Source organism: Tachyglossus aculeatus, chromosome 10, assembly GCF_015852505.1.
Source record: "Tachyglossus aculeatus isolate mTacAcu1 chromosome 10, mTacAcu1.pri, whole genome shotgun sequence".
In the NCBI taxonomy this organism is placed as follows: domain Eukaryota; kingdom Metazoa; phylum Chordata; class Mammalia; order Monotremata; family Tachyglossidae; genus Tachyglossus; species Tachyglossus aculeatus.
Window position 1 is genome coordinate 35,590,850 of NC_052075.1, and position 60,948 is coordinate 35,651,797.

Sequence of the window (60,948 nt, forward strand, 5' to 3'; positions counted from 1 at the left end):
CCCAATACCCAGCAGCCATGGACACAAAAGATTGCCCTCCTCTTCCTGATCCATAAAGAATGCAAGATTCATTCATTCATTCAATTGTGTTTATTGAGCACTTACTGTGTGCAGAGCACTGTACTAAGTGCTTGGGAAGTACAAGTCGGAAGCATATAAGATCCATTCAGTCTGCAGGGGTGATAGGTAACAGGCTGCTAGAGTCAAAGTTTTATTCATGGTATTCGTTAAGCACCAATTCTGTGACAGGTACTGTACTAAGCGCAGCGGTGGATGCAAGCTAATCAGGTTGGACATAGTCCATATCTCATGTGGGGCTCGCAGTTTTAATCCCCATTTTGCAGATGAGGTAACTGAGGCAGAGAGAAGTGAATTGACCTGCCCAACGTCACGCAACAACAAGTGGTGAAGTCAGGATTAGAACTCAGGTCTTTCTGACTCTCAGGCTTGTGCTCTTTCCACTAGGCCATGCTCCTTCCCAACTTGGGGAACTTGGGGACCAAGGCCTGAAAAGCCAGGCCTGCATGGAAGACTAATCCCCTTCCAACTGGGGACTTTTTAGGCTTTCTTTCTGAAGCTGTGCCAGTTGTGGATGTTGATCAGGCTGGCATCCGTGCATTGGTGGTTCAGTATGCCAATGTTCTAATGAAATAATCGTCCAGTGAATTAAATCCAGCACCAGTCAGGAATTTGAATTCCAGCAATGAGTCAGAAATGAACGTGCTGCATTTCATTTCCTGGCTTCAGCTGCCTGCCTCTGAAAAGTGGATCATGTAGCCCAGAGTCCCCTGTAAAACTCATCGGGTGCTTAGAGTGCCCTTGGCAAATAGAAAGCTCTCGCGACAGTGTCCATATCAGGCCTTTCTATTCGTCTTCGATGAAAGGCTAGTTTTAAATAAAGCAATTATTAATGGGGTGATGCTTCTCCTAGCAAAAGGGAGAGTATTTCTCCCTATGAGTCATCCTTTGCTCTTTAGCCCGGTAAAATGTATTATTTAACTTCAGCCTATTTTACAAATTGCCGGCGACTGGTTCATCAATATTTAAGGGTCTCTTGCATTTGTCATCAGGCAGCTATGATTGCCAGGGAGGAGGGAGTGAGTGGAAGGCTTTCGAAATCTGCTTAAAGGGGAGTTTACCCTTAGCTGGAGCGGGTTCCTCTTTCGTGACTCACCAACCGGGGGATAGGGCACCTCTCGGACTGGAGGACCAGAGGCAGGATTCTGGGCTGAAGGAGGCCGCTCTCTGCGGGAGGGAAGACAGGAGGGGTTGGATTCAGCTCTTCCCCCCAGGGAGGGCTGGAAGGGAAGAGGTGTTCCTCTGGGTGAGGTTCCAGGCTGACACTGGGAAGATGATCCCACTCCCCCAGGTTCCAAGGTGGTTGGGCGGGACCCTGGAGGCAGAGAGCAAGTCGAGTATGCTCGGCGGCAGAAACCGTTTCGACGGTCAGCAGCTGAGCCGAACTCTGTCCCAGTGGCCCCTACCAGCCGAGCTGAATTCCGAGCCGGGCCGCTGCAGAAAGAGTGCAGCCCAAGTCAGGACACCTCACCCCCATGAGCTGAAACCCCCAAATCTAAGGGAACTTCAAAAGGTCCGTGGGAGGGTCCGTTTCTAATAATAATTGTAGTATTTGTTAAGCGCTTACTATGTCCCAGGCACTGCAGTAAATGCTGGGGTAGATACAAGATATCCTCCTGGGGCTCACAGTCTTAATCCCCATTTTACAGATGAGGTAACAGGCACAGAGAAGTGAAGAGTGAGGCACACAGAAATGAAGTGATTTGCCCAAGGTCATCTAGCAGACAGGTGGCTGAGCTGGGATTAGAACTCAGGTCCTTCTGACTTCTACGGGACTCAGTTTCCTGAGAGGAAGAGTTCTCTCCAAGCTCATTTGGCTTAGACACATCTTTGATTTTTGAGATACAAACCACTTTCTTGACCTAAATTTCTCCTCTGAAGGCCAGCAGTTGGATCCCGCTATAGTTTCTGCTTCGGTGGCAATGAAGGGTGTCGGGGATCTGACTCAGAGAGAAGTTTGTGGGTGACATCTCTGGCGCAGTAATTAGAAATCAGGACAGCTCCTGGGTGTTTAATGAGCATGAATCTATGGTTTGGGCAGCCCGTTGGGGATTCGCCTTCCCTGTTGGGATGGCACCGATTAGGAAACCAGAAGGAGAGAGAGTACTTGGCGGCAGGCCACAAAGATTGTGGAAGGAGATCGGAGAGCAGAGCTTGCGAAAAATCGAACCAGAGGTGGCGGGTCAGTGGGAGTGATGGGGCTCTGGGCCTCTAGGTTATTCCAGCCGGGGGGTTGAAGCCACTGTTTTCTGATGAAGACCCGAGAGCTTCTGAGTGGGCCCAGAAAGCTCCCGATTAGTCTCTCTGATGCTGTTTGCATGGCCCTACCACTTGCTCCCTGCATAAAACCCCTCTGTTTTTGCCACCCGATTTCAAAATTTCAATTTATGCCACAACTGTAATTAACCCTCAAATACTTAGAATGGATCAAATGTTTCCCAGATCGAATTCAGGCCTGCAGATGATCCATTTAAAAAATATAATAAAATTTTAATAGAATTCAAAAAGACAGCCACAAAATCCCTGTGGATGGCGTCGACCTGGTCTTCTGGATGGATGTGATCAGCAGACCCAGTTCTGCCCAAGTGGCTCATCCTTCACCTGCCCTCCCCCCTTCACCAAACCCAAGTTTAATAAGCCGTATTGTGCCCAGCCCACAGATTCTAGAGCTCCAGCTTTTAGCTGTAGTGCAATCTCTGGCTCATTCATGGCTGCCCTACCAGGGAGCTCAGAACTATTGTTCTGCTTCAGGATGGCACTTTAGCAGCAAACAAAGTAAGATGAGCATTAGTAAGAGGATTAGAAAATAGGCCAGGGTTAGGGGGATAACTCTGTTTCCCAGGACATTATGAGATAATAATGATTGGCATGTTTGAAGCTCCTAGGGTGCCTTTAGTTCTTTGTAGTTTACAATCCTCCATTCCCATAGCTCCTTTCCAAGTAGGTCAATGTTATTAGTCTCATTTTAGAGATGGAGTAATGTAGACTGTGACACTCTACTGTAGAACATCTCAGCACAGCTAGGCACTCTCTTTACATGATGGTCGCAAAACGGTCAGATTGAAGCAGCGTTGGCCTAGTGGAGGGAACACGGACTTGGGAATCAGAGGACCTGGATTCTGAACCCCACTCCACCGCTTATTGCTGTGTGACCTTGGGCAAATCACTTCACTTATGTTTCAGTTTCCTCATCTGTGAAATGGGGATTAAATCCTATTCCCCTATCCCTTATGTGGGATAGGGACTGTATCTGCCCTGATTATCTTATATCTACCCCAGCGCTTAGTACAGTGCTTAACAGATACCTTAATAATAATCGTTCTTATTATTATTTGTGACCACGTTCCCAAGCCTTGACTGAATCCTACCCTTAGCAACGTCCTCTTCAAAAACCATCATCTAGCTATCTGGACATATACTCTAAAGCATCACCCTGCATGCCACTTTTGAAAAATCTTGGATTTTGTTCCAGGTTTTACTTTCTTTGTCATTCATTCATTCATTCAGTCATATTTATTGAGTGCTTACTGTGTGCAGAGCACTGTACTAAGCCCCAAAGTGTAAAACCAAGAAACATACATCTGCGGGAAATAATCCACTCGTCCTATTAGCCTGACGTGGTCTCTGCTCCTTATGGAAGTAACAATCCTGAAATTGTAGCAGGGGGAAACAGGAGAGATTTAATAGGATTGGTTCAGCTGAGATCACAGTAGAGCTATATAAACTCTCCTCATATCAAACCACAGGGGACCCTGGAATCTGGTTTGTTATTTTGAAAGTACTTAGAACTGAAATATAAATGAGATATATACTTACACATGCATATATATTATTAACAATAATTTTGGCTTTTGTTAAACACTTAATATGTGCCAAGCTCTATACTAAACACTGGTGTGTATACAAGGAAATCAGCTTGGACACAGTCCCTATGCCACATGGGGCTCATAGTCGTATGGGGGAGGGAGAATCCCCATTTTACAGGTTAGGACCCTGAGTCACAAAGAAGCTAAGGGACTTGCCCAGGGTCACACTGCAGCTAAATGGCTAAACCAGGATTAGAACCGAGGTCCTCTAACTCCAAGGCCCAGGCTCTTTTGGCTGCTTTTCTTTTAGCTACCTAAATTTAGACTACGCGCTCTTACCCAAGAGAGTTTGTTTTTGTTTTTTTTAGTCCTAGACTGTACTCTCCATAAAATTTAATAACAAGATTAGAAAGAAATCAATCACCCTGGGGCAAGTTTTCCGTCCTCTAGACTGTAAGCTCATCGTGGGCAGGAAACGTGACTACCAACTCGGTTGTATTATACTCTCCTAAGCAAGCACTCAGAACAGTGCTCCGTGCCCAGAATGCTTTCAGTCAACTCTGTGGATGATGGTAAAAAATACTGTCGGTGATGGTGATAAATGGCTTACAGGGCCATTCGGCAGACATCTCTCCATTCACGTCCCGTGACCATGGTGGAAAACTGATGAGCTCTCTTTGTCCACCCTAGGATCGTGATGCCTTTCATAAAGACCTGCCTCATGGTCCTGCCTTCCGTGCAGGCGGTGTGGAAGAGCGGGACCGATGTCCTGGTGGCCCCGCTGTGTCAGAGCTTCGGCAAGATCTTCTCCTCGGTCAAGCTGAGACTGGGCCCCAGTTGAAGGGCCCGGACTGGCCGGCTGACCAGTCGGCTATGACGACTCTCCATAGCAGCCATGACTGAGGGGCCCCACTGGCTATTCTACAGACCTGCTCCTCTGAAGAGGGACTTTTTAAGTGGGAAATTTTATCTGGGACTTCTTCAATAACTTTCTTTCAGGGCAACAACTCGCCGTTCTCTCACCCATATTTCTCCTAGCACTCCACCCCATTTTAAACCAGGGTTCACTTTAGATTTCCAGACCGAGGATGACCCGTTCGTAAAACACCCCAGCAAATAGACCAAAGCGGTCTGTAGTTTAAATGCTGTCTGATGAGGAAGCGTTTCGGGGAAGGATTTTTCAGGCGACCGTGGCAGTGATGTGAAGAATTTCGGTTAAACATTCAGCAGTCCTTGCACAAGATATCTGGAGCCTTATTGTTTACTGCCTGCTTTTACTGTTGAACACTTGTTGCTAAGTAAGGGGGTGGTGAAGGTTGCCAAAGTGCATAAACGCTTCCACATCAATCTGAAACAGAGTCCTTCAAATATGGTGTTACCCAATGCCAGAGGCGCAGAGTTCATCTGCCAGCCTTATTTAATCAAAAGTTCCCCCAATGAAAATTTTGTGTGGCCTTCTCGGTTTTCCTGAAAGGAGTTAGAGTGTGTCAGCAACCCCGCAGCCCTGTCACGCTGAACGTGGTGGGGAGGGTACGGAGGAAAGTGAAATTTGGAGGAGCGAGATTGATCTGCCTTGATTCTGCAAATCTGTTAAACATTTAACAGATTTAAATTTAACAGATTTAAATTCAAACAGATTTAAAGCAACAAAACATTTGATGATGTAGTTTTGTGTCCGAATCTGGTAAAAGATATCAGAAACTTTTTTCCTACAGATTGTGCCCCCAGAAGAGCCTGTTTATTCCCAGCCTCATTATAGTATTTAAAATAATGTGTACCCCAGTGACCCTATGATAACCGGGACTCATTTTCCCTTACATTCAGGAGTCAAACTGGTATTGGAAATTCCTCAGCCTTCTTCCCCTTAGAGTGCAATGACTTGGATAGGTGCTATTTTATACTTCCTCTTCTACTGCACTCTCATTCATTCATTCATTCATTCAATCGGATTTATTGAGCGCTTACTGTGTGCAGAGCACTGTACTAAGCGCTTGGGAAGTACAAGTTGGCAACATGTAGAGACGGTCCCTACCCAACAATGGGCTCACAGTCTAGAAGGGAGAGCTGCACTCTCATTGCAGCTCCACTGCACTAGCTAGCCCCACAACTTTAATGGTGATTCGAGAATGCCAAGGTATTGGACAGTGATGCTGACAGGCCATTAACTTGCATATTGCTTCTTTGTGGAGTCTGATGAACGGCTGCAGATTGTTTTCTCTATTGCAAAATGTCCCTTTGTGGACAGATTTCTCTTTCCCTCTGTGAGCTATGCAATTGAAATCAAACGCTATGGTGTGAGATGTTTTCCTAGAGCTGTGCTCTATTCTAAAGCAACAGGTGAATATTTAAGGGTCTCAAAATTGTCAGGAAATATTTAGGATTCTAAATGTGGACATTCAACAGTGGTGACAGTGGAAATATTAGCTTTAGTCCTATGATGATATTTAACTTATTAGAGTAAAACATTATATTTCCCCAATCCTTCAGAGAGAGGTTTGGCAAGTTCAAAAGCAAGATGTCTTGTTTTCCGTAATCACCACGGCAGAGTATTTATTGAACCACATTTTGGCACACTGACTAACAGAGGCTAATTAGCAAACAAAACTGCCTTAATTAACTATTTTCCTAATAAAGTGAACAGCTTCCAAAGCTTGTTTTTGTGAGGATTATTTTGTTAAACGCTGTATTGTCTAAATAGAAATTTTGTGTCTTGTTATGTCAGGTGGTTTCCCCTGCCAACAGCCTACTCTTGCCCTTCAGAGTCTATAATAAACAGGCAGGAAAAGCCTCAGAAATGTTTCTGGGTAATTTTGTGTGGTATCAATAACTACAGTTCTAAAACGGTTTATTGGTTTCATGTGAATCTTGAATAACCTGTCAGTGTTTCACTGGACAAACTGCATTTTAGATTTGTTTTGGAATGTTTATTGGAGATTAGAAGATTAGAAATTTATCACCATCATCCTCATATCAGTATTAACGTCTGCTATAGACGCAGCACTGTATGGCTCCTGGGATAGAAAACAAAAGTAGGAAAAATGGTTTCTACTCCTTTAGTCCATAGTCAACCATGCTAGAAACTGTAAGTTCCTTGAGGTCAGGGATTGTGTCTAGTAGTAGTGAGTAGTAGTAATAGTATTTATTAAGCACTTACTATATGCACGGCACCGTCCTAAGTCCTGGAAGAGAATACAGAAGTGGGACTCAGATATGGTCCTTGTCTCTTGGAGGGACCCCCAATCTACGAGCATAAGTGGGGAGAAGGGACTGGAGTCAGGGAATGATGAAGCAGTAAAACACAATACAGACAGATACACAAAACAGAAAAAGAATCAGAAGTTGGTAGTGTGTACCAACTCTATTATGCTGTACTCTTCCAAGCACTTAGTGCTGTTCTCTACACACAAAAGTGTTTAGTAAATACTATTGATTGATTGGTTCATTAAGCAATTGTATCCCTGGGCAAGAAAGGAGGGGGATAAGCTGAAGTGGACAATAACTGGGTCAGAATGCAGCCTGTTCAATAGGATTTTCCCAGGGATTCCTGTTTATTGTTAGTGATTGGATTTGATCTCATTAGAGGATTTTAAACTCACTGTGGGCAGGGAACATGTTTATTAAGTCTACAGGATTGTACACTCCCAGGTATTTACTACAGTGCTCTGCACACAGTAAATACTTAATAATTACCATTTTTATGGTATTTGTTAAGTGCTTACTGCATGTTAATCACTGTTATAAGCACTGAGGTAGATACATGTTAATCTTAGCCAAGCAGTGGGGAGAACAATCAATTAAAAGATTGATTGATTGATTGATTGATTGATTCCTGGAGGCTCCCTACCTCTTTGAATTAAAGTGGGTAGAAAACAGACATTGGAACCAGAAAAGGAAGGGCCTGAGCCAGAGACAAATCATCATCATTGTCATCAGCAGTATTAATTGAAGCCCTACTATATAATGCTCTGTGAGAGCAGTGTATTGGGTGCCTACAGTATTTAATCAATCAATCAGCGATATTAATTCAGTGCTTACAGAATGCAGAGTTCCATAGTAAGTGCTTGGGAGAGTAAAATACAAAGGAGTTAGTATGGACAATCCCTGTTCCTAAGGAATACTATAGTAGGTTCTTAGGAGTGTGCAATAAAAATGGAAGATGACATGTTCCCTTCCCTTGAGGAAGTTACAGTCTAATGGGGAAGAAAGACGATATAGAACAGGCATACAGTGGGAGGGAAACTGTGATATTTGTTAAGTGCTTACTACGTGCCAGACACTATACTAGGCATTAGGGTGGATACAAGCAAAATGGGTTGCACACAGTTTCTGTCCCACATGGGGCTTACAGCCTTATTCACCGTTCTACAGAAGAGGTAATTGAGGCACAGAGAAGTTAAGTGACTTGCCCAAGGCCACCCAGCAGACAAGTGACAGAAAAGGGATTAGAGCCCAGGTCCTCCTGACTCCCAGACTCATACTCTATGCACTAGGCCATGCTGCTAGCAAAGCATATATATAACTGAAAACAAAAAAAAAATGAAGAGAAGGATGACCTGACATACATCCAAGCCCAGGAGTGGCTAATTGAGAGTCCTGAAGCCAGGGGTCTGGAGTTTCTAATTGATTGAGAGAGAAACTGGAGATTTGTGAGTAAGAGAGTGGAGTGCTCTTTTCAGTGCAGCACTCACCACAGTATGCCGAGTAACAATAAGCATGATCCAAGCAATGTTCATTACAGGTGAAAAGTCCTGTATATATATAGAGAGAGAGAGTCCTATGTTTTCTCAAGTTACAGACTGACCTGTAGAAATTCAAGGAGCAGAGAGGATTTTAATTTTAAATGAAAGGGATTACCCTTATAGGGATATCTTCAATTCAGGGGTAAAAAAACATGCCCCTTTGCCCAAATTTGGGGTTTCTTTGGAGTCCTGAGAAACCTTGGGAGGGCCTGGGTAGAACTGGCAGACTTGGTTTTTTTTTTTTCCTTTTAATTGGCACTTGCTAAGTACTTACTAAGTGTCAAGAACCATACTAAGCGCTTGGGTAGATATGAGGTAATCAGACCAGGCACAGTCACCATCCTAAAAGGGGCTCATAGTCTAAGTAGGATTTGTTGCCCATTTTACAGGTGAGGCAACAGAGGCACCAAGAAGTTAAGTGACTTACCCAGAGCCACCCAAAAGTCTGAAGGAGGAGCCAGGATTAGAACCCAGGGTGTCTAACTCCCAAGGCTGTGCTCTTTCCACTAGGCAATCCTGCAGACAGACGTGGGGAGTGAAGTCCTGCAGTCTCCGTGTTAGCATGGACACTTGGTCCAAAAGTCTGTCCATCAGAGAGCGGTTCCTAAGTGATCCAAGTAGCCTCTGATGATTGGTGGATGGAGGGGCCAAAGGTCGAGGGAGGATGGTAGGAGAGGAGTGGGAGTAATTTCAGCCTCCTCTGGCATATCCTTCTGGGTCCACTGAGGGTTCGCGGGCTAGCCCCTCCTCCCCCACAACTCCCCACCCCTACACTCCGACCTGAAATTCAGCCCGAACCTGACCGCTGCAGGAGTATGCTGACCTCAGAATCAGGCCATGCAGCGGTCACTAGAGAAACCAGATGGCTGCCTTGAATTAATTGGCTCCATGAGGCAGGGAAATCCTCTCCCTGTGTGGCCCCCACAGGAAGCCGTGCACCTTCACTCAGACCGGGGCCACCAGGGCCGCTGGGGCCACGGAAGCCATTCTGTCATCATTATAGGAAAGGGGAGGGCAGGGAGGGGCCAGAAAGGAAACAACTCATCTGTGCAAGGGGAGGTGGGGGAGAGGTGGGTGGAAAACAGCACCGTTGCCAACCACAAATATTTCTCTGAACGAGCAATCCGTCAAGAAAGGGGGCCAGGAGGTGGGCTTCAGGTCTTTTTTGAGGGGACCAGCTAGAAACACTATTCTTCAGAGCCCAGGGCAGTGGGCCAGTAAATAGAGCAAGTGTCTTGGGTCAGTTCTCATCATCTACAGAGCAGAGCAAAGTCTGAATCATAATAATCATTATGGTATTTGTTAAGCTCTGACTATCAGGCTGGATGCAGTCCCTGTCTTATGGTTGTTGGCAGAGAATGTGTATGTTTATTGTTATACTGTACTCTAGTAAGTGCTTAGTACAGTGCTTTGCACAAAGTAAGTGCTCAATAAATGTGATTGAATGAATGAATGAATGAAAGGTGTCTACAGTCTATGTAAGAGAGAGCAGGATTTAATCCCATTTTACAGATGAGGAAACTGAAGCACAGAGAAGTTAAGTGACTTGCTCAAGGTCCCTCAGTTGGCAATTGGCAGAGCTGAGATTAGAATCCAGGTCTTTTGACCCCCCCAGGCCCAAGCTCTTTCCATTAGGCCACCCTGCACTGTGGTAAGGTTGATGATTCCCTCACTACAGCCTTGTAAGAATAGAGGCAGCCAACATCAAAACTGCATTTGTCCCCAGCTTTGCAGACTCAGCCCTAGCCCCTCTATGTTTGATTGTTCAGAGACCCTTCTCCTCTAATCATAGTCAAGAGAGTATTTTTAAGCAGCTACAGTGTTCCAAGCACTGTGCTAAGTCCTAAGGTAGAAACAAGGTAATGAGACCAGATACAGTCCCTGATTCATGTACAGCTTATGGTCTAAGGGGAAAAGGGAACGGATATTCTGTCCTCCTTTAATAGATGAGGAAAGTAAGGATCAGAGAGGTTAAGTGACTTGCCCAAGGTCACACAGCACAGCCATGGGCCAGATGGAAGTGGCCCCTCTAGGAGCTCACACCCATGCTCTGGAATTACTGAAAAGCCATTCCACTGCCTCTTCCTCAGGCTCAGAAGGAGGAAGTGCTGCAAACCATGTTGAATTGTTGAAAAAGAATTGCGGGGAAACACCTGGAGAATCCTATTCCAGCCTCCCCCGCATTCCACAGTGAGGACTGGGTGCTCTGGGAACTCCATCTCCATTAACTCCAGGTTTTCCCTTGGACATTAGTCCCTGGGGTGGGGCTTTCCCTAGCCTAAAACCTGACTCTTCATTTTTGATCCTGGGGGCAGTTCTGGGAGTTGACACTGAACTGTGGATAAGGTGCTCACTGAAAGCAGGCCAGGTCTACCTGCATCCCATCTAAAGCTGTCCTTTCCCCCTGGCCTAGGTAGAAGTAGGAGAGGTAGTAGAAATAGCAGTAGTAATAGCGGCAGCAGGAGGAGTAGTGGTATTATATTTTAGAGCCAAGGCACTAAATTAAGTGTTTAGAGAGTACAAAACAAGTGAGCGGCATATTCCCTGTCCACAAGGAGCTTGAACTGTAATGGGGGAGACAAATATAAACTTATTACTGTAATGGAAATAAATAATTAAATGCACAGTTGAATAACCATCGGAACATGAATGCTAAGGTCGTGGATGAGGGTGAGTAAGTACACGAGTGCTAGAGATGGCTGATGGGTTTATATGACCAGGGATGGTCCAGGAAGTACAGTGGAGGAGGAGGAGGAGAAAGTGGGATCTTGGGGGTCCTGGGAGGAGCTGCCTCCATCAGGTGGGGCAGAGCCCCAAATAGCCACAAACATAACTTTTGGGAGGTCGTTGTGTCCCATTTGAGCTAAATACTGTGTTCTTTTAATCACTGAAGTTCAAGAGACTTCCTGATACTGGAATAGTAAGGTTAACATTTGGTTTTGAGTTCTTTTCTTCTCATTCTCTTCTTCCTCTTCACCATCATCCTCCTTAAGTCACAATAGTAGGCAGGAGAACTTCAAGCCGAACACATATTTTAGCCATGTGACCTAGTGGAAAAAGCATGGGCCTGGGAATCAGAGGACCTGGGTTCTATGTCTGGCTCTGCCAATTGCCTGCTGTGTGACCTTGGGCAACTCACTTTGCTTCTCTGGGTCTCAGTTTCCTAATCTGTAAAATGGTGATTAAATACTTGTTCTCCCTCCTACTTAGATTGTGAGCCTCATGTGGAACAGGTACTGTGTCCGACCTGATTAACTTGAACCTATTCCAGTGCTTAGAACAGTTCTTGACTTATAGTGCTTAAAAGTATAATAATAATAATAATACCATAATTTCACATTATGGTATTATTATTATTATTATAACTAAGAGCCTGGCCTGACCCCAGCTCCACCCAAGAAAGCATTTGGGGCAAGAAGAAAAGGATGTTTCTTCTGCAATCACCCTGTTCACCATCCACCCCAACAGAAAAGGCAAGAGTGAAAGAGAGAGGATCTCTCCTGTCAGCAGGAGACCACCTCTCAGCCTCCCACCTCCCACAGAATGCAATGATTCTCCAATATTTGCAGCTTTTCCTGGGCCTCAGGGTGAGGTTCTCCTCACTGGCCACGGGAATATTCGGTCAGTGCCAAGACCACGGGTGAAGGTTTAGCTGGGCTCAGTGATTCTGCAGAGGGTTATGTGTCTCAAACAATTCCATATTGCTGCTTAAAATGTTTCTGCCTTGTCAATTGAAGACACCTATCTAACCATCACTGCTGAACTCGAGCAGAAGGCAGCAGGGCACCAGGCTGGAGAAAACTTTGCAAACTTCCCTCTCCCTGGCCCAGATGAGGCCGGTCTAAGATGAGTAGATAAGGGTGGCCTGGGGCCCAGAGCACTAGCAGAATATTGCAAGTCTAGGCAAGAGGAGAACAGGAAAGAAAGCAGAGTCCTTGAAGGCCAAGGTAATTGTGAGTCAACGTGGGGAAGAGAAGATTGAGGAAAACAGGTACGGGTTGCCTAGGGAACTCTCGCGTATTTTAACCTGGCCTTCTTTTCATTTCCACTGAGGAGAAGGCAAAGAGGATTTAAATTGAAGCAGGAGGGATTTAAGCTAAAATCAGTGAAGAGTTTCTTCACCATCATTAAGGGGGTGAATGTGGCCATGTCCTCTATGTTGGACTTATGAATGGGTCATCAGTGCTGATGATGGTGACTCCTTTCAGAATCATCTAAAGCAATAAGATGGGGAGAAATCTCCCAGGACTTTGGACGAAGTGACTTTTGGGGGCAGGAGGAGGGGTCCCTCCCAGGCCTGTGGTTTTATGATTCTGTGATGCTGAATGGGACTCCGGAGCTGTCGCTTCCCTGGGTGGCACACCTCATTACCTAAAATGATAGACTCAGTAGGGAAAAGTCACTAAATATTCATACAATGCAAAGGCTTTCAGCACAGCAGGCGAGGTTTCAACCTCAGACATCTGTTTGGGTCATTTTCTGGAGCTGGCCTATGAAACATCCATCTGGTTCTTTCTGAAGTCAGCTGATGACGTGGGGTTTCCTGCTGCCAAGAACCTCCTCTTTCCCCAAAAGCCTTGCAAGTGGCCAGTGGGAGATCAGAAGATAGGGCTAGACCATCCTCCCAGGCAAGATTGACTCTCTGGCTGCTTGCCTCTTTGAAATTCTCCAGCTCCTGTTCCAAGAAAACCTTTGAGTTTCGAAGAAGGGAAGAACTGCCAGTTCCCAGCAAGCCTTTTGGCTAATTTCGCATGTGGGGTTCCCTACGCTGGGTGTTGTCTACCATTTATGGCCAAGCCTGCCAGTGCTTAATAGCAGGGTTTCCCCATGTGCTGTGCTATATGGTAGCTGACGTCTGGCTTTACAGCTGATATGTGGTTTGTTTTTTTCCCCCACTCTGACTCTGCTCTTATGATTCTCATGAATGGAGTGCTATTGTCCTCCGGGGAGTTCATGAGCCCCAGACCCCCTCATCCCTCCTGAAATAGTTGCTCCCTTTACAATTTTCCAGTCTTCGGGATAAGGGCTCAGTGGAATAATAATAATTTTGATTCATTCCTTGCTTGGCAGATCCTGGGGTCTCCAAGAGCACTAATCATTCTTATCTTCCCCAATCTTCTCCTCAATTAGGTGTGTCATTAGAATGTAAACCAGTCAATTAATCAATCGTTCATATTTCTTGAGTGCTCACTGTGCCCAGAGCACTGTACTAAGCTCTTGGGAGAGTACAATATAACAGAGTTGGTAGACACATTCCCTGCCCACAAGGAGTTTAACTCCCTGAGGGCAAGGATTGTGTCTTTGACGTACTCCCCGACACCTGAACATAGTAAGTGTTCCATCAGAGCTCTGCGCATAGTGGGCACCAAGAATGATCCTCTGCAAATAAAATATCACATCTCTTCCAGGATGCCTTCCCAGACTAAGCCCTCATTTCTCTTTACTCCAGTTCCCTTCTGCATCATCTATATACTTGGATCCTTGTCCTTCAGCATTTGATATTCACCCCAACCTCAGTCCCACAGCAGCGCTTACATACATACCCATAATTTATTTTATTGACTATCTCCCCCTCTAGCCTGTAAGCTCCTGGTGGGCGGGGAACGTGCCTACCAATTCTGTTGTACTGTATTCTCCCAAACACTTGGTACAGTGCTCGTAGTACAGTGCACAATAAGCACTCAATATATACGACTGATTGATTGATCAACAGTATAGGGTTAGGCATACAAGAGACATTCAGGAGAGTATGTTCTCCAAAAGTTCTAACACTGTTTTTGCTACTGCTGCTGCTCCAGATAATGATAAGAAGGATGATGGGGAGGAGGAGAAAGGGGTGGATGATGATGATGATGACGATGATGATGATGATGATGAGTCAGTTGCTCTCCCAGGTTATAATTCAGCCCACATTCTCCTGCAATCAAGCAGCTAGGCTCCTGGGCCAGGTTGAAGAACCCTCTTCTTCCTCTCACATCACTCAAGCCTCACCCACAGCCACCCGCAAGGTCTGGGCCAATACCTTTCCAGAGTATCACCTGTGAAGGGAGTGTTCTTCCCATCGATCAATCAATCCCTTCATATTTATTGAATCTACTGGGTGCAGAACACTGAACCAAGCCTTTGAGGGGAGCTGATAAATATCCATTTCAGCAGGAGTTAGAGCCAGATTGTAAGGTCCTTAAAGGTAGGGACTGCGTCCACCAGCTCTACTGTATTGTACTCTCCCGTGCGCATAGTACTGGGTTCTGTATAGAGCAAGTGCTCAGTCAATATCACCGATGGATTGATTGCCTGGCAGCCCTACTGTCCAGTTCCTGCCGAGAGTTATCAAATGAATCCCCACCCCAACCAGAATTGGTGATAAGACATCTTTGGCTAGGAAACCCACTATTATATGAACTTAAAATCTGCCCGGCCTACCATTGAACAACTGGCTGAAACCGGTTCCGGTGTTGGCATTTAAGAAGTGTGGCATTTCAATTGCAGGAATAATCAACAGGGCTTGTGGGGTAACCAGTTCACCTTGCTAAAAGCAGGCCCCAGTATTGAGTTTATCATTTTGTGAAAGGCTCAAAGGGAAAGAAAGCTTCCCGCCCTACTATTTACCAGCTCAGCTTTGATCCAAAGGAAGATGAGCTGTTTATACTAAAAGGTCACTCTTCTTGAAGTCTTCTTCCTCCAAACATCTGTAATTATTGGAGGAAAACACCAAGGTCAAGTCTACCCTGGATAAGGGCCCCTAGCTTCCGTTACTTCATTACTTGGGCCTCCTCTCTCTCTCGCTCTTTCTCTTTCCAAAATAACATCATCTGTTTAATTTTTCTAATCTGAGAACTCAGACCCACTGCACTCATAACTAAGTTGTCTTCCCTCAGAGCATGGTTTAAGAGATGCGATTGCTAGGTGAGAGAAAGATGTAATATGTTAGGTGAGAGGTACTCCAGCGGCTTATAATGTGCGGATCTGCTGTGTCACTAAAGCTTTGATAGGGCACATCCAAGTGAGCCCTGGGGTTATCACCCTGTCCACATCTCCTCCAAAAAGACTTCCCTGATTAATCTTTCATTTCCACACCCTATTCTCTATTCCCTCTCCAAATGTCACCCACACCAACTAAGCACATTGGTACTCCCATCCCCCATACCACTAACACACATATCTTTATACTCTATTGCTTCTCCATACTTTAAATGAATTTTAATATTTGTCACCCCCCTCTAGATTGTAAACTCCAGATCTTTCGCTCCTAAATTCTTAGTACAGTGCTCTGCACACAATAGGTGCTCAAAAAATAATTTAGTTGATTGGATGATTGAGTAATTCCAAGGCCCATACTATGAGTTGTCAAACACCTTCCAAATCAACCCCCAGGATGCTGGATAGATTGATGCAGTCTAGGGACCTCAGAATCTTTCCCTCTTCAATAGTAGTAATAGTAGTACACTACTACTACACTACTAGTAATGTAGTACACTACACTATGCTACTACTACTAGCAGTAGTAGTATTAGTAAGAATAGTAGACTGTAAGCTCATTGTGGACAGGGAATGAGTCTACCAACTCTGTTAGATTATACTCACCCATTCACTTAGAACAGTGCTCTGCACACAGTAAGCACTCAATAAATACCATTGATTGATTGATTGATTGCTCAATGTAGCACCACCTCCATGCTTATCTACCTACAACTGACCTGAGCCCATCTGAAAATAACCCCTTAATGACTCTACGCTTTTAAGCACTTCCTCATCCACATATCTATCTTTCCATTCTTTTCTTCCTCTGATCTGTAATTTAATTTTGTAATCTGTAATTTATAATCTGTAATTTTGTCTTCCCCATTAGATTGAACGCACCATGAAAGCAGCGATCCTGCCTACTAATCTTACTGTACAAGCCCAAGTGCTTAGTCCAGTGCTCTGCCCAAAGTAAGCGCTCAATAAATATGATTGATGGATTGATTGAGAAGCAGTTTCACCTAGTGGATAGATCATGGGCCTAAGAGTCAAAAGGATCTGAGTTTTAATTCTGCCTCTGCCACTTGTGTGACCTTGGACAAGTCATTTAGCTTCTCTGTTCCTCTGTTTCCCCATCTGTAAAATGGCAATTAAGACTGTGAGCCCTATTTGGGGCACAGACTGTGTCCAATCTGATGAGTTTGTATCTACCAAAGCACTTAGTACAGTGCCTGGCACATAGCGCAACACATAACCGTTGAAAATAAGTGAGGATAAAATGGGGCACTCTGGTACCTTGAACTTGGAGTGAAGTGAATGGAACTGGCTCCACAGCCTAAGGAAAAGGTCAATAATAATAATTATTATTATGGTCCTTGTTAAGCACTTACTATGTGTCAAGCACTGTTCTAAACTCTAGGGTAGATATAATTTAATCAGGTTGGACATAGTCCCTGTCCCACAGGGGGCTCACCCTTTTAATCCACACTTTACAGACAAGGTAACTGAGGCATGGAGAAATTAAGTGACTTGCCCAAGGCCACCCAGCAGACATGTGGAAGAGCCAGGATTAGAACCCAGGTCCTTCTGACTCTCAGGCCCACACGGTATCCATTAAGCCATGCTACTTTTAAAAAACGAAGTGAGAGCTACCTGATACCCCAAGCCTTGAGAGTCCATTATTCCACACTCAATAGCTTCTCCCTTAAATTCATTCTGGTTGCTCACCATAGTGAACACTCTAATCAAGGAAGGAGATTTGGCTGGGGAGTTAATGAAGTAGTAGTAGTAGTAGTAGTAGTAGTAGTAGTAATAATAACCTTTGTTGGTAGGGTACACTGCACTGGGTGCATTGGGAATGGGAGTCATGAAACCTAGGTTCTAGCCTCGGCTCTACCATTTGCATCGTGCGTGACCTTGGGTTAGTCACTTAACTTCTCTGTGCCTCAATTTCTTCATCTGTAAAATGGGTACAAAATACCTGCTCTCCCTCTGTCACATCCCGTGAACCCCATGTGGGTGGACTGAAACCAATGGTGTACCTATCCCAGTGTTCAGCACAGTGCCTTGCACATAATAATCACTTGATAAACATCATCATTATTAGCACTGCAGTTATGATTTTGATGGTTCAGGTTTTCATAATGAAAAAAGATCACTGAGCCTTTAGCTGGTTCCAGGAACTGCTGCCAAAATTACTTTCCGAGTATTTGTTACTCTTGAGAGGCCGAAGGTAAATTTTAACACACATTGTTTACTGAATCTGTTATGTCTTTTTCCACCACCAGCAGAGCCTACCTACTTGGCATTTGCCAGAGCTTATCGGAGGCTTTCCTAGGGATGAAGTGCTGATCTGGCATCTTACACCTTAAGAGTCATCAGAGTGAGCACCTGGGAAAGGAAAATTCTTCCAGCCTCAGGTATTGGAATGTTCCTCTCCAAACTCCCTTTTGAGCTTGAGGTCGCTGTGATGATCTCTCAAAGCAGTCAGGTTCAGAATTTTTGATTCTCATTGAGTGAGGGCGGGATTCCTGCAACTGATGCCCCATTTATTTTCTTGTTCAGACATGCTAGTCACTCGCTCATAGTTTTTCCTCTCATTAGAATTCATTTGGCATTGACGGCACTAGCATCACGGATTGTTATGATTTTCTGTGAGAGGGAGGGGAAGCGAGAAGGGAATTATCTCCCCTGAGAGAAGTCCCCCCCACCCCCCAACAGGATTTTTGACTTCCCATACTACAAATCCCAGAAGGCTGTGGAGCTTAGAGCATCCTTTATGCTCCATCCTTTATGTGGACTGGGTGCATCAGCCAATCAGTCCATCATTTGTATTTATTGAATGGTTACTGGGTGCCACCACGGGGCAGACATTACTATAAATACATGAACCAATTATGACTATCAATCAGTAATATTTATTGGGTGCTTACTATGTGCAGAGTACTGTACAAAGTTCTTGGAAGAGTACAGTACAATGGAGTTAACAGAGATGTTCCCTGTCCACTATGATCTTACAGTCTAGAGGGGGAGATGGACACCACTATAAATAAATAATTTTTAATATATAATTTAAAGATTTGGGCACGAGTGCTGTGGGGTTGAGGGTGGGGCAAATATCAAATGCCCAAAGGTCACAGATCCAAGTGCGTGTTCATCCAGGGGATAGGCACTTAAATGCTTTGAGGCTGAAGGAAAGGTGAATTAAGGGGGTAAATTAAAGTGCAAGGGTGAAGATTTAGACGGGAGTGGGAGAAAAGGAAATGAGGGCTTAGTTGGAAAGCCTGTTGGAGCAGATGTGGTTCTATTATGGCTTTGAAGATGTGGAGAGTGATCGTCTGTGTCACCCTCAGCTGTAGCGAGCATGTACTGGGAGAGAGAGAGCAGCTGGAGTGGGCGGGGTCGTCGTTGCCCCGTAAATTGACCAGTTTAACCTGGACAGTCGGATTCTGAGACATTTGTCTATTTTGACCGAATTGACCTACAAAAATCCGGGCCCGGCCGAGCTAATCCGTGCTAGCTGATGTGCCTAACTAATGGGCCCACCCGGAAAGTCGGGTTCCTTCGTTGGAGGGCAGGGGAAGCTGCATTTCAGGCTCTTCGTGACTGTTTAATAACTGAGAATGCTCCTCTCAGCACCTGGATTACCCACAGGGCAAATGGCCTCAGCCTCTCCCCAGGGGCTGGGAGTCCATGCATGTGAGGCCATGTTTTGAGCCACATGGGTGTGTGATGATGATGATGATGATATTTGTTAAGCGCTTACTATGTGCCAGGCACTGTACTAAGCGTTGGGGTGGACACAACCAAATCAAGTTGGACTCAGTCCTTGTTTCTCCATTTTACAGATGAGGTAACTGAGGCCTAGAGAAGTGAACTGACTTGCCTAAGGTCACAACAGCAGACAAGTGGCAGGGCTGGGATGAGAACCCATGGCCTTCTGACTCTCAAGCCTGTGCTGTAGCCACTACGCCATGCAAGTCTGGTTCATTCATTTATTCATTCATTCAATCACATTTATTGAGAGCCTACTGTGTGCAAAGCATTGTACTAAGCGCTTGGGAGAGTGCAGTATAACAACCGACACATTCCTGCCCATAGTGAGCTTACAGTCTAGAGGGGTTCAGTGGGGTTGGGGGGAGGTAGAACCTTCCTCCCGTCCCCCCCACCTCCTCCTATCTTATTTTCTCCCCTGAGAAGTCCTGAACTTGCAGGATGCAATGTCCACAGGTGAAAAATCCTTCCCCTTTTTCTGTTAGGCTAGGAGAGTCGGGAGCAATGCTGCCCCAGATCAGCAGCAGGACCGGCACCGACTGAATTTAGCAGAAGGGCTGGCTAATTTCCCCAAGTGCATCCACACGGGTGCTTCCCTGGGAGATGTAATAATAATAATAATAATGGCATTTGTTAAACACTTCCTATGTGCAAAGCACTGGTCTAAGCACTGGGGTGGATACAAGGTGATCAGGTTGTCCCACGTGGGACTCACAGTCTCCATCCCCATTTTACAGATGAGGTAACTGAGGCCCAGAGAAATTGAGTGACTTGCCCAAAGTCACACAGCTGACAAGTGGCAGAGCTGGGATTCAAACCCATGACCTCTGACTCCCAAGCCCGTGTTCTTTCCACTGAGCCACGCTGCTTCTCTAATAGAAGCAGAGAAGCAAGAGAGAGAAGCAGTGTGGCTCAGTGGAAAGAGCACGGGCTTGGGAGTCAGTAGTCGTGGGTTCTAATCCCGGCTCTGCCACATGTCAGCTGTGTGACTTTGGGCAAGTCACTCAACTTCTCTGAGCCTCAGTTACCTCATCTGTAAAATGGGGATTAAGACTGTGAGCCCCACGTGGGACAACCTGATCACCTTGTATCCCCCCCCCAGTGCTTAGAACAGTGTGTAGCACATAGTAAGCACTTAAGAAATGCCATTATTATTATTATTATTATTATTATTATTAGAATAATAATAATGGTACTTGCTAAGACCTTATTATGTGCCAGGCACTGTACTAATCTCTGGGGTGGATAGAAGCCAACCGGGTTAGACACAGTCCCTGCCTCACATGGGGCTTACCGTCTTCATCCCTCATCATCATCATCATCAATCGTATTTATTGAGCGCTTACTGTGTGCAGAGCACTGGACTAAGCGCTTGGGAAGTACAAGCTGGCAACACATAGAGACAGTCCCTACCCAACAGTGGGCTCACAGTCTAAAAGCGGGAGACAGAGAACAAAACCAAACATACTAACAAAATAAAATAAATAGAATAGATACGTACAAGTAAAATAAATAAATAAATAGAGTAATAAATATGTACAAACATATATACATATATACAGGTGGTGTGGGGAAGGGAAGGAGGTAAGATGGGGGGATGGAGGGGGGGCGAGGGGGAGAGGAAGGAAAGGGCTCAGTCCCTATTTGACAGATGCGGTATCTGAGGCCCAGAGAAGCCGAGCGACTTGCCTAAGGCCACCCAGCAGACAAGCAGCGGCAGCAGGATTAGAACTGGTGACCTTCTGCCTCCTCGGCCCACGCTCTTACAATAATAATGATGGCATTTTTTAATAATCATAATAATAATGATGGCATTTATTAAGCGCTTACTATGTGCTTTGCACTGTTCTAAGCGCTGGGGAGGTGATCAGGTTGTCCCACGGGGGGCTCACGGTCTTAATCCCCATTTTACAGATGAGGGAACTGAGGCCCAGAGAAGTTAAGTGACTTGCCCCAAGTCACACAGCTGACAGCCGCCGGTGGAGCCGGGATTTGAACCCACGGCCTCTGACTCCAAAGCCCGTGCTCTTTCCACTGAGCCAGGCTGCTTCTTGGAATGGAGCCCGGCTGTATATATGTTTGTACATATTTATTACTCTATTTATTTATTTATTTATTTATTTTATTTTACTTGGACATATCTATTCTATTTATTTTATTTTGTTAGTATGTTTGGTTTTGTTCTCTGTCTCCCCCTTTTAGACTGTGAGCCCACTGTTGGGTGGGGACTGTCTCTATATGTTGCCAACTTGTACTTCCCAAGCGCTTAGTACAGTGCTCTGCACACAGTAAGCGCTCAATAAATACGATTGACTGATTGATTGATTGATTGATTGCGGTTTGGGGCGCTCTGTCCCCTGGGGTCCGACTGGCCCGGGGACCCTCCCCAAACCCCAGCCCGGGGGCTGACCACCGGCCCTCCCGCCCCTTCCCCTTCCCCCGCTCCCGGACGACCTCATCCAGCGCTTAGAACGGTGCTTTGCGCGTAGTAAGCACTTAATAACTGTCAGCGTGGTTCAGTGGAAATCAATCAATCATATTTATTGAGCGCTTACTGTGTGCAGAGCACTGTACTAAGCGCCTGGGAAGTACAAGTTGGCAACATATAGAGACAGTCCCTACCCAACAGTGGGCTCACAGTCTAAAAGTCTGTTTGTTTTTTTTTCTCTGTCTCCCCCTTTTAGACTGTGAGCCCAATGTTGGGTAGGGACTGTCTCTATATGTTGCCAATTTGTACTTCCCAAGCGCTTAGTACAGTGCTCTGCACATAGTAAGCGCTCAATAAATATGATTGATTGATTGATTGATTAACAGAGCCCGGGCTTTGGAATCAGAGGTCACGGGTTCGAATCCCGACTCCACCACATGTCTGCTGTGTGACCTTGGGCCAGTCACTTCACTTCCCTGAGCTTCAGTTCCCTTATCTGGAAAATGGGGATGAAGACTGTGAGCCCCACGTGGGACAACCTGATCACCTTGTGTCCCCCCCCCCCAGCGCTTAGAACAGTGCTTTGCACATAGTAAGCGCTTAACAAATGCCATCATTACTATTATTATTATCATCAACATCATCATCGCTTTCCTGCCCGTTCCCCCTCCCCCGGGGTCCGCCCCCGGCCCTCCCTCTCTTCCTCCCTCCCTCTCTCCGCCCCTTAAAGGGGAGCGCGGCGGCCGGCCTCCCGGCTCTCGGAGGGGCAGCATGTCTGGGGGCAAGTACGTAGACGCGGAGGTAGGACGGCATCCTCGCTCACTCCCTTCTTTCCTTTCTTTTCCTTCTTTCCTTTCCCCCTCTTATCCCTGCCCAGTGCCCGTCCCGCCCGGGTACCGAGGGCAGCGTAGCGCTGCGCTCTGAGTGCTGTCCTGTCCTGTACTGAGCGGCCCGGGAGGAAGCTTGGCTCTCGACAGAGCGGGACGGGTTGGGCCGAAGATGGACACACACACACACACACACACACAAACACACACACACCATTTCTAGCACCTTTATGCCCACCTATGCCCATGTGCGCAAACATCTACAGCGGCCCTACACACACCTGCATCAAAATATGCGCACATTGGCACATGCCTCCTCATTCTCGCAGGTACACACATGCACTCCCAATACCGTACACATAGGCGAACACCCACACAGAGAGACACGCAACCACCCCCAACACACATAGACACAACCAGGTGGGGTTTCCCCCCAAACACTCGTGGGGCGGGGCGAACTTTATTCGAGGTGCCAACCTCCCTTTTCCCCTTGTCCCCCCCATCCACTCGGCTGCCCCAACTTTTCCCTTTTCTACCCCATCCCGGAGTTGGCACAGCCTCCTCGGGGAGCGTCCCGGCTGGGGGCAGGGGGCTGCAGGAGCGAAGGAAAGAGGGTAGGGGCCGTGGGCGGTGTCTAGGTCAGAGTGGGGGCGAGGGGCAGCAGGTGGAGGGAAAGAGGGTGGAAGCGGAGGGTCTGCAGGTGGAGGGAAAGGGGGGGAAGCGGAGGGTCCGCAGGTGGAGGGAAAGAGGGTCGGAGCCGAGGGTCTGTTGGAGAGGGGAGGAAAGCCGGGGCTGGGGTCCGGAATGGACAAGGGCAGGGCAGGGCGGAGGGGAGATTATTTGGGAAGAGGGGAGTGAGGGTGGCTCAAGTTTGGGCCCCCTCCCTCTGTAGGACTTGGGCGTGGCGGGCTCTGGGCGCCTGGTACAGTGGGGTAGGGGGAGGATGCATGCTTTCTCCTCCTCCTCCTCCTCCTCCCCCCTCTCTCTGGGATTAAAAAGCCCCCGCTCTGGTCCTCGCTGCGCCCTCGGCCCTCCAGCAGGCCCCCTTGGGTCAGTCCGGCCTGTCCCTCCCCTGCCCCGCCCCCCGGGCTGACCCAGCTGCCCTCCCCTGCCGCCCCCCCTGCCAGGGGCTGCTCTACTCCGTGCCCAGCCGGGACCAGGGCAACATCTACAAGCCGCACAACAAGACCATGGCAGACGACCTGCCCGAGAAGCAGCTGTACGACGCGCACACCAAGGAGATCGACCTGGTCAACCGGGACCCCAAGCACCTCAACGACGATGTGGTCAAGGTCAGTCCCTGCGGGGGAGGGGGAGGAGTGGAGGGGGAGGGGGGCTTCCCGGCTGCAGACGCCCCCGGGGGCAGGGTCAAGGGGGTCCGAGGACCAAATTCTTCGTTTGGGATGTATGTGGGTGGGGTCCTCCCTATGGATACCCCCACCATAGGACACCCCGTCCCGCCAGAGAATGTCCCTGGGAGCAGGCGGACAATGTCTTGTTGCACAAAAGGCTCCTCCGCCCCCCAAATCAAGCAGTCGGAATGGAAAAAAAAATCCATCCTGATCCTGAAATGGCCCCTTGAAAGCCCTGAAAATACTTAAAATCCACAGGGGAGAAGGGGGGAGCAGTAGGAGAGAAGACTTAACTCTTTGGAGAAAGCTCTCCGTCCAAAGCGTGTCTCTCTACAAGTAAAGGCAGTAGAGTCAAGTAGACCCCTCGGGTTTTCAGGGTGTGGCTGAGACTTCTGCGTCCCTTTAGGACTGATGTGGGAACCTGAACCTCCGAACCGGGATAGCTCCCTCCATCAACCCCAGGGCCGCAAGGAGAAGAGGACTTATCCCCGTTTTTAGACTCTAATTGGTAAACCAGAGGTCAATCCAGGTCTAGTAGATAGTGGCCAGCTTGGCTCTCCTCCGTCAGCCCCGTTTGATTTTTTTTGCCGGCTTTGAGCATCTTGGACAAACCGACCCGGGGAACGCGTCTGGCCGGGTGAGTCTGAGTTGGGAAATCGTGGACCCTGCCCATCTTTGGCAGAAGACTTTCTTCCTGGGGCCGGGACAGCAGATGGGATCCTCAACCCTTTCGGAAATTGGATGAGCTGGCTCTGCTGATGGCCAGCCAGAGAGGGTTAAACCAGATTCAAATCAAACCGGGTTTTAGCCCAACCCAGTCTATAAGGGCTGGGTGACAGTATTGCTGTCCTGCATTCGATTTCTGGCTTTTAAAGGACACGCACTTTCTTCTGGCCATTCATCAATCAATCAGATGTTTTTTGAGCATTTCTAAGTGATATTTGTTGCCAACTTGTACTTCCCAAGCGCTTAGTACAGTGCTCTGCACACAGTAAGCGCTCAATAAATACGATTGATGATGATATTTGAATCTGTCGTTCTGAAGGTGAGTGGGACTCTTAAAAGATTTTCCTTGCCTGGCAGGTGATGGACTATTGGCTTCCTCACCCCTGCCTCCCCTCCCCACCCCCCTGTAACTTGGAGAAAAAAGTTGGCGCATGGCTAAAGCTACTGATAGAGCAGGTTCCCAGGGAAAGAAAATAGTTTGGTTCTTTGCATTTAGCTTTAGCAAAGAAAGTGAGTTGGCAGTTGGAAAATTCTGAGTGGAAGCGTCACAGTCCAGTTGGTGGGGTGGGGAGGGGGGGTCCTCTCTGTCCTCCAGGGCATTAGTAGTGGCTGGAGAATGAGTCACACCTCCCAGTCCAGGCAGTGTGAAATCTGGGCCTCCCCACCAGCGTGACTAAATAGCAAAAGAGACCAAACACACATGGAAAAAGAGTGTTGCAGAAGTTTACCAAACACATGCAGGAGGCAAGGATAGGAATTCTCCAACTGAAGCCATGAAAAGGAAGGCAGAATTGGTGCCCGCCCCCCTCATCATTCTCAGAACTGTGCACCAACGAAATGGGCAGGACCCCCCTCGATTCCCACCTCTCCAAGGAAAATCCATCTGGAAAACTTTTTGCAACACCCATTTAAACCCATAATCTTCCCCCTCCTGTTACAGATGACAGGAGAATGTGGAGAAAATGCAGAATTGAGATCCAGGGGGACAACTTAATAAAGGTGGATTTATCATGAAATTGGGCCTTACTGCAACTTTAAAGCTGAATTTCTCCAAATGCTAGCACCTCCAGTTCTCCTTACTGATTCCTTCCCACTCTACCATCCCCACCCTTTACACCAAGTTAGTTTTAGAATCCTGCAGCCTTGGAGAGTTAAACACCAGTTCTGCCATAGGGCTGTAAAAACTCACACTTCTGTCATTTGGAAACTGGGGTCAAGTAAATCAACTGTGAAAGATAAACTATTCAACAGGGAAAAAGGAATCTGCTCTGTAAGCAAGCCTCTGAAAGACCTTAGTGTTGCCTGCATTCAAAAAAATTCCCCTATCAAAGTTTTAAAAATAACCCTCACTGGTGAGAGGCAGAGGAAGTGCAGCCTGGGTATAAAATGTGAAGAGCGGCACAGTTATTGTCTCTGTTCAGGGGTGTCCTTTCCATAAGATAATTGAGCTTGATGGGATGACTGGGGAAAAGATGAGAGCCATTGAGCAGAGGACTAGTGCAGGGAGAGTCTGAACAACTTGGAGCCTGAAGAACTGTATGTTACCTGGGGAGCTCCCAGGAGCACCTGTACTCGATTTTAGCGGAGAATGGTTTTCTTAATGAGCATATGTTATTTAAAAAAAACAACTCTATATTGCGACTTGTAATATTTCAACCGATTAGTATGTTTGAGTGCTTACCTTGGAGTAGTACAATAGAATTTGTAAAACTGATTCCTGTCTTCTAATGATAATAATAACTGTGGTATTTCCTAAGCACTTACTATGTGCCAAGCACTCTACTAACCACTGGAGTAGATACAAGATGATAATTAGGTCAGTCACAGCCTCTGACCCACACTATGCTCAGACTGAGGGATAGGGTGAATAGGTATTTATTCTACATTTTACGGATGAGGAAATGGAGGTACAGAGAAATGCCTTGCCCAGGGTCACTCAGCAGGCAAGTGATGGAGCGGGATCAGAACCCATGTCCTCTGACTTTTAAGCTGGTTTTCTTTTCATTAAGCCATGCTGCTTTTCAGAATCTAGCTGGGGAGATATTTGAGGTCCTATTGGTTCCAATCAAGGATATTCAGAGATAGCTTTCCATTTCTTCTGTATTAGGGCCATCTATGTTGGATTTTTTTTCATTACACCTGTGAATATGACTTGAGATGGTAAACTGGTTTTGGGCAGGGAAAGGGTCTACTAATAATCTTGTATTGTACACCCCCAAGTGCTTAGTATGGTGCTCTGCACACAGTAAATGCTAAATAAATATGATTGAGTCAATGAGCTAGTTTTTATTTTTTTTAATACCATCATGCTGCAAAGATTGGATTTGGTCTGAAGAAAACTGTTCCAAGCTTTGGGGGAATCTTATGGTTTTTGTCTGTTCTCTTGAAATTGTATTAGACTGAAATTTTCCAAGTTTAAGAAACACATCTAAAACCATTCTTAAAAATGGAGTTTGATATTGTGGAGTTAATTAAAATGAGGGATGGCTATATTTTTTTTAAAATTCATAATTGCCTGAACCAAGAAGGTGGCTTGAATTACTGCACACATCTGTCCCAAGTTTAATTCACTTATATTCCTCTTCATATTTCTACTGACTACTCATCTGAAACTTTCTTTTAAATATGACTGTCATTTGTGTACATCGAACATAACTTTTTTTAACCTACTAGATTCTGACTTCAACATAATGGAATTGTTCCTTGCATCAGCGTAGTCTGTAGGGGCAGGAGGTCATTAAAACCCACATTGTAGAAGTATTTTAAGGATTATCTGCATTTTTCATTGGGGAAAATTTAAGGAAAGAGACTAATTGATTTTCTCCACGTCACCAGCAGAGACATTTGTCAGAGTTAGGATCAACCCGCCCAGAGCCATCTGAATATTTTCTTATGTGCTTGCATGTGACACCAGGTTTTACATTAATAGATGCCTTTCTTCAATTAAGCCCAGTGTTCTATCACTCCTAAAACCCAGATGAAACAAGGGAATGAACAATTCCAAAGACTGTGATCGGAGCTCGTGTAAACTATCCTCACGCACTCAAGCCGCGAAGAAATGTCTGCCTCCTGTTCCTAAGGAAATGCTTCACCAGGTTCAGAGGGATTCATAGTGATGCCAGCTCTCTAAAGGCTTTACAGGCTTGCTCTCAGTTGGTGTGTTTTCAGCATCTGAAATCACTCTGAAGTTTCTGGGGCTTTCACTCCTCTTCATCACCTAATCATATTCAGCTTGATTGGACAAGCATTTGACCACACTCTAAGTTGAAGGTAGGGATTGTGCCTACCTACTTTATGGCAGTCTCCCAAGTGTTTAAGTCAAGACTCTGCACACAGTAAGTGCTCAGTAAATATTGTGGATGAATTGATTCGCCATGGAAATTACTCCAAACCCCCGGTTTTTCTCTGCATCTTGCTTTTCTTGCTTCAGGCAGAGCTGAAATGCTGTTTATCTCATGTGTTTTAGGTTCTTGCCTGTTGGACTCCACAGATAACTCTTTAACCCATTACTGTTGCCCCTTTCTTCCCCTGCTTGCCTCACCTTAATACTCTCCCTGTCTCTTTACCCGTTATCTAGTTGGCTACCTCAGCCCTTGGGACCTGCCTCCTTGCAGAGAGTGACCTGAAATGCAACGGTCTCTGGGATGACATCCTGTTTTTTGTCTTTGTTTTTGTTTTATGGTATTTGTTAAGCACTTACTATGTGCCAGGGACTGTACTAAATGCTGGGGTAGAGGCAAAGTATGCAGTCCCTGTCCCACGTGGTAACTGAGGCACAGAGAAGTGAAGTGACTTGTCCAAGGTCACACAGATCCTAATGTGGATCCAGGTTTAGAACCCAGGTCCTCTGACTCCCAAGCCTGTGCTCAATCCAGAAGGCTACGGTGTTTCTCTGGTTGTTCAGGGTTTCAGCCTCCTGAATCTAGCCAGGGATTGCCTCTCTTTGTTGCTGAATTGTACTTTCCAAGTGCTTAGTATAGTGTTCTGCACACAGTAAGTGCTCAATAAATACGATTGAATGAAAAATGAATACATCTGGTGGGACTCCCTTGACCCTTTTGAGTCACATGGGTGGTTCATAGCCTTGCATCAATTGAAGGATGTGAAGGTGTTGTGGTTAAGCCTCCTTGACAGGGATTCTGCAGCCTTAGGAACAGAGGAAACATGGCTATTGTTTTTAAAAGAGTGAAAATTGATGAACAGGTGGAGCCCTTGCTTTTCAGCTGTTCATAGCTCAGCTGCTGGAAGGCTCTGACACCACCTGTTTGAATGCCCCTCCCCACCCATCTCACCCAATAAGAGATCCATTTCTATTCAGAGGATTCTGATTCTCAGTCCATCCCCATCTAATTGTGTGAGCCCAGATTTCCAAAGCATCAGCATTAATAATATTATTTATGGGAGGGACTGGCTATTGGCAGAGGACTGTACTGGATGCCTTCTGCTCTTTGCTGCCCCTAGCCGGCTTGTTTATTCTGTGTGCCCCAACAGAAGCTGTCGTTTCCACTGCTTGGAGTTCTGCAGCACCATGGGCAAGTTCTGGGCTCCCTCTCTTGCATCTGAGCTGCTCATGTTTATTGACCCTTGGTAAAGCTGCATAGAATGGTTAGGTGCTGCCACGATGAATGTAACAAATCCGTCCGGGGCAACTTCTGATAGCCTTGGGGCAGGCAGTGAGCTGGCAATGGGCTGTTTCCCTTAATCAATCAGCTGGTTTTTTTGAGCACTTACTATGTGCAGAGCTCTGTACTAAGTGCTTGGGAAAGTACAATACAACAGAATCAGCAGACATGTTCTTGTAAGCAGGAGGTCCGTACCATCTGAACTCCATAGTGTAGCGGGCTTACACTGGAATTAATGCACACAGGGCCTTGCGTCAAGAGATCTGTGTCCTTTTTTTATTATTTTTATTCCCAGTGGGAGGCAGGTGACAGACCAATTCTGCATATCTCCATTTTTAAAGTTGGGTGAACTCAACTCTGTCCAATTGGTGGCTTCACCATGCACAGCAAAGAGATGGAATTTGTCATCCATTCCTCTGCCAAATCAAACTTGCAGACAAGCACAATTCTACCTACCTACAATTTTTTTTAACATGCCTAGCCGTCTCCCTCACATGGAGCAATAAGTAAAGTCAGAATTCTTTCCCACTTACCTGGAAAAGTCACTGCGGGCAGAGCTGAGGTCTGTCAAGGGCCCTTGTGTTCAGGAGGGCCACCAGGATACGGGGTATGTGGCTCAAGTGAACCAGGCTGGTGGAATGACGGCAGAACAAAAAAATGTTCCGTTATCCCTCTGTGTTGATCACAGAGCTGGATGATGTTAGTTCGTCCAGGAATAAGAATGTGGGTGGAGGGTCTTTGGTTATGTTCATATACCCAGGAGAGCACAACCCTTGTAAAAAACCCTTGTAAAAAATTCAGAATATGGAAAAACAGTCTTGATCCCAAGCCCTCCATTCTGGTCAGTGGGATTATACTCCCCAATATTGCCTTTTACCACCATCATCATAATTCTTAGTATTTACTGATCAGTTGCTCCATGACAAGCACTGAACTGAGCTCTTCCTACTAGGTGTAGAGCAATTGTATGCTCCCAAGTGTCTAGTACAATAAAAATAAGGCATAATCTCTTCCCTCAAGGAGCTTTCTATCAATAGGGTAATAAGAAGACCAAGGTTATATAAATACAAATGGAACAAAAGGGAAAATACAGCTACAGCAGGTAACAACAAGCACAAAAAGGAATAAGTGGAATGAATGTAAGTGCCTCATGGGCAGGGATAGTGTCTATCAATTCTGTTATACCTTCTCAACAATCAATAAACCTCATCGATTGATATATGTGAGTGCTAAGGGTGGCTGATGGATTGCCTTTGGTGTAGTAGTATTAATCAAGTATCTGCAAAATCTTAGTTGTGACGAGTTGGAACAGTTTGGCCTTTCCGGTCCCCAGACCTACCTTTGCCTCCGTCATCTTGTATGTACCCACACTTAGTACAGTGCCTGGCACACGGGAAGCCCTTAACAAATCCCACATTATTATTAGTAGCAGTACCAAGACGCAGGGCAGATTGGCTGCAGGGAAAGGGGGCAAAAGAGAGCTTCCAATACCCTCAGGCCACAGCGTCAATCAAAGAAACACCAAGAGGGGCCACTGAGGCCATTGCAAACTCATTCTAAAAGCTCTTGACTGAATTTGGCTCAATAACTGGGGAGTCGGGCCATCTGTATAAACCAGGTAAAGAATCTCCATTGCACATTCTTGCGTGGAATCCAGGGTGACAGATTTTGCACCATTAAGACTAGCTTGAGTTGGGATTCATGTGTGCCAAGGGGTAACTGCTCTGCCTATGAAAATTAAGCCAGTGTTAATCAGAAAGTAGTAGGTTAGAAATCGTTACTGCCCTCTTTCTTGTATAAGTGGCTGGCAGCTTCTTCACTGTATCTATTAGTAACATTTGACTGCTTTTTGGCCGGGAAAGCTCTGAAGGTCATAAACTGCCTGTGAAGCAAAGGATCTTTTACCTAATTTTAGTTTTCAACACTCTTGTGACCCTTGTGCTTTTTGGCTTAATTCTACCTTCTGCAGCTTAGACTTATATTCTCCAAATAACAAAGCTCCTCTGCAGCTACATCCTAAGAATGATTCATAGCTATTTTTTCACTGTTGCATATTTTCCTGTGTAACAGCACGAGCAGCCAAGTTTTAGCATTTTTTTTTTCTTATGGAAAAAGTATCATAATTCTACCTACTCCTAATATAGCCAGTGAGACCTACTAATAATTTTGGTAAATGGATCAGTTCAGCAAATGAATCAGTTTGGAGATCAAATTTACCTCCTCCAATCTGGCGTGAATAATTTCCACTTGTTTTCGATTTCCTCTTCTGAGGAGGAGCTGAGCCAAGACCCTTAGGACAATTGTATGCCCAAGGTTTGGGTATTTTGGCATTCTGGGAAGAATTGTGTTTTTTCCCAATGGCTTGGCTGGTAGACTATGAGCCTGTTGTTGGGTAGGGACCGTCTCTATATGTTGCCAATTTGTACTTCCCAAGCGCTTAGTACAGTGCTCAGCACACAGTAAGCGCTCAATAAATACGATTGAATGAATGAATGGTCAAGATTGTATGAGACAGTTATGTAACCTTTTCGACCAACCCATTAAGCAGATGAAAAAGAGTCCATTTCCAGGATTGAATAGCTGCTTCTCAGAAAAAATCCAAGGAAGGAAACATCAGAATTAGAACCAATTCTCCAAGGGTATGTCCTGAGCCTTGACTCCAACTAACGCTTTAATGCTTTGGTGGTGAGTTTTTAGTTATTAAATAAAGTGTCCACCCAATGGGCAGTCGGGTGCTTAGCCTCTACTGGCCTCTCTGATTCATTTGTTTTGTGTAACTCTGTCACTGAGTGGTGAGCAGGCTTTATTGCTGCATCCCCAAAGTGAAATGCAGTATCCGGGGCTTGGAGAGAGTTGACTAGAATTCTGACTACCTCTTATGTACTTCAATCTGTGACCTTTGGACATCTGATACTCGCCCCACCCACACAGCACTTATGTACGTACCTTTAAATATTATATTAAAAGTGATTTATTTATTCATATTAATATCTGTCTCCCCCTCTAGACTGTAAGCTCGTTATGGGCAGGGAATGTGTCTGCTGATTGTTGTACAGTACTCTCCTAAGCACTTAGTACAGTGCTTTGCACATAGTAAGTGCTCAATGAATATAATTAATGATGATTGATCTCTGGAGGGTGGAGGGGAACGGGATGAGGGCAGAGCCTAGAGGAAGTGAGCCCAAAAGAGGGAGTGGCCAAAGGGAAACAGGTGGGATGGAAGGAGGCAGGGGAAGGGGAATGGGGAGCACAAGGAGTTAGTTGGAAGTGGAGATGGAGAGGAAGAAGAGAGTGTTCACTTTCTGCGGCCCTTCTACGTTGACCTAAACAGCAGCAGCTTTGGCCCTGTATAGGTCAGTTGGGCTGGAACAACTTCTTTCTTCACTTCTGCTTGAGGGAGAGCGGTGGAGTATGCAGAGCGGAATACAGGGATTGGACTGCCACAGTGGCCGTGTACACTGAGCTGATGGAGGCAGCCTCCCTTCCGGGGCCTATGGAATCCCTCCGCAGAGCACCTTCGCTGGCTCCTCCCTCTCCACTGATGGCCCAGCTTCTCCCTCAATCAATCAATCATTTGTATTTATTGAACACTTTCTGTGTGCAGAGCGCTATTTTAAGCTCTTGGGAGAGTATATTATAGCAGTTGATAGACACACTCCTCCCTGTGTCACCCTTCCGATTAGCCAAGGTGGAGACACCTTTCAACCCACCATCCGATTTTCAAGGGCCAACAGCCGTGGTACGAGTTTGACTTTTTATGCTCTGAAAAAAACAAAGGAATCTATATGAGATGTCAGGACAGGGCTTTAAATTTCAGGGGCATCCTGCCAAAGTCGGGATAGCTGGCCCACTCAGCCTATAGTTTTGTCTCCACTCTTCTTTCCTCCCTATGGAATACCTGGCAGCAGTCAGCCTTTCAAACGATTCACATGGAGGTTGTCATCAGTACTTCCCTGAAAGATGAAACCTCTTCAATTTGTCTTTCCCCACAAGGGACAACCCTGAGGTTGCAGCCTAGTTCGTGAGAGGAGAATTTATGCTCAAACATTTCTTTTAATGGGTTGAGTTCCCAATGGGAAAGCTTAGCATACCACACACCACAGAAAGCGGAATCTTGCGGCTACCTTTCTGGCTCTGACTTTTGTTATAAGGAATAGCCCGATCCTCGGAGGGTGAATTATGTGTTTGGAGGACCATGAAATAATCTGCTCCCTAGATTCACCCCGCTGTGGTTATCCCAGGAAATCAGAGCAGAGATCGTGCCCTTGGAGACTGTGCAATCAATCAATAGTGTTTATTGAGCACTTGTTCTATGCAGACCTCTGTACTAAGTGCTTGGAAGAGTGCAGTGAAGTTAGTAGATACTGTCACTATCCTTAAGGAGTTTGCAGTCTAGCAAGGGAAGCAGATACTAAAATAACCGGTACCAGTTATTACCGGTAGGAAGAAGCAACGGAGTTTTAAAAGTACATATGTCAGTGTTGAGTGGGTTGAGTACTTAAGGGTTTAGGTGGCAAGGACTCTAATGCATAGGTGAGGTGGGAAATAGGGTGAGGGGGTAAGGGATTAGGCAGGGAAGGCCTCCTGAAATAGATGTGATTTTAGTAGGAAGGACTGTGCCAAAGAATTCCAGCTCCCCAAGGGAAATCTAGAAAGCAAGAAGTGCTGAATAATAATAATAATAACAGAATTTATTAAGTGCTTACTATGTGCAAAGCACTGTTCTAAGTGCTGGGGGGTTACAAGGTGATCAGGTTGTCCCACGTGGGGCTCACAGTCTTAATCCCCATTTTACAGATGAGGTAACTGAGGCCCAGAGAAGTTAAGTGACTTGCCCAAAGTCACACAGCTGACATGTGGCAGATCTGGGATTTGAACCCATGGTCTCTGGCTCCCAAGCCCATGCTCTTTTCACTGAGCCACGCTGCTTCTCTACATGCTGAAGCCATGTAGCCCAGTGGAAAGAGTACAATAATGGGAATCAGAAGACTTGGATTCTAAGTCTGACTCCACCATTTGGTTGTTGTGTAACCTTGGGAAAGCCACTTAACTTCTCCAAACCTTAGTTTTCCCATCTGTAAAATAAGGATTAAATGTATGTTTTTCCTCCACCTTATAGTGTGAGCTCCATGTAGGACAGAGACTGTCTCAGATCTGATTTTACTGTATCTATCCTAGCACTTTGCACAGTGTATAACAAATGTCATTGTTGTTATTATTACTATTATTTATTATTATTATTATTATTATTATTATTACCCAGAGTAGGGGCTAAGCAGGAGTGGGGAATAACTGAAAAGATGGGAAGATGAGATTCAGTGATTTTTTTTTTAATGTTTAATAATGAGGAGGTTCACCATTGAAAGTTGAGTGAAGAATGCAATTCCCATGTCTCTATACTAAAGCTTTGGAAATGTATGTGCTTGTCTCCTGGGGGAGGAGTGTGCATACCTATCTCATACCTAGAGAAGCAGCATGCCATGGTGGAAAGAAAATCAAAGGTTCCACTGGCTTTAGGAATCAAAGGTTGTGGGTCCTAATCCCAGCTCCACCACTTGTCAGCTGTGTGACTCTGGGCAAGTCACTTGACTTCTCTGTGCCTCAGTTACCTCATCTGTAAAATGGAGATTAAGACTGTGAGCCCACAATTGCCTTTTGTCTACAAAAACTCCTCACTCTCAGCTTCAAGGCTCTCCATCACCTCGCCCCCTCCTACCTCACCGCCCTTCTCTCCTTCTACAGCCCAGTCCACGCCATCCGCTCCTCTGCCACTAACCTCCTCACTGTACCTCGTTCTCGCCTGTCCCGCCATCGACCCCCAGCCCACGTCCTTCCCCTGGCCTGAAATGCCCGCCCTCCACACAGCCGCCAAGCTAGCTCTCTTCCTCTCTTCATAGCCCTACTGGGAGCTCACCTCCTCCAAGAGGCCTTCCCAGATTGAGCCCCCTTTTTCCTCTTCTCCTCCCCATCCCCCCTCTGCCCTACCTCCTTCCCTTCCCCCAGCACTTGTATATATTTGTACAGATTTATTACTCTATTTATTTTACTTGTACATATTTACTATTCTATTTATTTTGTTAATATTGTGCATATAGCCTTAATTCTATTTGTTCTGACTATTTTGACACCTGTTTACATGTTTTGTTTCATTATCTGTCTCCCCCTTCTAGACTGTGAGCCCGCTGTTGGGTAGGGACCATCTCTATATGTTGCCGACTTGTACTTCCCAAGCACTTAGTACAGTGCTCTGCACACAGTAAGTGCTCAATAAATACGACTGAATGAATGAATGAATGAACAGTGCTCGGCACATAGTAAGCGCTTAACAAATGCCATCATTATTATCATTATTATTACTATTATCATCTCTTTATGGGGTTAATTAGGGTATTTGTTAAATGCCTTCTATGTGCGAGGCCCTGGCTTAAATTCAGGGGTAGATAAAAAATAATCCACTCAGATCCAGTACTCAGTCCACTAGGGGTTTATGAACTTGAGCAGGAGACAATGAACACATAGGACAGTAAGAATAATGATAATTGTGGTGTTTGTTCAGCACTTACTATATGCCAAACACTGTAACAGGCATTGGAATAAATACAATCAATCAATCAGCTGTATTTATTGAGCACTTACTGTGTGCAGAGCACTGTACTAAGCGCTTGGGAAGTACAAGTTGGCAACATATAGAGACGGTCCCTACCCAACAGTGGGCTCACAGTCTAGAAATGGGAGCCAGCAGCCGGGCCGGGCTACAGGTGAGCACCTCAAATCCACAGGGACCTGCAGGATGACTGGGCTCCGGGGAGATAATTAGGTCAGACACAATGCCTGTCCCATATGGAACTCACAGTCGAAGAAGGAGGGAGAACAGGTAACGAGTTCTTTTATAGATGAGGAAACTGAGGTGGAGAGAAGGTAAGTGACTTGCCTAAGGTCACCCAGCAGGCAGGTGGGCAGACACTGGGCTATTTCCACTGGACCATATTGAACAAGAAATTATTAATTCAGTATTCCAGCACAAGTCAGGGGAAAGTGTGTGGGGCAGTCTTGGTCATGCCGGGCAGCCGAACTGGTCAACTCACCATGCATTAACTCCCCCAGCTGCTCTTGTTCAATGGAGAAGCTTGGATGTCCATGACTGGGCTGGAGTATACAAGCCCACTTTTGGTTTAGGGCCCAGAGCATTCTGAGACTTGTAGCTTTCATAACACCTAATGGTACTGCGGTGGGGTAGGAGTTCATGGGTTTAATCCAGACCCACCTCCAAGCTCTGAATAAGTGGGGATCCCTAGGGCCACCCTACCCCTTATCCTCCCACCTCCCTGGGGGAGGTGACCCCAGACCAGTTTGGCTTCCCTGGAACCACCCAAGCCTCACAACCTGAACTCTGACCCTGAGGTTGCTGGGATAACCCTCTCGTGACACTCACGGTAGCCGGCCACTTTTTTTTTTAATGGTATTTATTAAGCACTTACTATGTGTTGGAAACCTATGCCAGATTCCGGTTTAGAGACAAGCTAATTAGGTTGGACACAGTCCATGTCCCATATGGGGCTCACATTCAATCCCCATTTTAAAGAAGAGGTGACTGAGCCATGGAGAAGTGAAAGGACTTGCCCAAGGTCACACAGCAGACAAGTGGCAGAGCTGTGACTTGAGCCCAGGTCCTTCTAACTTCCAGACCCATGCTCTATCCACTAGACCACCTCCCTCAAGCCTGTTGACATCCAGTCCCAGCCCCATGCTCACCGATGGAAGGTCCCTGGGGCACACTAGAAGGCAGTCCCAACTCACCAAGGGACATCAGGAAAGGCCCGTGACCTCCAGGCCTCAGTTTCCTCCTTAGTGAAATGGGGAGAACAATGCTGGCATCCTTCCCACTGAGGTCTTTCTGTTGACTGGTTAACTGAACTATTAATGTGTTAGCTTGGGAAACCCGAAGCAGTAGAGTTTTCCGCGAACCATTGTTTGGGGGTAGGGGGAAATGGGTTGAACTTTTTTTTTTTTTCTTAAAGGAAATCTGCACAAGCAAATCCCTATGGAAACACCCAAGGAATTAACTGGTAGAACATATTTGCACCTGCACAGAATGTAACACTTCCTGCTTTTTACAGGAACTGTCCCAATCTTTCAAGAGAGAACCGCCTCTTGTTTTCACTATTGTAACTGGCAAAGATTATTTTATGGTCAGAGGAATCATACCTTCTCGAAGGGACAATTTGGGTCTCTGTTAAACCAGCATGAATTAGTAGGTTAACTAAGATAGGCCCTTCATGACAATGGAGAAGGGCATGGAAATCATTTTTAATGTAGGTTTTCGAATGTGAGGTAGGGTGGGTAGGGAGAGGGAGAACGTATTACTCTGTTCTATGGCAATTTGAATGTGAAATTAGATCAAGTTACAGTCAAAACCTAATCTATAGGTTTATTTAATTGTTTTCCAAATCCCAGGAAAATACTTGAGATCTGAAATCCCATTCCCAAGAAAAACCTTACCAAAATGGAGTGACTGCAGTTATGGTAGCCTAGTGGAAAGAGCACAGGCCTGGGGGTCAGAGGACCTAGGTTCTAATCCCACTCCTTGCCTAGACTGTGAGTTTGTTCTGAACAGGGAATGTATCTGTTGTTGCACTGTACTCTCCCAAACACTTACTACACTGCTTTGTGTACAGTAAGCACTCAATACATACGACTGAATGATTGAATGAACTCTGCCAATTGTTTGCTGTGTGACCTTGGGTAAGTGAATTAATTTTGGTGCCTCAGTTTCCTCAACTGTAAAGTAGGGATTAAATACCCACTGTCCCGCCTACTAAGACTGTGAGCCCCATGCAGCATATGGACTGTGTCCAACTCAATTAGCTTGTACCTACTCCAGAGCACTTAACACATACCACCAAAAAGTCTGTTGTTGCAAGGGTGTGTCTAACATTCTGGAAAGACCAGGATGCTTCAGATGAGGAATTGGGATTGGAAAGAAGTGCAGGATGAACTGCATCTCTTATTTAAGGTGAAAAACATAAAGAGATGTGGTTCAACCATCTCTCCTCAGAAAATTGCTGACTTTGGGTGCTGGAAACTAGGCGTGTTAAAGAATGTGGGCTGAGGGGGAAGCACAGAGAGGAGCCCATAGCAAGGATTTGAATCAAAGGGGCTCCTGATGGAAGTCTGTCCTGGGAGGAGTATAAACGCACAGTCCAAAGACCGGACAGAGGGTCCACATGTCAATACCCAGCGGAGAAACTGAATGCCGTGAATGTCGAGTTCCAGGATTTCCTTTCCAGCCCTCTGCAGTTTGAATACGTGTTCCCTGACATAAATACCAAGAGAAAGGAACAGACCCTCCAGTGCTGTTCCCAAAGCCCGTTAATTGCTCCAAGGACTCGCTAAAGGATATGGTATGAGATGTTTTTTTCCACGATGTCATTACTCTGGTCATCTGTGGCAGAACGTGGATTGGCTCAGCAGGCCAAGACATAGAGCACGATTGGATTTTGCCTGTAATTACTTGGGTTGGAAGCCTGAAGGCTCTCTCCCACTCTTACCCCCTGGGCCCAGGGGCCATGGTTTGGGAGACAACTAGCCTTCATTGGCTACCCCTGCCGCTCATCCACTGACTCATCCTGCAATCTGGGCAAGTAACTTCACATCCCATTTCTCTCCATTGGATGCTAAATCTATTTTTGTTCTGGTTAGCACTTAGAGAGCCATTGGAGGGAGGGAGGGACAGTATATATTTCAAGGGGATGAGGTCTCTAACCCATTTTTCTACCCTCTTTCCCTGTCAGGCTGGCCCCCTAAAAAATGTAAGGGATGCCTCAATAGTGATGGACTGTACTAGCAAAAATATTGCACAGAGGAAATACTCTGATTTTTTTTATGGGCCCTTTAGAGGCTCAAAGGAATCCTGGAATGGAATCAGCCACAGGGCCAGAAATACAGGTGTCCCACATTGAACTGAAAGAAAATGCACACACATACCCACTAAGCCCAATCCTTTCCTTCCTACTTTTCCCCCTGGGTGGGGGGGGATAACAAGTTCATCAGTGGGTTAAATGTTCCCCTCTGCATTAAAACCCCCAGACCATTCCTAGATCAGACCCACAGTCAGTCCGGGTCAGGACCGCCTCTAATGGGGCATCCAGATGTCAATCAACTGATGGTATTTACTGAGTGCTTACTGTGTGCAGAGCAGTGTGCTAAATGCTTGGGAAAGTACAATGCAACAGGGTTGGTGACAATTTTCCTGTGCACAAAGAGCACACTTATCTGCTGTGTGACCTTGGGGAAGTCACTTGACTTCTCTGCCTCAGTTACCTCATCTATAAAATGGAGATTAAGACTGTGAGCCCCATGTGGGACATGGGCTGTGACCCACCTGATTAGCTTGTATCTACCCCAGCGCTTGGTACAGTGCCTGGCACATAGTAAATGCTTAACAAATACCATAAAAAATAAACTTACAGTCTAGAGTGGGAATCAGAGGAATCATGTGATGTTTGCCTTCCTGTCTCATGTCGGGGGGATCTCACAGCCTAAGTAGGAAGGAGAACAGCAGCATTGCCTAGCGGAAAGAGCAGAGACCTAGGAGTCCGAGAACCTGGGTTCTAATTCATGCTTTGCCACTTGTCTGCTGTATAAACTCGGGCAAGTCACTTTAACTTCTCTGTGCCCGTTACCTCATCTTAAAATGGGGATTAAGACTGTAAACCCCATGTGAGATATGGCCTATGTCCAATCCAATTAGCTTGTATCTACCTCAGCGCTTAGTGAAGTGCCTAGCACATAATTGGCACTTAACAAATACCATAAAAAAGTCCTGTTCCACCTCTAAACTTCTGCTAAGCAATCCATCCTGAGTTTCCCCTACTGGACTCTGGACACTCCAATCCTCTAGACTGTAAGTTCTTAGTAGGCAGAGAATGTGTCCGTTTATTGTTATATTGCGTTCTCCCAAGTGCTTAGTACAGTGCTCTGCACTCAGTAAATGCTCAATAAATAGGACTGACTGATTCCAACACACACCCAGCACTGATGTCATTATCATCATCATCATCAATCATATTTATTGAGCGTTTACTGTGTGCAGAGCACTGTACTAAGCGCTTGGGAAGTACAAGTTGGCAATATATAGAGACAGTCCCTACCCAACAGTGGGCTCACAGTCTAAAAGGGGGAGACAGAGAACAAAACCAAACATACTAACAAAATAAAATAAATAGAATAGATATGTACAAGTAAAATAAATAAATAGAGTAATAAATATGTACAAGCATATATACATATATACAGGTGCTGTGGGGAAGGGAAGGAGGTAAGATGGGGGGATGGAGAGGGGGACGATGGGGAGAGGAAGGAAGGGGCTCAGACTGGGAAGGCCTCCTGTAGGAGGTATTTCCGATATTAGAACATCAATCTCTGAGCCTTGCTGCCCTGGGCCAGCCCCTCGATTCAGCCAGCCCAGGACTCGGTGTCTGTCGGTGAAATTGGCAACCATATGTGATGATTTTTCTCTGTGTAAAACCATGCCCAGCTCCTGGCTCCAACAGCAGAGAGTGTGTGTGTTGGGGGGGGCATTTGGGAATTGTGGAAGAGTCACTGAGAGCTCTAGTCAGGTGCCAATCTAGACCTGGACCACGAGTTCAGCCTTTGCAGAAATGTGCCATCAGCCCCCACCAATGCCCAGAGAAAGGCTGTTGGAGACTAGCTGATGGAGAAAGGCTGGGAGGGGTTGGGGGGAGATGAGAGACTGTGAGCCCACTCTTTTAGACTGTGAGCCCACTGTTGGGTAGGGACTGTCTCTATATGTTGCCAATTTGTACTTCCCAAGCGCTTAGTACAGTGCTCTGCACATAGTAAGCGCTCAATAAATGCGATTGATGATGATGATGAGGAGGAAGGCAATGGCTACTGTCCTGTTAGATTGTGGGAGGAGGAAATAGACACGGTTAGAGATGGGTATCATGGCACTTCTAATTCTCCTCTCTATATCCCTCACGTTCCCTCTAGTGGCAGTATTAGTAATTGATATTTATTGAGTGCTGACCAAGCACACACACTGTACTAAGGACTTGGGAAAGTGCAACAGAAGCAGAAAATGTTCCCTGCCCTCAAGCCGCTTACTATCTAATATGGGAGGCAGATATACAAAAGAGTGACAAAAAAAATGTAAGCATAGGAAGAACAAGGATCAGACTGGGAGTCAGGTGATCTAGGGGCTTAGGAGTTGGAGGATCTGGGTTCTAATCCCACCCCTGCCACTTGCCTGCTGTGTGATCTTGGGCAAGACACATAGCTTTTCAGTGCCTTAGTTTCCTAAACTGTAGAATGGAAATTCAGTGCTTAGTCAGTGAGTCCCATGTGGGACAGGGACTGTGCCTGACCTGATTACCTTTTATCTACCCCAGCACTTAGAGCCGTGCTTGACGCATAGCAAATGCTTAAAAACACCAAAAAAATAGAGTAGAGCAAATATGTCAGAATGACTGTCACAGTAAGTAATTGTATATACAATTGAATATACAAAGGTACAAGAGAGCTAAGGATAAATAGAAATACATAGCTGCTAGGGGTGGATGTTGGATTAATACAACTTGGGGTGGTAGAAATTAATCATTCATTCATTCTATTGTATTTATTGAGCGCTTACTGTGTGCAGCACTTGGGAAGTACAAGTCGGCAATCAGGAAAGGCTTCCTGGAGGAGGCAGTATTTTAGGAGGGCTAGTGGCCCAACATGGACTGAACATCCATGAATCTGTAGCTTGCACCTGCTACTTTTTTTTGGCAGGGGGGTTTGCCTCCACCGTTGCCCGTGGCACAAATTCGCAACATTCACCTCTGGGTGAAGGAGTCCCAGGCAGAGGCTTGGTGAGGTTGTGATCCAGAGCAGAGAGGAGTTGGGTGGAGCAAACCAGGAGGTCCAGAGGGTGATTCTGCCTTTCTCATATCCATTTCCAGGAGCTGGCAGCTTCTCCACACCAGCCCAGCAAGGGACGGCTTCAGTAGCCTTAGCCCTGCCCTCCCTCCATCATGCCCTCCCTCCATTACGCCCTCCCTCTGTCACCTCCCACTGCACTTCCCCCTCCCAGCTCCTGGTCCCAACAGCTGATTGTGAAGGTGGCATCTGGGGGTGGTGGAAGAGGGTGGGAGCCATTGGGAGCTCCGATCAAGTGTCATCCTAGATCTTGGACCCCCAGTGCAGCCTTTGCGGAAATGCCAACAGCTCCAACTGACACCCAGGGTGAGGCTAGCTAGTGGAGAAAGACAGGCAAGGAGAGTGGGAGATGGCAAATTTTTCCCACTTGGGAGGGCAATGCCCACCACCCTGCTAAGTTGTGGAGAAAAGGAAAGAGTCAAAGCCAGAACAGTGGTGATGAAAGAGGGCTCACCTCTCCCTCCAATGTAAATCCCACATCCACCTGGGCCTCACCTCATAACGGTCCCATTCCTGGGGGTTCAAGGACCAGAGTGGGAGTGTGACGGTACTTGGGGATTACAAGCTCCTTGGAGGCAGGGATTGTTTCTAGTGGCGTGACCTAGTGAAAAGAGCATAGGCCCGGGAGTCAGAGGACATTCGTCCTAATCCCAGCTCCGCCATGTGTCCTGCGGTGTGACCTTGCACAAGTCGTTTCACTTCTCTGGGACTCAGTTACATAATCTGTAAAATGGGGACTAAGACTGTGAGCCCCATGTGGGACAGGGACTGAGGTCAACCCGACTACCTTGTACCTATTCCAATGCTTAGAACAGTGCTTGGCACATAGTAAGCACTCAATAAATACCAGTGATTACTTGATCGATTGATTGAGGGATTGAGCCCACAGCTCCTTGTGGTCACCAGCCAGTCTCTGGATTATCTACCCCTTGGGAAGGGGCCAGGGTACAGGCACCAGGCTGGCTGAATGTGTGTGTGTGTGTGTGTGTGTGTGTGTGTGTTCATGGGAGGGAGTGCAGGGAAGGTTGATGGATGAGATAATAATAATAATAATAATAATAATAATATGCATTAAGTGCTTACTCTGTGTCAAACACTCTACTAAATTCTGAAGTAGTTACAAGTTAATCAATTTGGACACAGTCCCTGTCCCAAACGGGGCTCACAGTCTTAATCTCCATTTTATAGATGAGGGAACTAAGGCACAGAGAAGTCAAGTGAGTTAACTAAAGTCACACAACAGACCAGTGGAAGAGATGGGATTAGAACCCATGTCCTCTGACTCCCAAGCCTGTGCTCTATCCACTAGACCACACAGCTGCTCCATTCAATCATTCATCCAATCGCATTTATCAAGCGCTTACTCTAAGTGCTTGGGAGAGTACAATTCAATAAACAGACACACTCCCAGCCCACAGTGAGTTTACAGTCTAGTCCAAAGCCCCAAGGAAGACAGATGATGAGTTTGAGGTCTTTCCTTCCTGGGATGCAGGGGTGCAGCTATGGGTTGGGCACAGTGAGACAGCAATGGGTCTTCCGAATCTGGCCCACATGATGTCCTGCAGTCATCAGTCCTAGGCTGGTGTCATTGTGAACAGTGCTGGGTGCGATGGAACTACCCTGTGAGGCTTGGGCACCGGGGTTCAGATGGGATGCTCCCATCTCAGAAGGAGAGGCTATGAGAAGTAGCATTGCCTAGTGGATAGAGCTTGAGCTTGGGAGTCAGAAGGAGCCATCTCCTTCTGAATAAAACCCATGTTTTAGTTCCGGCTCTGCCGCTTGTCTGCTTTGTGACCTTGGGTAGGTCACTTCACTTCTCTAGGCCTCAGTTACCTCATCTGAAAATTGGAGATTAAGACTGTGAGCCCCATGTGGGACAGGGACTGTGTCCAGCTGATTAAGTCGTATCTGCCCCAGCACTTAGAACAATGTCTGGCACATAGAACGTGTTTAATAAATACCATTATTATAATTATGAGCGCCCGAACTGGATTCAAGGATTCGAGAAAGCCTGGCTAGGCTCTGGAGGCAGGAAGAGAACAGAAGGTCAGAGGGGGTGCTAAGTTCCATGTGAGACAGTCTCACAGGAAGCCAGCAATGGTGCACTTGCTATCAGATGAAAATTGTCTTATGGCTTTCATTCCAACACCCCAGGGTTTCCCAGAAGGAAAGCCAGTGTGAAGCTTGGGTGTGATACCAGGAGTGGAATATATAGGCCATCCTCCCCACCAAACCATAAGGGTCACATATCAGGCCAGGTCTTCATCTTGTCATTTCAAGAGGGATGTAGAAGCTTCTCAGTAACAAGGTGAGGTGTGAACAAATCCCATTCAGAAAAGTTAACAGGCATCCGAAGGGCATTTGGTTTCTGAAAAGGAGAAAGTAGCATGGTCTAGTGGAAAGAGCAAAGGACAGTGAGCCAAGAGATCTAGGTTCTCATCCCCGATGTGCCACTTGCCTATTGTGTGACGCTGGGCAACTCACTTAACTTCTCTGTGCCTCAGATTCCTCATTTGTAAAATGGGAATTAAATACTCATTCTCCCCCCACTTTAATCTGTGAGTCTTATGCGGGACAAGGACTGTGGTGTTCTGAAGTGTTCTTCCCTAGTGCCTAACACAGTGCTTGGCACTTGCTAATCATTTAGCGGATACTGCATTTTTTTTAAATTACTATTAATAAAGGAAGGCTGACTGGTGATCTAACCCTTTAGGCACTGGAGTTGGAGATGGTTACTAATGCAAGGATTCCAAGGCCTGCTTCTTTCCTAAAAGACCAGACCAGAGGAAATTGTTTGATTTATAGAGAGAAAGATTTAGGTGAGATCTGGGGTAGAACTTCCTGATTGTCCACACTATAGAACCCAGGTCCTCCATCCTTGACAATCAACCATGGAGACTGTCATGATAAGTGGCATTTATAAAGCACTTACTACATGCAGAGCACTCTACTAAGCACTTGGGACAGAACGATGTAACCGAATTAGCAGATAAAATCCCTGCCCATAACAAGCTTATAGTCTGGGGTGGAAAATCAGTTGGCAGTTGCAAAAAAGTCAAGCCTGGATTCTGGGGAGTTCAGGTGGACCTGACTGGGTGACATCTGGATTTTCCTTCTGGAACCCAAGATTCTCAGTCCTTACATAACGTGGCTATCGTCCATGCTGCCTGGCCAAAGCCTCATTGATGTGAATGGAGAGGTGGGCGCGCCCTGCCCTTTCCTGGGAACACCGGATTGGTTTGGTCCAGATAGACACTCCCCTCGAAATGCCTACTTTCATTCAATCATTCGATCATATTTATTGAACTCTTACTGTGTGCAGAGCACTGTACTAAGCACTTGGGAAGTACAAGTCGGCAACATATAGAGATGGTCCCTACCCAACAATGGGCTCACAGTCTAGAAGGGGGAGAGATTGCCCAGAGCACACGTCTGAGGACCAGAAGGAAGAAGAAAAGCAGTGTGGCCTAGTGGAAAGAGCGCATTTGTGGGAGTCAGCAGGACATGGGTTCTAATCCTGACTCCCCCACTTGTTTGCTTTGTGACCTTGGGCAAGTCGTTTCACTTCTGGGTGCTTCTGCTGCCTCATCTGTAAAATGTGGATTAAGACTGTGAACCCCATGTAGATTCATTACTGTGTGTCTGCCCCAGCACGTAGAACAGTGCCTGGTAGATAGTAAGCACTTAACGAATACCATTTTTAAAAAAAGACTTCCAAATGCAGCCATTGTGCCAAGGGAAAGGTCAACATGCCCGCTCCCTCCTCCGCAAGCACCCGTCGGGAGCTGGCTCAGTATGGACACAGGAACAGCCATGTGGCTGGATCGCTGGGGCCGATGAAGCTTTGGAGAAGTGGAGGTGGGAGTTACCAGCTCTTTGAGACTCCTGGCTGGGAAAGATTTCACCTCTGGCCTCTAGTGGGGAGGGGAAGGTTTGGGGGGGAGGGGGGGTCTTGTGTCCTCTGGTTAACAGGCCAGGGAGGACTGAATGTTCCCGTTGGAAAATGCCAATTTCCACTGACCCGGTCCCCACCCAGCCCTGGGATTTCAGACCGATCTGGCCACGGTGGCATTAGAAAACGAGGTTCCAACACTGGCGCCCTGCCCAGGCTGGTCTGGATGCCTAGATGCCTGGGTCCCACCCTGCCTGGGGCCAGTCATGGACTTCAGGCCAGGATTGGGGTGGTCTTTGTGCTCCCCTTCCTCCCTTTCCCCCACCTCGGTGGGACCTCCTTGGGCCCTCGAGGTCACAACCATAGACTCGGCAGACTCCCACCCAGGGCAGTCATCCTCTGCTGGGGCAGTGGCACAGAGGAAGGAAAGTCTTGTAGCTCCCCCTACTCCCCGGCCTGGCGTGGGCTGAGGTGGGTGAGAGGTGGCTGTGGCCATCGTGGGGACTCCTTCCCGCTGCCCCACCCTACAGGCAGGGAGGGCCTGGAAGTTGAAATATGAGCCCGGGTTTTGTCAGGGAGGGCTGCCTGCTGCTGGGGGCATGGCTCTCCGTTCCCTTCCAGGCATGGCCCTTGGGGGAGGAACAAGCCTGCAATCCTCCCTGAATGTCCAATCCAGAGAACGTGTGTTCTGCTTTCAGATGGGAGAACCTGGCACACACGGAGCTCTCTCTCTCTCTCTCTCTCTCTCTCTCTCTCTCTCTCTCTCTCTCTCCTCTCTCTCCTCTCTCGCCTCTCTCTCTCTCTTCCCTGCCCTTGAGTTCTCCCCCAGATACGGCCTTGGATGGTGCTGCATGTAGCCGCAGCTAAACGTTGCTGCCAGTGAGCCTGCAGACTTCCTTCCCACTCTGATTCCTTGCCCAAATGTGGCTCCGATGATGTGGCCCGCCCACCCCCCTCTTGCCTCTCCCCTACTGTCCCCAGCAGCTGCTCACTTCCCAACATGGAGCAGAGAGAGTCTGCCTCCCAGGACCATCCCATCTCGGCCCTCTGGGCTTGGGTCAGGGAGCGGCTCCAGAGGAAACGGGGAGGGACAAAACCCTGGGCATCCTCCGACCTTGGACAGCCGCACCCTTGTCCGGTGCCTCCACTGGGCTGAGCTTCTCGGGTCCTGACCCCCAGCCTTCTGCAGCCATCAGGCCCTGTGCTCAGTCAGCGATGGAGCTGTTGCCTCAGCAGGGAGGCTCAGGAATGGTACTAGGCTGCCATGTGTGTGTGTGTGTGTGTGTGTGTGTGTGTGTGTGTGTGTGTATGTGTTTATAGTTTGGGGGAATCATGTTCTGGACCTCCTCCAGGAGGCCTTCCCAGACTAAGCCCCCTTCTTCCTCTCCGCCTCCTCCCCCTCCCTATCCCCCTGCCCTACCTCCTTTCCCTCCCCACAGCACCTGTATATATGTTTGTACAGATTTATTACTCTATTTTACTCGTACATATTTACTATTCTATTTATTTTATTTTGTTAATACGTGTTTTGTTATCTGTCTCCCCCTTCTAGACTGTGAGCCCGCTATTGGGTACGGACCATCTCTATATGTTACGAACTTGTACTTCCCAAGTGCTTAGTACAGTGCTCTGCACACAATAAGCACTCAATAAATACGATTGAATGAATGAATGGACAATGCCTCCCATTCCTAACTGGGTCTCTGAGCGTTGGGGGCTAACCTGTGGTGAATAATAATAATAATAAGTGGTATTTGCTAAGCACCATGATAAAAATTATGGCATTTGTAAGCCCTGTTCTAAATTTAAAAAGTCGAATCAGATCAGACGCAGTCCCTGTCCCACACAGGGCTCACAGTCAAGTGGGGAGGGAAAACAGGTATTCAACCCCAATTTTATGGGTAAGGAAATTGAGCCCTGATCACCCAGAATGTTAGTGGTAGAGGTGAAATTCAGATCCAGACCTCCTGACTTGTCATCCTGTGCTTTTCCCTAGACCACACTGCTTCTCCAGCAGCCCTCCACAGTTCTCAAACCTACCTGCCTGGTTCCTATCTCCCCTTTCCCCCCAACCACGTCCACCTTGCTCCTGAATTTGCCTCTGCCTGGCCCTTCGCCATCCTGCCCTACTCCCATTTTCTACCTCTAATCATCATTGCCCTCAACTCACCCCCTTCCAGGAAATCAATCACTAAGTATTGATTGAATGCTGACAGGTGCAAAGGTTTAGTCTAATGGCTTGGAAGAGGGAAATCAGGTAAGAGGCAACTATCCAGCCCTCAAGAAGCTCAATACTAGCATGCCACGGGTGGGGGGCAGGAGAGGAGAGCTTGTGAATAAGGACTGTAAAAACAGCCAGTTGTTCTGGAGGGGAGAGTGGGAAGGGGCATGTAAATTCCTGATGTCAGACTGCCCCTTGCCCATCGCCTCCCCCGCCATCCCCCTACTACCCGCAGGCCTTTGGTGCTTGGAAAAATAGCAGTCTCTTTGGGAAACTCTCAAGGCAGAGAGCTTGGCTTTTTAGAGAATTTTACAGGGCTCCTAGCACAGGATGTCCACGTTAGGTCATGATCAGTGGTGTTCTGAAGGGGAGTTGGGCTTGCTTTCCATTTGCCTGAATCATTCTCTCCCCTTGTTATGTTGAACTCCAACCTGTCAAGAGAGGGGATCTGTTTTCTTAAATCGATATCACATGAATGAAATCAAAACAAAGGAGGCTAAAGAAAACTCTCAAATGGTGAAGGAAGAGGAAAATCCATGGGCGGGGCCCAGAAGAAAAGACCCTCCAGACAGGAAACGGGCGGTCCTTAGGAAACAGAAACAGGGAGTGTTTCAAAGACTCAACTCCGATTCTTCTAACAACGGACTCTTCTACAAGGGGGAAAGACATCTCTTTGTCTTCATCCCCTGACCAAAATGAAAGCACTTTTAGTTTCCTCCGTGTGGTAAGTGTTCATGATTCTTTCATGACTCGGCCTGCAGGTTTGTAGAATAAGCAATTTCCCCGTGGCGATTTTGGCTGAAGAGAAGGCATGCACCAGATATGTCTTTCTTCGGTGCCCGACTCACAGAGTGATGGAAACTCTTCAGATGAGAGGAGGTTGGAAAATGCTGAGTTTCATCTAGAATATTTTTTTTTTTTTTTAAGTGCTTACTATGTGCCAGGCACTGTACCTAGCACTGGGGTGGAAACAAGCAAATTGGGTTGGACAATTCCCACACGGGGCTCACAGTCTTAATCCCCATTTTACAAATTTTACACTTACTCTGTGCCAAGTGCTGTTCTAAGCTCTGGGGTAGATCCAAGATATTCAGTTAGGTCATAGTTCCAATCCCACGTGGGACTCAAAGTTTAAGGCTGGGGAGAACAGGTGTTGAATTCCCATTTTACAGATGAGGAAACTGAGGCACAGGGAATTTGAAGTGTCTCGCCCAAGGTCAAACAGCAGACAAGTGATAGAGCCAGAATTAGAACCTCGGTCCTCTGACTTCCAGGCCTGTCCTCTGTTCAGTAGGCCATGTTGCTTCCCTAGTGGATGTGTAAGAAGAATGGATGAGAGTAAGAACTGAAGGAGCAGAAAAGCAAGGCAGGAGGGCCAAACAAGAGATTTCAAGAGGGGAAGCAGTGTGGAGTGGTAGAAAGAGCACAGGCCCGGGAGTCAGAAGGACCTGGGTTCTAATCCCGTTTTGGGGGTTTTTTTTTAATGGCATTTATTAAGTGCTTACTATGTGCAAAGTACTTGTCTGCTACATGACCTTGGGCAAGTCACCCCACTTCTCTGTTCCTCAGTTCCCTCATCTGTAAAATAGGATTTAAGATTGGGAGTCCCACTTGGGTCATGGACCATGTCCAGTCTGATTAGAAGCAGCGTGGCTCAGTGGAAAGAGCCCGGCCTTTGGAGTCAGAGGTCATGGGTCATGGGTTTGAATCCCAGCTCTGCCACATGTCTGCTGTGTGACCTTGGGCAAGTCACTTAGCTTCTCTGAGCCTCAGTTCCCTCATCTGTAAAATGGGGATTAAGCCTGTGAGCCCCATGTGGGACAACCTGATCACCTTGTATCCCCCCCCAGTGCTTAGAACAGTGCTTTGCACATAGTAAGTGCTTAACAAATGCCATCATTACTATTAGCTTGTATCTACCCCAGCATTTAATACAGTGCCTGGCATATAGTAAGTGCTTAACAAATGCCATAAAACAAATGTAAAGGCAGAGGGGCATTGGTGGGGTGGGTGGGGGGGTGTTCCTAGCTGTGTCTGTGGGATCTTTGCCTCTCCTCTGAGCCACTCAGCCCTCATCACGGAGCGGGGAGCGAGCTCAGCTGCCTCCTGTGGGTTTGCCCCACTGAGTGGACGATTATGAAAATGCAGAACGAGTAGAAAAAGATTCAAAACCCCTTGCAGCTGAACTCAATTGGTTGTGCCGGGGCACTCTCCAACCGACTGTTGACACTAACGAAAGGGCTTTTCACTACTGCCTTCTCAGCTAAGCGGCTGCCAGGCCCGGCTGTTGGGAGAGGTGAGGTCTGTTAGCCACTTCAAAACCCTGTATGCGTGTGTGTGTGTGTGTGTGTGTGTGTGTGTGTGTGTGAGATTAGCCAGATTAAAACTGTGTGTGGGTGCAGTTGATGCATATGTGTGCTAATAGCTGGATTGAAACGGGGTGCGTTTATGTGTATGGGTGTGCTCTGAACTACATTGAAATCAGGTGTGTTTGCACTTGTGTATATGTGCACGTGAGTATACCTCTGTAGGGTCTATCAGCAGGATTGGAACCTCATATCCCAAGAGTTCAGTTAATAATAATAATGATGGCATTTATTAAGTGCTTACTATGTGCAAAGCACTGTTCTAAGTGCTAGGGAGGTTACAAGGTGATCAGGTTCTCCCACGTAGGGCTCACAGTCTTAATCCCATTTTAAAGATGAGGTAACTGAGGCACAGAGAAGTTAAGTGACTTGCCCAAAGTCACACAGCTGACAATTGGCAGAGCCGGGATTTGAACCCATGAACTCTGACTCCTAAGCCCATGTTCTTTCCAGTGAGCTAAGCTGCTTCTCTGTGCTTGGCACACAGTAAGTACTCAATCAATCCACAGATTGAGTCTCATCTTCATTTTTCATAATCCCCTATCCTTGAGCCTTTCTCATTGCCACAATTAATTGTATTTCTTGAGCACTTACTCTGTGCAGAGAACTGTACTAAACACTTGAGAGAGTACGATAGTACAGAGTTTGTATACATGTTCCCGGTGCACAACAAACTTTGTCTAGAGCCCCAATTTCCAACTCCCGACCCATCTCCCCTAATCTCCTCTGGACCCTCTCGAGCCCACTCCACCTACTCTCCCCATCTTCCAACAGACTGCCATGCAAGCTCGGAAACTCAGAGTTCTCTGGATCAGCTGGGCTTTAGAGGATGATCCTGGATCCCCAGAAGCCCCGCTGCTTATAAGGAGCCAAAGTTGCGAGGTGACGCTGAAATCTAGTCAGGGCGAGGCTCATTCCAAGTGGAACTGGAAGGGTAAACTTTCCTCCTGCCTTTTTCTGCTTCTCAGAATCACCTTGTCATCCCTCTAGCTGTGCTCCTTTCCGGAAGGAAGCTACAAACTGGGGACTGTCTATCAAACTCCATGGAGAGGTTGCCTCTTGCCTCCCTCGCTAAGAAACATCATTACTTGTGACTTTACCAAGCCTCTCATCCCAGTGCCTCTGTTCCATACCTTTGGGTGGGGAGACAGTCAGTCAATTGATCGATCATATTTATTTGGCACTTATTGTGTGCAGAGTGCTGTACTAAGCGCTTGGGAGAGGACATTGTAACAGTTGGTAGACATGTTCCTGCCCACAGTGAGCTAAGTCATCCTGAGGTCATTCCTGTGGTGGGGAAGATTGTTCCTGGTGGTGATGGACAGAAACCAGGCATTGATTCAATAGCAGGAATGCCTCCTCCTCTGTAACACAGTCCATAAACTAAGGGATGCAAACTCATCTTCAATCAATCCATCATGTTTATTTAGCACTTACTATATGCAGAGCACTGTAGTAAGCACTTGGGAGCATACAGTAGAACAGAGTTGGTAGACATATCCCTTTCTCACAAGAAGCTTATAATCTAGGGGAGACAGACATTAATATAAATTAATGTACAATTCAGCAACAGATAGAGACAATTCCTATGCAACAACGGGCTCATAGTCTAGAAGGGGGTAGACAGACATCAAAACAAGTTAACAGGCATCAATAGGAATAAATAGAATTATAGATATTTATACATCATTAATAAAATAAATAGAATAATAAATATGTACAGGTGCATATGTACTTTGGAGACAGACATTAATATAAATGAATGAATTGTTGATACAAATACAAGTGCTGTGGGGCTGTGGGTGGGGTGAATAAAGGGTGCAAATCCAAGTATGAGGGCAATGGAGAAGAGAATGGGAGAAGAGGAATAGAGGATATGTGCTTTTAATAAGGCTCTGAAGGTGGGGAGAGGGATCATCTGTTGGAGAGGAAGAGGGAGGGATTTCCAGGCCAGAGGCAGGAGAGGGGTGAGAGGTCAGTGGTGAGATGGCGTAGTGGATAGAGCAGGGGCCAGGGAGACAGAAAGTCATGGGTTCTAATCCCAGTTCTACCACTTGACTGCTGTGTGACCTTGGGGAAGTTATGTCACTTCTCTGGGTCTCAGTGGGGATTGAGACTGGGAGACCCACATGGGCAGGGACTGTGTCCAACCTGACTTACTTGCATCCTCCCAGTGCTTAGTAGAGTGCCTGGCACGTAGTAAGCGCTTAACAAATACCACAGTTATTATAGATAAGCTCAAGGTACAGCGAGTAGGTTGGCAAATATAGCCTGTAGTCCCTCAAACAGACCACCGGTCCCACCTACTATTAGAAGGCAGGCTTCCCCATCCTAGCAGAAAGCCCTCAGGATTGCCAAGAAAATCTCAGCCATCCTGGAAGTTTCCTTCCTGGAAATTCCTTCTTTAGAAATGAAATATCCGGACTGTGATAGAATAATAAATGGGGCCCTCTTTTTTTGCCCATATAAACCATTTAGAAATAATGTCTTCAGATGTGTTTAACCAGACCCGATCTCCTGAGACTGACCAGACTGGCCAAACGTTATCCAAACACAGTGGGACAGATCTTTTTCCTTGACGCATGCGGCTAGATTTCAGTTAAGTTGTGGTTCCAGCTCTGCAGTCTCACAAGCCAATATGTTACGTGAAGGCACTTGATGTCCTTTATAAAAAATCGAGCAACATCAACTGTCGACTCTTAATAAAGCATCCATGAAGACCAAGGAATGTCAGCAGGGTTCATGTGTTCCTTTGATCTCTCAGGACTGCAGAATCATTCCTGCCAGGGAAACAATCTGTTCCATAGATTATAACGCAGAAAATCAAAAGGAATTCCACTAAAATATTCTCACTCATCGTTGGAAATGATTCCCAGGCTCTGACTCATTCCTGTGAGAGGGATTTGCCAGTGTGCAGTTAACCCTAAATGTCCCCTGGGACTTGGAAAAGAAATATTTTCTTCCTTCTCTGCAGACATCTTTCTCAGGACTCCTGTCCTGCAACACTGTCAGGGTGGGTCCTACCAGGGACTCTGCATACAGTAGACACCCAGTACCATGCCCAACAAACAGTAGATACCAGTACAGTGTCCTGCACACACTAGACACCCAGTGGAAGAGCCCATGATGCAGGGCAGAGAGAAGAAATCCCGCATGGTGGTTGTCAGGGATTAGGGATGTATGTCAAACTGTAAACTCATTGAGGGCAGGGAATGTGTCTGTTTATTGTTGTATTGTACTCAAATGCATAGTACAGTGCTTTTGACTGAATGACAGGATGCAGAGAGGGGTCAGGGGGCAGGATTGGGGAGAGGGGAATCACTGGATCGTCCTTCAGCTAGGGGCACCTAGGCAACCAACATGTTTGTGTGGAAAGGCAACCCTCTAAATGGCTAGCACATTTTGGGTAGGCAACGTATCGATCTATCAGTGGTATTTATTGAGTTCTTACTTTGTGCAGAGCACTGCACTAAGCACTTGGGAAAGTACATTATAACAATATAACAGACACATTACCTGCCCATAATTAGCTTACAGTCTCAACTCTGTTATATTGCACTCTTCCAAACAGTACAGTAAGTACTTTGCACACAGTAAGCACTCAATAACTACCACTGACTGATTGGGAAGGGAATATATCTACCAACTTTGTTATACGGTATTCTTCCAAGGGCTCAGTACATTGCTCTAGGCACAATAGATGCTCAATAAATACAATTGATTCATTCATTCATCCTTTGGCTTAAGGGCCAATTTTCATCGTTAGTATCTCCTCACATGTCCTCTTTCTAAGCTACCTCTGAAGTTCAGTCTCTGAAGTCAACATAAGGAAGAGAGAAATGGGCAGGGAGGGAAAGACGTCTCTATATGTTGCCAACTTGTTCTTCCCAAGAGCTTAGTACAGTGCTCTGCACACAGTAAGCGCTCAATAAATATGAATGAATGAATCAATGTCAACTTGTACTTCCCAAGTACTTAATACAGTGCTCTGCACACAGTAAGTGCTCAATAAATATGATTGAATGAATGAATGAAAAGACAAGATAGAAGGTGACTTATGGCTAAAGGCCTGGGAATCAGGAAGTTAAAGTTCTAATTTCAGCTTTTCTTCATCTTCCCTTGTGGCCTTGGTCTTAGTTTCTGTTTCTGCCAAATGGAAGGTAGCACCATTCAGGTGGGCCTCAGACCTGACACAAAAGCTAGCCTAATGTACGGCCCAGACATATATGAAGGTGGTTATAGCAATCGATCAATCAATCAAAGGTATTTATCCAGTACCATGCATGCTTGGGAAAAGACAATAGAACAGTATAATACAAAAGGCATTGAGGTTTTCTCTAACTAGGCCCTCATTTCCTCCTTTCCCACTCTGTTTCTGTGTCTCCCTTGCACTGGCATTTGGATTTTATTTACCTCTCCTTCAGCCCCACGGCCCCTGTGTACATATCTGTAACGTATTCATTTATATTTATATCTGTCTTCCTCTCTAGACTGTAAGCTCATTGTGGTCAGGGAATGTGTCTACCAACTCTGTCATATACTCTCCCAAGCACATAGTACAGTGCTGTGCACACAATAGGTGCTCAGTAAATACAATTGATTGATTGACTGATTGTAGATGTGATCCCTGCCCACAGGGTGCTTTCAGTCCATCCCCTTTCTCCCCACTACACCGCTGCGTAAAAGTTTCTGAATGTTCTGAAGGAAAACTTTCTCTTTGGGAATAAGCAGAGCAGGTTTTTGGTGAGGCTCATCTTCTTAAAGAGCTGTCCACTATGCTTGACTGCGTCCAGTGGCCCACGTGTTGCCATGGCCTGTTTGTTGCCTCACTCGATATCGCTGTATGGCTAACTTTGACCCAGGGTTCCCACAGAAGTCAGGGGAAATGCAATAATTGGCTCTGAAAAGCAAAGAAGAGATCATACAGGGCCCACCCAGAATCTCTCCCAAGTGATCTATTTTTAGGTCAGTTTAGAAACCACCCACAATGTTGTTCTTGGGGGCCTCTGGCCAAGCACAGTGTCTGAGGTACAAAAACGATATCTACGATATAAACGAGTGTGTATAGAGCTGTCTGTCCTTCTGTTCTGAAAGTGAATTACAGTTAGTTGAGTTTTATCAGAGGCAGTGGTGGCGGTTGAGACTATTTGGGCATAGAAAGGTGCCCCCTGCTGCTATCCATGGTGCCCAGGGCCATTTTCGTCTCCTTCTCAGTGTCCCAGTCTCCCAGAGCCCTCCCCTAATGTATCCCAAAATGCACATTTCAAGGAAGCAAGTCTAAAGAAAAATGGCCTGGTACTTCCCCCTGCACAAACACCCTCTAGAAACTTTTAATGTCCAAGTGTCAAGGAGTGAAGTCTAACTTTTCAGTCCCCTGCCACAAACTTTCCTCCAGTAGTGAAAATTCTTGGTTTACTGAATGTGGGAGGGGATGTTCATCTGAAATAGTAATTCTGCATTTATTAAGCCAAGTGTGCTAAGTATGTGCTAAGTGCTGACGTGGTAGATGAAAGGTTATGAAATGAAATGGAAAAACAACCAGGGCTGGTAACTTGATGAATTTAATGATGCTGATAGAGGGAAGTGAAAAGCAGACACTCTGATTTTGCCAACCCTGGGAAGTCGTGTTCTTTTTTTCTTTGAAAATATCATCGTAGTTAGTTGATATTTGAGACAGCAACACCCCCACTCTCTGACACTGAGGCAGCACTTGGACACACAGGAAACTTTGGGCTGGGATCACTCATCCCTAGAGCCTAGGCATCCACATCTCACTAGACTATAAGCTCCTTGAGGGCAGGAATCAGGTCTGCCAACTGTGTTGTGTTGTACACTCCCAAGCACTTAGTACAGTGCTCTGCATATGGTATGAGCTCAATAAATGCCATTGATTGACCTATTTTTAACAGCTTTTTTAAAGTTCTCACTATATGTGCAAGACAATTTACTAAGGGCCTGTGTAGATACAAGCTAATTTGGTTGTCCCACATGTGACTCACTGTCCCAGTTTATAGATAAGGCAATAGACAAGCAGTGGAGCCAGAATTAGAACCCAGGTCCTTCTGATTCCCAGGCCCATGCTCTATCCACTAGACCGCACTCCTTCCCTAATTGATGAATCAATACTCTGATTAACTGATTGACTAATTTCCTTGCCCTAGGTGGAGTGTGGAAGAGGAGAATAGCATAGACCTGGCCCAAATTCAGCATTCTGGTGCCTGTCCTCAGTGTCTGCTCTTCTTTGCACATAGAACAAATCACCAGGGCTTAGGCTGGAGAAAGACCCATGGTGGAGCCCACCTCAGAGAGAGAGTCTGGAACTTATACTACTACTAATAATAACTGCGGTATTTGTTAAGCACTTACTACATGCCAAGCACTGTTCTGAGTACTGTTGAAGATACAAGATAATCAGAAAGGATACAGTTACCGTCCTACAGGGGCTTTTGCAGTCTAAGGAGGGTGGAAAGCAGGTATTGAATCCCCATTTTACAGATGAGGTAACTGAGGCACAGGGAAGTTAAGTGACTTGCCCAAGGTCACACAGCAGACAAGTGACTGAACTGGAATTAGAATCACGTCCTTTGACTCTCAGCTCAGCCCTGCTCTCTTTCCACTAGGCCTCCCTGCTTCACCCACAGAGATTGGAGTTTATAGAGCACTCATTGCCCACTCCAGAGCATGGGAAAGGCCTGAATAATAATAATAATGATATTTGTTAAGCGCTTACTATATGCCGAGCACTGTTCTAAGTGCTGAGGTAGATACAAGGTAATCAGGCCATCCCACGTTGGACTCACAGTCTTAATCCCCATTTTACAGATGAGGAAACTGAGGCACAGAGAAGTTTACTGGCTTGCCCAAGGTCACACAGCATACAAGTGGCAGAGTCGGGATTAGAACCTACGTCCTCTGACTCCCAAACCTGGGATCTTTCCACTGAGCCATGCTGCTTCTGACCAGAATCTTCAGGTGTTTGCCAAATGTCTTTTCACCCATCAGTGATCCTTGCTGCTGGATCATGGGGAAGACCATCAGAGAAGCACAGTGGCCCACTGGATAGAATCCGGACTTGGGAGTCAGAAGGATCTGGATTCTCATCCCAGCTCCTCCACCTGTCTGCTGTGAGACCTTGGGCAAGTCACTAACTCCTCCGTGCCTTAGTTACCACATCTGAAAAATGGGGATTAAGACTATGAAACAGGGACTGTATCCAACCTGATTATCTTGTATCTTCTCCAGCCTCTGGTACATTACCTGGCAAATAGTAAGTGCTTAGCAAATACCATTAAGACACAAAACAGAATAAAAAATAAATGATAAGGCTGTAGAGGGGAAAGGTTAAGGTCCTGGGTGGCCCACCACTAGCCGTTGAACGTAGGCATTGAGAACGGCAGCCATCATACAATTATTCCTCAGGTCCTAGAATCCCAAACTGGATGTATCAGGAGGCTGTCCCAAGATGGGGCTGACCCAAGAGGGAGCCAAGTCCAGTGCTCTGTGCACAACAAGCTCTGTAACCCGTTGCTGGTAACGCTAATGTCCCTGGGTTCTTAGGGCCCAAGTGGTGCATATTTCTGCCTACTCTCCTGGCTTTCTCCCAGGCTAGGGTTTCAAAGGGACCCACTCTCTATCTGAAGCCCCCGGAGTTCCAAAAGTTGGTGGAATTAATTGACCCCTCGCCCTCGCCAGCCTAACCACCCTCGTCATTCTTCTCTCCCTGTCCAGATTGACTTCGAAGACGTGATTGCCGAGCCTGAGGGCACACACAGCTTTGACGGGATCTGGAAGGCCAGCTTCACCACCTTCACCGTGACAAAATACTGGTTTTACCGCTTGCTCTCGGCCCTCTTGGGCATCCCCTTGGCCCTTCTCTGGGGCATCTACTTTGCCATCCTCTCCTTCCTGCACATCTGGGCCGTGGTGCCTTGCATCCGGAGCTACCTGATCGAGATCCAGTGTATCAGCCGTGTCTACTCCATCTGCATCCACACCTTCTGCGACCCGCTCTTCGAGGCCATCGGCAAGATGTTCAGCAACATCCGAGCCACAGTCCAGAAAGAAATCTGAATGACGGTCCCGCCGGCTTTAGCGTCTCCCTCTCCTCCCCTTGATCTAGGCCCCTGCCTCAGGCCTCTCGTGGCCTCTTCCAGCCCCAAACAAAGAAATCACCAGTTCGGTTTCCAATGTTGCTATCTGTGTCCCCGGCCCGCTCCTGGATTCCCCTTGGCCCATTCCCAGAAGTCGGGCTTACCCGCAGGCCCGATGGCCATAGTCCTGCTTCCCTTTTGGGCCGGGGTGGACAGTTTGGAGGGTCACTTCTGGTAGGTGCCCCCGGCACCAGGTGAGTGGCTTTCCATTCCACCAGTGAGCTGCCACCACAGGAAACCCAGGACTCGGGGTGAGAGGGTGCAGGTAGACTGGCCTTGTCCCTTGTCTTGGCCACGGGCAGTCAGTAGGTGTTGGCTTCCAAAGCCCAAGCAGAGTGCCTGACAACCATTAACCAACCTCCTCCATTCACTCGCCCCCTCAGCCTGCTAAATCCTGGCACTTTCCCCGCAAGACCCACACCAAAGTCAGGTGTTCCCCTTCAGAGCCCCTCCCGTCCTCCCTCCAGAAGGCTGGATGACTATTCGTCAGCCACTTCCGACTGGGAGCGAGGTCTCCAAAAGGATCCCAGGGGGAAAATCCCAGGGCCTTATTACTGGGTGTCAATTGTGACTCTGGGGCTCCGGGCTGGAGGGCCTACAACTGGGCTTTGGCCACATCGGCCTTCCCTGGAGAAAACGTTCTTCCCAGAGGTGTGCGGGTTTGCCCCAGGAGGGAATCAGGATGTGTTCCGGGGAGGACACCCACCTGAGCCATCAGTGAGAGAAGCCGGCACTGACAATGACAGCATAGGACTGTTAGCCACTTCGTTCCTGAGTCAGGCCCGCAGGCCATCCAGCCCAGCTCTCCATTTCCCTAGCAATGAGATGCTTAGGGGAATTGGCTCTGGTCACCTTTTCTGCACCTCGACCCTCATGGTTTGGGGCGGACCATCTGACACCCGCCCCCCTCAACTCTCCCACTCACCATTCTTAACTTTCCTTATCTCAGCAAAGGAAGATCAGCTTGCCATTAACTTACAGACTGTCTGCCAGTCATCCAGACTAACCCATCAGGGAGTGGTTTCTAAATGCAAGCTGGTGCCCTGTACTGGCAGCTGATCAGCCAATCCCCGAGTGTTCCCAAAGGTGGTGGGCTGGGCCTGGGAATAGTTGGGAAAACGCGGACCTTGGTCACCTGTTGCCGAGCCCGTGACCAGGGAAAGTGTTTCCCGGTGCTCAGACACCGCTGTGTGCCTGCGAGTGGCTACCAGCCACTTGCAGAAGCTTCCAGAAAACAGGGAGCTAGGTCATTTTGCTGGCCTAAATTCAGCTTCTCCTGAACCCAAACTGAGGAATTTTACCCATGAACCTGAGCTGTACAAAAAGCCGCCTAGTCCAGCCGATATCTTGACTTCCAACCTTGCTGACCCCTCTCCCTTCTGCATGTCCCGGGCTTTGTCTCTCTTGTCTTTGCCAGGGCAGCCTGCTCACTGAGAGCAGCTTCCCTCCCTTTAGCTCCTACCAACCTATTAAATAACAGTTAAGACAGACACTGGCATGGAAATCATTTTACTTTTTTTACCGTGTACATAACAGAAACTGTACTATTTTCGATATTTTTCAGAGTAAAACACATCATGTCAAGAATGTAAACCTAAAATAGGCTTATCTTCCTCTGAGGAAAGTAACTTTGGAATCACCCTGGTGATCCCACAGGTAAACTGTGTATCCTGAGCAATGTCTGTTCACTTAGAAATATAGGCCCTAATCCCCCCACGGATTGTCAATCCAGGGCATTTACAGCCATAGTGTATGCTTACTGATATATTTGACACTTTTTTTATTCTGCATGTACTGTAAATGCTGCGTTTCTGCACAATAAAAATGTTTTAACAGTAGTTCCAGTTCAGGAGCCTGAATTATTACTATTTTTGTTATTTATTATAGTCCACTCAGGAGAACTCCTAATTCACACTCTGCACTCAGAAGTGAGATCACACAGGGTGAGAAAGAGGGCCCTGCTGATTCCAGATACCTCAGCCCACTAATGCAGCAATTCCGGAGTGAAATGCGGGATCCAAATGGGGTAGGTTATCCCCATTGAACTGAATGGTCCAGCATCCTAATG

General features: G+C 46.7%; 2 protein-coding genes across 2 annotated transcripts in view; both read left to right on the forward strand.

Annotated features, from left to right (window-relative positions):
• The window catches only part of CAV2 (caveolin 2), a 10,006-nt gene extending 4,157 nt beyond the window's left edge, over window positions 1–5,849 (forward strand). The window contains exon 3 of the mRNA XM_038752886.1: window positions 4,575–5,849. Coding sequence (XP_038608814.1) covers window positions 4,575–4,725 — 151 coding nt within the window. The 3' untranslated portion in view covers window positions 4,726–5,849. The remainder of the gene's footprint in view (window positions 1–4,574) is intronic.
• Window positions 5,850–22,539: 16,690 nt separating this feature from the next.
• Window positions 22,540–60,718, forward strand: CAV1 (caveolin 1). Its single transcript, XM_038753165.1, has 3 exons — window positions 22,540–22,586; window positions 23,740–23,904; window positions 58,459–60,718. The coding sequence occupies exons 1-3, from the start codon at window positions 22,557–22,559 to the stop codon at window positions 58,798–58,800; spliced, it is 537 nt and encodes a 178-aa protein (XP_038609093.1). The 5' UTR covers window positions 22,540–22,556; the 3' UTR covers window positions 58,801–60,718.
• Window positions 60,719–60,948: the final 230 nt, after the last annotated feature.

Bases quoted from the DNA above. Each gene is read 5' to 3' on its own strand.
- CAV1 (XM_038753165.1), top strand. From the start codon at position 22,557: ATGTCTGGGGGCAAGTACGTAGACGCGGAG. The intron at 22,587-23,739 runs GTAGGACGGCAT...CCCCCCTGCCAG, and splicing joins GCAAGTACGTAGACGCGGAG to GGGCTGCTCTACTCCGTGCC. The intron at 23,905-58,458 runs GTCAGTCCCTGC...CTCCCTGTCCAG, and splicing joins TCAACGACGATGTGGTCAAG to ATTGACTTCGAAGACGTGAT.